General features: G+C 55.9%; 1 protein-coding gene and 1 long non-coding RNA gene across 2 annotated transcripts; both read right to left on the bottom strand.

Moving 5' to 3' along the window:
• Positions 1 to 6,311: 6,311 nt before the first annotated feature.
• Positions 6,312 to 9,206, bottom strand: LOC114817508. Its single transcript, XR_003765371.2, has 3 exons — positions 9,117 to 9,206; positions 7,572 to 7,708; positions 6,312 to 7,153 (listed from the first exon to the last, which is right to left on the bottom strand). It is a non-coding gene; the product is annotated as an uncharacterized LOC114817508 (long non-coding RNA).
• Positions 9,207 to 22,500: 13,294 nt separating this feature from the next.
• Positions 22,501 to 41,576, bottom strand: HIVEP3 (HIVEP zinc finger 3). The gene is made up of 8 exons (XM_029080310.1): positions 38,142 to 41,576; positions 37,073 to 37,997; positions 36,609 to 36,940; positions 34,216 to 34,361; positions 28,460 to 28,635; positions 24,683 to 24,769; positions 23,479 to 24,242; positions 22,501 to 22,971 (listed from the first exon to the last, which is right to left on the bottom strand). Exons 1-8 carry the CDS (start codon positions 41,574 to 41,576, stop codon positions 22,501 to 22,503), a joined length of 6,336 nt encoding a protein of 2,111 aa, XP_028936143.1.
• Positions 41,577 to 56,820: the final 15,244 nt, after the last annotated feature.

Genomic DNA, 56,820 nt, shown 5'->3' with positions numbered 1-56,820 from the left:
CAGGGGACCCCCTCTCTCCCCCAGAGATCCCTACCCCCAAAAGCATCAGATCTGTAGGGCTGATATTGGAGTCAGCAAAGATACCCCACACTTCTGTATATTGCAAAGTCAGTTTCTAGTAACAATGCCTACGGTTTCAGCTCTCCAACCTCGATGCTTTACTCTCAAAGTTTAAGTCACTTCACCTCACTGTCTCACAGACATCTCTCAGACTAAAGTCTCCAAAATTCACTCAGCAGAGGATCAAGGAGGCCATGACCTTCCCTGCCTTTCTCTCTCTCTTCACAAAGGACCTCCCTCCTCTCTTCCCCAGAAGCGACTGCCAGACACAGAAGAGTCCCTTCGTGGGAGACCGAGGAGGTCCAGAGTGATCCTGGAGACAGGACTGTGAGCACTCAGAGGTTAGACCCGACTATAGAATTAAGGGCTGCGGATCTTCTCAGACCCACAGTCAAGTCAAACAGAACCAATTTCTTGAACAGAGCCTGAGCTCCCATTTCCAAAGGCTGCTTCTGTGTCCACAGTGGCCTCCTCTTGCTCACTGCTCTCCATCAACCCAGCTAACCCTAACCCTTTCCCTTCCCTCTCTCTCTCACACACACACTCAAAACCCAACACCACCTTCCTTTTGAGGCAGCAGTACATCCCAAGGCTCCATCTCAATGTCAGGGCAGGTTTGAAATTAAAGCTGATGGTCCGGACTGCCCAGGGATTGTCCTTGAGGCTGGGAAATGCACTGGAGCATCCACTGTAGAGAGAACTACTAATCAAAAACTCCCCACTTCAACCTGGACAGGGCCAGGCACTGAGGCTGAGGGACTTGTAGGAAAAAAACCTGTAGCTGGGGTGGATGGTGGGATTTTTTTTTTAATATCAAAGGAGCTGTGGGCATGTTTGAAAGCATTGAGGATAGACTTTGACACAGAGGGAGTGGTTGAAGATGGTCATCAGGAAGGGAAAAAGGGTGGACATGAATGAGGTGTGTGAATAAAAGGAAAAAAATCAAAGTTTGAGGGGACTGATTTTGAAGTCAGGTAGGCGTGATGGCTGGGAAAGTTGAGGAACAGGTGAGGATAGTTTGGGGACAGGGCTAATCAAGTAGCTTCAAGTGTGACTAGATCTTTAGTCACACTAAAAGTGTTTATTAAATACTTCCTAAGTGCAAAAGGCCTCTACTGAGTGCTCAGTGACAAGGAGGGAGTAGGGAATATTTGGAATATAAGGCAGGAGTTTAGTCTAGAACAGAGGGTGACAGCAAGGAGCATCAGAAGGGAGGGGAATCAGTGCCAAGCAAGGGAGAGCAAAGTGAAATTCATTCTCACCTGCTGTGAGATGGTCCAGGTGGTCCTACAATGCAGATTCCCCCACATACAGCACTCTGTGGTATGAGAGCAAGAGGGGAGAGGATCTGATAGTGCTCCTGGGGCTGAAAAGGAAATGGGAAGAAATACAAACAATGCAGATTCTCTGAGATATGACTCCACTAACCCCAAATGAACATACTCTTCAAAACATAGGAGGACACTCACAGACATCCTGGCTTCTCCCTTCTTTTCTCCCCCTGGATCTCCACCCACCCAGGTCAAAGAAGGCCTAGACACAAACCACAGGAGGTCTCCAGGGCAACTGCAGACTAAACAGGGATGTGAGAAGGACTACAGTACCCAGAACCTTAACTGCTTTCTCTGCTCCCTATTAAAATTCAGGTAGAAAGCTAGAGAACCCCATAGAAAAATGGGGGTCACACACACACACACACACTCACTCCATCATGACACTGACCTCTCACTCTCCTGGGAACAATCCCTTACAGCTATAGGAAGGTCCCTTCTGTGGGAGCTATAGATGTGCAAGGCAGCTCCAATGAGAGCACTGTTCACTAGTCTTCCCTACTCTTTCAGGCAGAGATCCCTCCTCCTCCCACACCACCCCAAGCATTAGGCCTGTATTCCTGACTACAAAAAAGAGATACCCCACCTTTTTGTATGTTGGCTAGTCAGTTTCTAGTTCTATTTATACATTTTCAGCTCTCCAGCCTGTAGGCTTTACTCTGTCCCAATTTAAGCACTACACCTCACATCACTGACATTCATCTCAGGCGGACGTCACTAATTCAATTTCTCAGAAGAGAATCAGGTAAACAGTGACCTTCCCTGCCTCTCTCCAAGCACCTCCCTCCTCTCTTCCCCAGAAGTGACTGTCAGACACAGGAGAGTCCCTTTATGGGAGGCCGAGGATGTACAGAGTGATTCTGGAGACAGGACTGTGAGCACCCAGAGAACAGACCCATCTATAGAATTAAGGGCCCTGGGTCTCCTCAGACCTCCAGTCAAGACAAAACAGAAATAGTTCCCTATACAGAGCCCCAGCCTCCATTTCTAGAAGCAGCTTCTGTGTCCACAGTGGCCTCCCCTTCCTCACAGCTCTCCCCCAGTCCAGCTAACCCTAACCCCCTCCATTCTCTCACATACACAGGATAAAAAAAAAAAACCCACCTTCCTTTTGAGGTAGCAGTACAGTCCATGACTCCATCTCAGTGACAGGGCAGCTCTGAAATTTAATCCTAGGTCCAAACCAGCACAGGGCTTGTCTTGGAGTCCAGAAAGTATTAGGCATCTGCTATAGACAGAAGTAATAGCTAGTTAAAAGTCTCCATTTGGTCCACCCACCCCAACCTGCCAGGCATTGAGGCTGTGTGATTTGTATGAAAATAGTGTAGAATGCAGGTGAAAGCCCATTTTAACCAAAAAAAAAAAGTCAAGAAAACTGAGCATGTTTGAAAACACATTGAGAAAGAAATTCACTACATGAGTGTTTTAAGAGAGGAAGGGAAAGAACATGGTTGTGAATGTTTAGCATGTGTGAAGCAAGGGAAAAATAAACTGAGTTAAAGGATTTCAAACTCAGGCAGGTGTGACAGCTTGTTGTTCTTCCCTGAAGTGTGGACTACGTGAGGATGATGTGGGAACTGGGAAGATCCAGTGGCTTCAAGTATCACCAGAATGTTGGTTCGTAGCAATTCTAATACTTAAGTGCAGAACCCTTTATTAAGCACTGGCAGTCACCTCAGTGTTGAGAAGGGAGTACTGAAAACAACGGATGTAAGGCAGGAGTTAAGTCTACAACAGAGGGTGAAGGCGATTGGCAAGGGAGTCCGTCAGAGAGAGGAGCCATTGTTGCTGAACAGGGGAGAGTACAAAAAGTTGAATTCCTTCTCACCTGCTATGAGCGATGGTGGAGGTTGTCCTAGGGTGCAGATTCCTCCACAACAGCACTCTGTGGCCTGACAGCAGGAGTAGAGAAGATCTGACGGGCTGAAAAGGACCTTCCCTGCCTCAGTCTTCACAAAGCACCTCCCTTCTCCTCTAAAGCGACTGTCCAACATAGAAGAGTCCCTTTGTGGGTGGCCAAGGATGTACAGAGTGACTCTGGAGACAGGACTGTGAGCACCCAGAGTTTAGCCCTGTCTATAGAATTAAGGGCCCTGGGTCTCGTCAAACCCACAGCCAAATCCAACAGGACCAATTCCCTGCAGAGAGCCCCAGACCCCATTTCCAGAAGCTTCTTGGGTGTCCACAGTGGCCTTCTCTTGCTCACTGCTCTCTTCCCCAATTCTGCTAACCCTAACCCCTTTCTCTCTCTCTCTCACACACACACACAAACCCCACCAAAACTTCCCTTTGAGGTGGCAGTACAGCTCACAACTCCATCGCGCCGGTAGTGCAGGTCTGAGATTTGATCCGATGGTCTGCAACAGCACAGGTAGGGTCCTTGAGGCCAGGAAATACACTGGGTGCCTGCTGTAGAGTAATAATGAGTAAATTTCTCCCCTTGGTCATAATACTACTATGTGCACCAAGCACTGTTTTAAGCACTTCCCACCCCAACGTTCACACCGCCAGACATGGAAAATTTGGAACTCAGGCAGCTGTGACAGCTGAGAAGATTGAGGATGAAGTCGATTATGTGAGTAAAATTTGGGGACAGTGCAAATCCAGTGGCTTTGGGTGTCACTGGACTCTGGTAATAGTGTTTATTGAACCATTCAGTACAAAGCACTGTATTAGGCACTGGCACCTCAATGACAGGGAGTATGGAAAACTGTGGATATAAAGCAGGAGTTTAATCTAAAGGCAATAGGCATGAAAGTTCATGATGGAGGGGAGAGAAAAAGTTAAAAATTCTCTCACCTATGACAGAGTTGAGATGGTCCTAATGCCCAGAATCCCCCCAACCCCCAAATGACACTCTGCAGCATGAGGACACGATTGGAGATCTTCCCTGGCCTTGGTATATAGTGCTCCTGGGAGGCTGAAAAAATATGCAAACAATGCAGTTTCTGTAAAGGAGACATTCCTCTACCACACCAAATCAACCTGCTTTGCAAAATGCTTACGAGGATGGCCACAGACACCCTGACCTTTCTACTCTTCCCTCCCCCTGCCCCAGGATCACTATACACCAAGGCCAGGGAAGGCCTGGACATCAAGGACAAGCGGTATCCAAGGCAACTGGTGACTGAACAGGGGTGTGAGAAGGCCTGCAGTAGCCAGGACTATCTGCTCTATATTCCCTACCAAAATCCACCTAGGAAGCTAGAGAACTCCAGAGAAGAATAGGGTGGACACACACACACACCTTGGCCTTGACAGTGACATCCCAATCCCCTGGGAGCAACTCCTCACAGATATGGCTAATTGTCTTCTGTGGGAGCTACAGCTGTGCCAAGGCTGTTCCCATGAGATGACTTCACTATGCTCTAACCTATTCTTTCACTGGGCCCCTCATTCCATTCCACCAAACATCAGGGCATTAGGGCTGGCATCCTTAAGGCCAAAAGATACCCCAAACCTTCTGCATATGGCAGTCAGTTACACAGTGCTTGCATTTTCCACTCTCCAACCTTTATGTGACTTACTCACTGCACCTCATTCTCTCACCCCGACATCCATCTCACCCTAAAATCCCCATAATTCAGTTTCACAGAAGATGATCAAGTAGACCAACTTCCCTGTCTCTCTCCAAATCACCTGCCACCCCTCTTACCTAGAAGTGACTGTTTGACACAGAGGAGTCCCTTTGTGGGAGACCGAGGATGTACAGAGACTCTGGAGACAGGACTGTGAGCACCCAAAGATTAGACCTGTCTATAGAATTAAGGGCCCCAGGTCTTCTCAGAAGAAGCAGCGTGGCTCACTGGAAAGAGCACGGGCTTTGGAGTCAGAGTTCATGGGTTCGAACCCCGGCTCTACCACTTGTCAGCTGTGTGACTTTGGGCAAGTCACTTAACTTCTCGGTGCCTCAGTTACCTCATCTGTAAAATGGGGATTAAGACTGTGAGCCCTACGTGGGACAACCTGATTCCCCTGTGTCTACCCCAGCGCTTAGAACAGTGCTCGGCACATAGTAAGCGCTTAACAAATACCAACATCATTATTATTATTATTATTATTATTCTCAGACCCACAGTCAAGTCAAATAGACTCAGTTCCCTGCACAGAGCCCCAGACCCCATTTCCAGGTGCAGCTTCTGTGTCCACAGTGGCCTCCTCTTCCTCTCTGCTCTCTCCCCCTGCCCCGTTAACCTTAATCCCTTTTTCCTCACACACACACACACACAAAAAAGCCAAAAACCAAACACCTTCCTTTTGAGGTGGTGATATAGATTACAGCTCCCTCTCAATGGCAGGACAGGTCTGAGGTTTGATCCGATGATCCAAAATGGCACAGGAATGGTCCTTGAGGCCAAGAAATGTATCAGGCACCTGCTGCAGAGAGTAATATAGTGAGTAAATATATTTTCTTGGTCATCCCATCCCAATCTGTGCACTGTACATTTGGAACTCAAGCAGGTGTGACATTAGAATGCTTAGGAGTATGTAAAATAGGTGAGGAAAGTTTAGGGACAGGGCAAGTCCAGGGACTTCAGGGATCACCAAAGCCTTTAGTAGGAGTATTTAAACTCTTCTTAAGTGCAAAGCCCTGTATTGTACACTGGCAACTCATTTAAAAAAAGATAGGGAAAACTGCAGATTTAAAGGCAGGAGTTAAGTCTAGCCAAGAGAGTAAAGGCAGTAGGCATGGGAGTTCATGTTGGAGGGGAACTGCTGTTTCTGAGCAGGGGACAACACAAAGTTAAATTCCTTCTCACCTCTTGAGATGTTCAAGACGGTCCAAAGGCCCACATTCCCTCCCAACGGTGATCTGCAGCATCAGGGCAGATATAGAAGAGATCCTATGGTGCTCCTGAGGGCTGAAAGAGTGGGAGGAAGTGCAAACAATGCAGTTTCTCTAAATGAGACATTCCTCCACCTCCAAATCAACCCTTTTAGCAAAATGCATATAAAAAAGGACAGCCAATGATACCCTGGCTTCTCCACTCATCTCTACACCCCCAAGCTAGGGAAGTCCTGGACAGCGGACAAGAGGTCTGAGGCAACTGGTAACCAGAGGTCTGAGAAGGCCGGCAGTACCCAGCTACAGCTTTCTATACTCCATCAAAACCCAGGTAGGAAGCTAGAATTCCTGACTGACTTCGACTACCCCACGCTTCTGTATATAGCAATGTCAATTTCAAGGACAATGCCTGCATTTTCACCTCTCCAGCCTCTATGCAGCTTACTCACAGCACCTCATTCTCTCTCTCACCACAGACATCGATCTCAAGTCCCTATAATTCAGTTTCTCAAGAGAGGATAAAGGACACTGTAACCTTCCCTGCCTCTTTCTTCAGAAGCGACCGCCTGACAGCAGAATCCCTTCGTGGGAGACTGAGGGTGTACAGCGTGGATCTGGAGACAGAACTGTGAGCACCCAGAGATTAGACCCAACTATAGAATTAAGGGCCCCGGGTCTTCTCAGACCCACACTCAAGTCAATCAGCACTAGTGCCCTGCACAGAGCCCCAGCACCCAGGTCTGGAAATATCTTCTGAGTCCACAGTGGCCACCTCTTGATCACAGCTCTCTTCCCCAACCCAGTTAACCCCAGCTCCTTTCATTCTCACACACACAAAAATAAATAAAACCTTCCCTTTGAAGTAGAAATACAGCCCACAGCTGCATCTCAACAGCAGGGCAGATCTGAGATTTAATGCAATGGTCCAGATGGCTGAGGTATCGTCCTTGAGGCTGGGAAATATACTGGGTATCCACTGTAAAGAGAATAAGAGCTAGTAAATATCTGCTCTCAATCATCCCACCCCAACCTGTCCACTTTCAGGAATTGTCAGGGAGGCTATGGGACTTGTAGGAAGATAATGTAAACCTGGGATGGATAGCTTTCTTTTTTTGTTGGGTGTGGTGGGGGGGAGTGTAGGTAAGACTAGTGAACAAGAGAGGATATGAGTGAAGCATAGGTAATTGAAAATTTTAAGATTAGTCTTCAACTAATCTTGATTTGACAGATTGGTCAGGCAAGTCAGGGAACAATGGGGAATGGTGAAGAATCTATGAGGAAGACTTGGCGACAGGGAAAAGTTCAGTGGCTTCAGGTATCAGACCCTTGGGTAGTAGTGATATTATTTATTGAATACTTAAGTGCAGAGCACTATATTAAGCACTGATAGTTACCTCAGTGACAAGTAGGGAATGAGAAAAACTGTGGATTTAAAGCCAGAGTTAAATCTTGAACACAGGGTGAAGGCAGTAGGCAAGACAGCTTCCCTCTGTGGCACGAAAGCAGGAAGGTAGGAGATATGTTGATGCTCCTGGAGGCTCAGAAGGAAATGGGAAGAAGTGCAGACAATTCAGTTTCTCTAAAGGATACATTCCTCCACCATCCTCATATCAACCTACTGTTAAAATTGTATGAGATGACACCCATAGGCACCCTGGATTCTCCACTCTGCCCTCCCCCACCCCTTGGCTAGCTAAGGCCTCCAACACAGACAACAAGAGGACTCCAGGGCAACTGCTGAATAAATGGGGTTGAGGGAAAAAACTTGCAATACCCAGGGCCATTTCTGCTTTCTCTACCCCAACTCAGGAAGGAGGCTACAGGGCTCTAGAGAAGAAGGGGGTGGACACACACACACACACACACACACATACACAGTCTTGACACTGACCTCTCATTTCCCTGGGAGCATCCCCTTATAGATATGGAAAAGGTCCCTTCTGCAGGTGCTACAGATGTGCAAAGCAGGTCCAATGAGGACTGTTCACTATGCTCTACCCTACTCTGGCACTGGACCCCTCTCTCCCACAAGAAAGGATCAGACCTGTAGGGCCGATATTCTTGACTCTAAAGATACCCCACACTTCTGTATACTGGGGAAAAAAAAGTCAATAGTACTAATGCATGCAACTTCAGCTCTCCAGCCTCTATGCAACTCATTCACTTTACCTCAAATTGTCTCACACTGTTTCCCCAATTCTGTTTCTCAGAAGAGAATCAAATAGACAGTGACCTTCTCTGCCTCTCTAAAGCACCTCATTCCTCTCTTCTCCAGAAGCAATTGACATAGAAGAGTCCCTTCATGGGAGACTGAGGATGTCCATAGTGACTCTGGAGACAGGACTGTGAGCACACAGAGGTTAGACCCATCTATAGAATTAAGGGCCCCAGGTCACCTCACCCCCACAGTCAAGTCAAAACACAGCTATTCCCCTGCACAGAGCGAGAGCGTGCGAGTGTGTGTGTGATATATTCTCTATCTGTTGCCGACTTGTTCATCCCAAGCGCTTAGTACAGTGCTCTGCACATAGTAAGTGCTCAATAAATACTATTGAATGAATGAATGAAATATATATATATATATACATATACATATATACACACACACGGTGGCTTCCTCTTCCTCACTACTCTCTTTCCCAACCCAGCTAACCCTAAGCCCCTCTTCTCTACACACACCAAAAATAAAAACCAAAAAAACCAAGACCTTCCCTTTGAGGTAGCAGTACAGCACACTACCCTATCAATAGCAAGGCAGGTCTGAGAATTGACCTGGTAGTCCAGATGATAGAGAATTGGTCTTCAGGGCCAGGAAATGCATCGGGCAGCCTCTGTAGAGAGTGTAATAGCCTTTGTTATCCCACCCTAACCTGTGCATTACCAGGAGTTGAGGCTGTGGGACTTTCTGCCAGGTCTGAGCCATCTGCACAAACACACACCTGTCGGGGATTCACTGCTGAGGCATCCTGGTCTGATGAAGGTTTTGGTTTCTCACCATGAACTCTGTCCAGAGAAGGAGCACATCAAGTTGCCAGACACTAATGTTTCCAAGAGAAAGAATCAGGGGAAAGAAGGTTAGTGGTTTCAGACAACCGCCTTTTTGTGCGCACACACTCAGTTTTCCCACCTCCCACTGATCCCTACACCATAAGCGGTGAGGTCTATGCAGACAGACCAGTAACAATCTGAATGCAAAACTGTTCTATTAGTAGTTAGCAACTCCCTCCAAAATCTAATTCAGGAGGGATTTGTACTCTAGAGAGAGATCCAACCCCAATTCAGCAAAATTCAGTTTGCAGTACAATGCTTATCTGCACCTGTGATACCAGTCTTAGAATTCTGCTTTTCAAAGATGGAGAGTAGACTTTCTGATAATCTTCCTGCTTGACTCCACACACCCTACACTTCCAGAAGCCACCATTGGCAGGCCCTGATTTTCTCTGTGGCTGCAGAGGATGTGCAAGGTGACTCTGCAGAGAGGACTGTGGGCACAGGGAGGTTGGACCCATCTATAGAATTAAGGGCCCTGGGTCTTAGTCCCACAGGCAAAAGCAGAACCAATTCCCTGCACAGAGCCCCAGGCCCAGTTTCCCAAACCAGCCTGCATGGTGGCAATCTCCTCCTTACTAACCTTCCCTAGAAGCTATTCCCATTATTCCCAAGCACACACACACACACAAAAAGAGTCCTTCCCTTGGGGGTTGCAGCATCACCCACAGTTCAATCTCACTGGTGGGCAAGTCTGAGGATTGACTTGACTGTGTCTACACTGCATGGGGATGGTCCTCAAGGCCAGGGTGATGTATTGAGTAGCATGTTTGGAGATAGTTGGTCAGATTCCTAAGTCATCTTACCCCAAGCTGAGCATTGCAGGACTTGTGTGAGTCAGCAAGACATGGAGTCAACAGGGGTTGGGGTGGGAGGGAAAAATTACTTGGTACTCATCAGCAGCAAGACCTCCTCTGGGTGCCTGAAACATCACTTTGATGCAATGTAGTTGTTACTGGAGCTTCTCCACTGGTCCTGCCTCAAGTCCATTTGGGGATAGGGAACCTGGTTTTAATTGGCATACATAGATTAATGAATTTGAAGGAGTAGGTTCCCCCATCCTGACCCATGAGGCCCTCATCTGTCACCCAACATTTCACTTGCCAAGACACTCAGTTCTCTCAGCTGGGGGTGGGGGGAAAGAAAGGAGAGTTCTCTTCAAACACTCCCCCAACCCCCATGCTGATCAGTACAGCTAAGCTGACAAACTCTCAGCTCTGTTAATACTTAGTTGTACCCATCTTTCACCTCAGCAAAATGGAGCCAGGGGTCTGCAGTTTGGCCAGCTGAATAGGTAGAGAAATAAAGTAGGTTACAGTTTGGGTCAGTGACAACAAGAGTGTAGAGTAGGGTGGGAAGGGAAGGATTGAAAATGTGTATATTCTGCCATCTGTGGAAAGGTGAGCAGAAGGGCTGTAATTGAGACAGGCAGAAGGAATCAGGAGTAGAGTCAGGGGATTGTGATTGGATACAAGTGGAAAAAGGTGAGGTTAGAAGTGAGCATTACCTGGAAAGGAGATTCAGTTTATCTATGCTAAACAGAGCAGTTTAGAGAGTTTGGAGGTGAGTGGAAGCCAGCTGCAGGAATATATGTAAAAGGGAAAGTGGCAGAAGGATCCTTAATATGATGACTCAAAGTAACTGAGTTGGATGCAAGAAATAAAGGAGGGGGGTAGGAAAGAAGAGAGAAGAAAAAAAAAAACACCGGTTACTTAACTGCAGAGATTGGCCACCAACAGCCAAGTGATCCACAGGCTTTGGGTCATGGATAACTCTGAAACCCAACACACATAATGAGTCAGGTTAAAGTAGTGTAGCCATATGTTGACAATTGACAGATGAGTCACCCTAGCCTCCAAGCCCCAACCCAAGACAACTCCCTCCCTCTTTACAAACCACATCTCCCAACAAGTGCCCACAATCTCCCCTCCCCCCAAAAAAACATCTCTTACCTCCCTCTAGCCAAGTCTCCATGCTTTCACTTATCCAGCCTAAAAAACACAAAGGAGCATTCCACTATGCAAAAAAGACTGAAGAAACCCAGTCTAAAGCGAGTGATGTCCCTGGAGACTTATATGGAGCAGGGAGGGGGCGGGGGGGGGGGGGGCAGGAGCCTCGCATCCCCTTGAGTCAGAGCACCTGGAGAGATCAGGTGGTTGGGGGAGGGATATCAGTGGAGGAGGAGGATGATGGTGGGGATCAAGAAGGGGTTAGAATCTAGGAGTAGGAGCACCTGGGAGTGAGGACCATCACTGGAGGAGGGGGTGACAATGGAGGGTAAAGTCTAGTAGTCACCCCAGAACCAACCCAGATGAATCCATTTTCCTCAAAAACAGTCATCACGTAGGACCAACTGGCAATCGATAGTTTTACAAAGGGCTCAATCCACTAGGCCATGTTACTTCCCTCAGTTCTGTGCTCTATCCACAGGGCCACATTGCCTGGCCACACAGATTAGACCAAACTCCTATCACTCTTTCCATGGCCAACTATCTGCCCAGAGCCACAGAGGGTTAAGTTTTTCCCAACATTCCAAGCCAATGAAAGGCTGGTGACTTTGTGGGGTCCCCTTGGCCGTCAGAACCCTCATCTCCTTTCCAGGATGGTACTGGGAGAAGAAGGAGATAGGGAGAGAAGGCCGGGGAGTTGGGTTTCCAGCCCCACTCCATCTCTCCTGCAGCACAAAAGCCTCATCGTTCCTTCTCTGCCCAAAGCCCAAATAAATCAGATAATCTCATGTTCCAAATATTGTTGGCTTTACAAGAATACTTGGGAATCCAAAAGGCATCACACAGACCTTTTTTTATGCATCTATGCATTTATCTCTAGTCAATCTATCTTTGGATTGCCTTATTCTTATGACTGCATGAACAAAATAATCTTTATTTTTACTTCTGCAGCATGTAAGTGGGTTAAAAAATTAAATAAAAAGCCAGAACTGTCAATTCAGTCTGCTTAAAAATGGTTGGGTTTACTACAAAATTGATTCTGAAAATGTTCCCACTTTTATGTATTACTTATTAACCTAAATAATAATAATAATTATGGTATTTAAGCACTTACTATGCACCAAGCACTTATTTTGTGCAAAATAACATCTAAACCAGTATATAAAAATAGAAGTATCCCCCTTTTCCATCTTAAAGGTCCTTCAGATGACCCAACCACCATTCCTGCTTTACTCTGAAAGGATTTAATGTTTTGTCTCAGGTATTTTATTCAGGAGCATGTTGTCTTCTCTTTTGTAAAGTTGGAGATGGAGAAAATGAAGCTAAAACCCCAAAGCTAAATACTTACCTTGGGAAGAAGTTATTTTGGCAAAGACATTTCCACTTCAAACCTACCCCCAATCTTTTCTATTTGATTCTAAGCCACAGGAGTTTCTCATTAGGTCTCCAAGTGCTTAAACCTGGGCAAGAAGACAATGCTTTCCACTCTTGCGGTTCACGAAAATAGGAGTTCAAGACAACTCCTTTTGTGAATAAACTATATGCAACTCCTTGAGGGGTTGAGAGAAGGAGAGGAGGGAGTTAATTTGCTGGGAAATGATGTTAGTTTTTGTATTGACCTTTTTTAGGATTGTGATGCCTCACATTGTAATGGTTTGTTTTGCTTTTCCCTTCCTCTTACTAATTTTGGAAATCCTTATTTAGATATTATGACTGTGTTTGTGTTCTTGGTAAACACTTAATAAACTAGATTGATCTTTGGCAAGAGCTGTACTATATAAAACAAATAAAACCTCAAATAACTGTTGTTCCAGATCATTTTTCTGAAAGTGTAATTGCATTTTTTTTCTCCTGGCTGGTGAAGTGGGTTTCCCAGTAATGGTTTATTATTCTGTTTTTTTTCCACAATGCATGTATAGCAGGGTTGTTTTCCGTCTCCTGACAGACCTACAGCCTCCGGTAGCAATTCTTTTCCAGCAATGGTTTGTAATCCTAATAACCATGATACTTTAGGAAACAAAGTGGAAATATTTTTCCTTAGGTTAATTAGAGTATTAAAATCCCCAACTTTGTATTTTTCCCTAAAATACAAAGGAGACCTTATGGCAAGGAAAAAAAGAGTTACAGTTTTATTGCATATTAGAAGTTGTTTGGAGCAGAAGGGAGGAAATGTATTAAATAATATTGAGCAGACCTTTGGCTTCTTTAAGAGGCTACTGTTATTCTTTTTCGAGATGAGAAAATTATTCAATCCAGTCCTCTCCTTTCATGGACATGGCATTTTGACATATGGACCTAACTGTGGTATTTTTTTTACTGTATTCCAGACCTCTTTCCCTACGGATGTCAGAGCAGTGGGTACATTTTTCAAGAATTTTGAGGTAGAGGAGGGCAAGAAAGTCAATTCTACTTCTTTCCTGTCCCTTCCATTGTGTATTCAATTCTACTTCTTTCCTGTCCCTTCCATTGTGTACTCATTTCTAATGGGTCTCCTCCTGCACCAGTTCCGGGCCCTGATGTCGTCCATACCACATACAGTGTTCAGGTTCTCTAGACTGTAAGCTCCCTGTGGGCAGGGAATGCATCTGTTTATTGTTGCACTGTCCTCTCCCAAGTGCTTAGTACAGTGCCCTGCACACCGTAGGCACTTGATAAAAACAGAGTGACTGACTTGAGTAGGAGCACCTGGGTGGGGAGGGCCCGGTAATGCCATGGGAAAAAGGCATAGAGGCTTCATGGGAAGAAGGGATGACCATGGAGGAAGGGTCTAGGAGTAAAAGCTTAGTATGGTGCCTTGCGCACAGTTGGTGCTCAATAAATCCGACTGAATGAATTAATTAATTCTAGACTATGAACTCTCTAGAGAAGCAGCATGGCTCAGTGGGAAGAGCACAGGCTTGGGAGTCACAGGTCATGGGTTTGAATCCCAGCTCTGCCACTTGTCAGCTGTGTGACTGTGGGCAAGTCACTTATCTTCTCTGTGCCTCAGTTACCTCATCTGTAAAATGGGGATTAAGACTGTGAGCCTCACGTGGGACAAGCTGATTACCCTCTATCTACCCCAGTGCTTAGAACAGAGCTCTGCACATAGTAAGCACTTAACAAATACCAACATTATTAGTATTATTATCTAGACTGTGAGTTCGTTATTGGCAGGGACTAGGTCTGTTTGTTGTTATATTGCACTCTCCCAAGCGCTTAGTACAGAGCTTTGCACACAGGGCTCAATAAATCGGATTGAATGAATGAATGAGTCGCCCTGGGGTAACCCCAGCTGAGCCCACTTTTTCAAAAACCATTCTCATGTGGGGCTAACTGTCTGACATTTGATCATTTTACCAGGGGGGAAGGACCCGACTCCCTTACAAAGTGAATATTCCCTTTCCCAGTCAGTCAAGTGTATTTATTGACAGTTTACTGTGTGCAGAATACCATACTGAGCACTTGGGAGAGTACAGTGCAAGAACAGACTGACACATTCCTTGCCCACAACTGACAGTCTAGTGTCCAATCCAACTTGCTTATATTTACGCCAGCATTTAGTACAGTGCCTGGCACACAGTAAGTTGAAGCAGCATGGTGTAGTCGATAAAGCCTGGGCCTGGAAGTCAGAAGGTCATGGGTTCTAATCCTGACTCTGCCACTTGTTTGCTGTGTGACCTTGGGCAAGTCACTTCATTTCACTTGTCTGGGCCTCAGTTACCTCACCTGTAAAATGAAGATTGAAACGGTGAGGCCCACGGGGGATAGGGACTGTGACCAACCTGATTTGCTTGTATCCACCCCAGGACTTAGTACGGTGCCGGGCATATAGTAAGTGCTTAATAAATACCATCATCATTATCATTAATAACAAATACCACAATTACTAGGGGGGGAGACAGACACTAGTAAAAATAAATTTCTACTGACACTGGCATCAATCTTGACCTTCCAAATGAGCAGGGAGTGGGATGTGGCAGGGGGTGAGCTGGACCAGAAAAAGGGAGCAGGAGGAGTTGGAGGAGAGAGGAACATTCATTCAGTCAGTCATATTTAAGCACTTAATGTGTGCAAAGCACTGTACTAAGCACTTGGGAGAGGACAATACAACAATAAACAGGCATATTCCCTGCCCACAGCGAGCTGACAGTTGCTGTGTTGCACTTTCCAAGTGCAGAGTACAGTGCTCTGCACACAGTAAGTGCCCAGTAAATATGATTGAATGAATAAATTAATTACTAGCGGGAGCAGAACTTGGTGAGGAGTACGGGGTCTTGCTCCCCTCTCCAGAGACCCCTCCACTTCTCCTGAAGCCCTAGCTACACCTGGGCTCCAGACCTGCTCCCCTCCCTGCTCCTCGCCCCTGGCAAGGAAGAAAGCTGCATCCGATCAGGAGCCCTGATGTTTCCCAGGGGATTCGCTTCCAGAAGGGAAGTGAGGGGAAAACCTGGCCGGTCTTGCCTTGGAGGAGGGAAGCCCACTCGGTTCCGGACCCGCTCTCCCTTTTGCTGGGCTGGGAAAGGAGCAGTAGCTCCTGCCGGGTCTGGGGAAGGAATGAAAGTGCTCGACATAGGGACAGAGGGATGCAGGGGATGTGGGAGAGTTAATAAATTGATCGATCGTATTTATCGAGCGCTCACTGTGTGCAGAGCACTGCACTAAGCACTTGGGAGAACCCACGCTAATCATCTGGAGAAGCACCGTGGCTTAGTGGATAGAGAACGGACCTGGGAGCCAGGAGGTCATGGGTTCTAATCCCGGCTCTGCCACACATCTGCTGTGTGACCTTGGGCAAGTCACTTCATTTCTCTGGGTCTCAGTTACCTCATCTGTAAAATGGGGATTAAGAGTGAGAGCCCTGTAGGGGACTGGGACTATAGCCAACCTGACTAACTTGAATGTGCCCCAGTGCTTACAACAGTGCTCGGCACACAGTAAGCGCATAACAAGTACCATAATAATAGTAATAATTATGGTATTTGTTAAGCGCTTACTATGTGCCAGGCACTGTACTAAGCACTGGGGTGGATACAATCATATTGGGTTGGACACAATTCCTATCCCATATGGGGCTCACAATCTCAATCCCCACTTGACAGAGGACATAACTGAGGCCCAGAGAAGTGAAGTAACTGACACTTCTCATTTCTTTCTGCCTCTGGATATTCTCCCGTAACTCAAAACTCAACATGCCCAAAACTGAATGTCTCATCTTCCCTTGCAATTTTCCCATTTCTGGTCTCCCGAGCCCACAACCTTGGTGTTATCCACTCACCACTCTCCTTTTGACCTGTATATTTAATCGGTCATTTAATCTGGCCGATTCTATCTCTAAGCCACCTCCAGAATTTGCTCCTTCTTCTCCATCCAGGCTAATACCACACTGGGTCGAGCACTTTAGACTTCTCCCACCAACTATTGCATCATCCTCCTCCTCTCAGTCCTCCTTACCTCCAGCCTCTCCCCGTCCAGTCTATAGTCCACGCCATTGCCCAAATCATTTTTCCAAAATGGGATTTTGTGCACATTTCCCTACTCCTCCATATGCTCATTCAATGGCTGCCCATCCATTTCCCCATCACTGTCAGTCAGAGCACTCAGTAACCTGTTTCCCCCTTTCCCCATGACCTAGTGGAGTGAGTATGGGCCTGGGAGGCCCAGGACCCAACTAATCCCAACTCTGACAATTACATGCTGTGTGACCTTGGGCAAATCACACATCTGTGCCTCTGTTTCCTCATACCAGTTCTCCCACCTACTTAGACTGTGAGACCCACATGGGACAGGGACTGTGCCTCATCTGGATTTACCTACATCTCCCAGCACTTAGCTCAGTGGCCGGCCCATACTAAAGCCTTAATACCGCCATTATTACTCATCACGATGTATCCGGGCTCCTCTCCTTCTCCAAACTAGCCTGCACACTTTGTTCTTCTAACACTGTCTCTCGTTCTCATCTCGCCTGTCTTCTATCCCTCGTTCGCAGCCTCCCTCTTGCCCGGAACGCTCACTTTACATAGCCGACAGACCAGCGCTCTCCTCATCTCCAAGCCCTAGTGAACTCACATATCTTCCCGGAAGCCTTCCCTGAGTAAGCTTTCTTCCCCATACCCTATTTTCCCTCCCTACCACTTCACCCTTTCACCTAGTCCCCACCCCAGAAACACTTTGGAATTCACCCCACCCCCACAGAATTTATGTAGAGAAGCAGCACGGGGAAGCGGAAAGAACATAATTATTATGATTAACTCTGTCACGCGTCCTCTATCTTCTTCTCGGCTTTGCTCTTCTTCTGCCATCCCCTCCCTCTGTCTCTACACTACCCCTATACAACTGGCACTGGAGCCAACCGATCAACTTGCACTTGACACCTTAGAAGCACTCGATAAATATTCTTACGATCATTTCTAGGCTGTGCTCTTAATAAATATAATTATTGAGATACAATTAATAATAATTTATTTCTAGGTTAGGCTTTGATTTGTTACATTTCAAATTGTAATTTCAAAAAAGTGCCGTAGAATGCCATGGATTGATTGACTGCTTGATTGAATGATGGAGCGGCTCCGGCCCCTCGGGGGCAGTAACGGGGCTGACCTGGGAGCTGGGGTGGCAGGACTCCTTGCCCTCCGGGGGTCGGGACGAAGGTCGGACGGTGGACGGTGGACGGTGGACGGTGGGCGGCGGCGGGCGGCGGGCACCGGGCGGGAGAAACCGGCTGCGGTTATATAGGGGTGGGCCAGCAGAGGCGGCCGCGGTGCCGGCGGGCGGAACCTCCTGGATCGCCTCCCTTTCATCCTTGGTCTGGGTCGGAAGCCCCGCCCCCGGGGGGGGGGGCTCACCCCTCCCCACCCCCACCCCCGCGACGCTGCCCGGACAGAAGCCCCGCCCCCTGTGGGTGGCCAATCAGTCGATCATTCGGTGGCATTTATTGAGCACTTTCTGTGTGCAGAGCAGTGTATCAAGCACTTGAGAGAATACGATGTAATAGCGTTGGAAGATATGAGAAGCAGTGTGGCTCAGTGGCAAGAGCCCGGGCTTGGGAGTCAGGGGTTCTAATCCCGGCTCTGCCGCTTGTCAGCTGTGTGACTTTGGGCAAGTCACTTCACTTCTCGGTGCCTCAGTGACCTCATCTGTAAAATGGGGATTAAAACTGTGATCACCTTGTATTCCCCCAGAGCTTAGAACAGTGCTTTGCACACAGTAAGCGCTTAACGAATACCAACACAATAATAATAATATGTTCCCTGCCCTTAAAGCGTTCACAGTCTAGTGGGGGAGAAGTAATAAGGCCTAGTGGGAAGAGCACGGGCCTGGGAATCAGAGGACCTGGTTCTATTTCTGACTCGGCCACGTGTCCATTGTGTTACCTTGGGTAAAACACTTCCCTGTGCCTCAGTTCCCTCATCTGGAAAATGGGGATTAAGGCTGTGAGCCCTATGTGGGGCAGGAACTGTGTCCAACCCGATTACCTTCTATCTGCCCCAGAGTTTAGTACAGGACCTGGCATATAGTACGTGTTTAACAAATATCACAATTGTTATTATTATTGAATAAAAGGAGCAAATCCAAAGGCAGGTATTGAATCAACATTTTACAGGTGAAGAAACTGAGGCACAGGGAAGTTTATTGACTCGTCCAAGGTCATAAGGCAGGCAAGGAGTGGAGCTGGGACTAGAACCCAGGTCTTCAGCCTCCCAGGACTGGACTCTTTCCCCCTCGGTCACACTGCCCAAACTAAAGTTTTAAGAAAGTTTAAAATGCAACCTTCCCGAAGATCACGCCCCTTCTGATCTGTTCAGGAGGCTCAGAATCTGAGAAGCCTGGCCCAACTGTCTACTGGACTGGGCTGGTGGAAAAGATCCAGGAAGAAACTCTCCTGGTGATCATTGCCTGAATTAGCAGGAAGCTCTTCAAACCTGTTGAGCTTCAAATATGGCCCAGTTTTTCAAAACCTAAGGGTAGAGTCAAACTAAGGGGAAAGTGAGGAAACCAAAACCATCTTCACTCTTCCCTGAACCCAGTTCACGAAGCCCCAGTTGTGAGAATCATAATAATAATGTTGATATTTGTTAAGCGCTTACTATGTGCAGAGCAGTGTCCTAAGCACTGGGGTAGATAGAGGGTAATCAGGTTGTCCCACGCAAGGCTCACAGTCTTAATCCCCATTATACAGATGAGGTAACTGAGGCACAGAGAAGTTAAATGACTTGGCCACAGTCACACAGCTGACAAGTAGCAGAGCTGGGATTCGAACCCATGACCTCTGACTCCCAAGCCCGGGCTCTTTCCGCTGAGCCACGCTGCTTCTCTAATCATGTCCTGAGGTTCACGGCATGAAGCCAGCACCCCCTTTTTTCTGGTACCCCTGTTTTTACTGTTCTTCTGGGGGACTGGGCCACGAAGACCCAAAGGAGCAGATTCAAATCCAAAGTTCGTGGCGGGAAGCCAGTCCCAACCCTTTGTTGGCAGCTATATTTTTATTTTACTTCCCGGCAGCTGGGCCGTGAAGACCCAGTGGGGAAGACTCAAATTTGGGGTTTAAGGCTTGAGACCTGCCCGGCCCCCCCTTTGTCAAAACCCAGAGTTTTATTGTTCTTTCCCTGTGACGGAGCCACGAGGACCCAGATGCAAAGATTCAAATCTGGGTAGCATGAAGTCAGCTCAACATTCTGCTAGCCTACTTATTTTTGATCCCTCTCCTGGCACCCGGACCGTGAAGAGGGGTCTAATCTGGGGTTCATGGCTTGAAGGCAGTCCCCCATTTACCAGGACCCATATTTTTGTTGTTCTTTCCTGGGCCTGGGCCACGAGGCTCCCAAAAGGAAGTTTCATCTGGGGTTAGGATTAGTGTGAGGTCACACCGCGGGCAAGGAACGGAGCTGGCATTAGAAGCGGGTCCTCTGACTCCCAGGGTTAGGGTTAGAGTTAGGATTAGGGTTATGGGTTCCGTACCTAAGTGTCGTGGTGGTGAGAGTGCGGCGAAAAAAAAGGGGCAAATCCAAGTGCAAGGCTTAGGGTTGGAGTTAGTTCAGACGGCAGGGAAAGGACGGAGCTGGGATTCAAATCCAGCTGGGTCCCGCACCGGGCTGTCCCAGACGCAGCCACGCGTGGGTTTTGCGTTGGGCGGGGGCCGCTGCCAGGCCCGGGGACAAGGAGCAGCTCTGCCAGGCCGCCAGATGGAGCCAGGCCGCCAGGTGGCAACAGAGAGACGGATTGAGCCGCCCGTCGCCCGTCGCCCCTCCGGCCCCGATCATCCTCGTCATGGCTGAACCCGATAAACCTCACATTGACAAAAATTCCAGTCCTAATTCAAATGCGCTCCGCCCCCCGGCCCCCCAACCCCAACCTTTGACCCAATCCCCAACTCAGTTCTCAGACCAAATCCTGCAAGGAGCCAGGCTGACGGGAGGGGTGGTGAAGGGGGGAATCGGGAGGGGGGTTCCCTCTAATAATAATAGTTATTATTATTATGGTCTCTGTTAAGCGCTTACCATGTGCCAAGCACTGTTCTAAGCGCTAGGGTAGGTACGAGGTAATCAGGTTTACCCCGTGAGGTCACGGTCTTAATCCCCATTTGGCAGATGGGGTAACCGAGGCACAGAGAAGTGCAGTGACTTGCCCAAGGTCACAGAGCAGACAAGGGGCGGAGTCGGGATTAGAACCCACATCTTCTGACTCCCAAGCCTATGCTCCTGCCACTAGGCCATGCTGCTTCTGGACTGCGAGCTCGCTGTGGGCAGGAATGTGTCTGTTATATTATATACCAAGCCCTCTTAGTACAGGGCTTCGCACACAGAAAGCGCTCAATAAAAGCGATTGAATGATCGAATGAGTTGGATGCATCCCCCTATAGGCCTAGTGGAGTTTCCCTCCGTTACCTTCCTGGCAACCGCCTCTCCCCCCCCCTCCCCCCCCCCATTTCTGTGGTCGAGTACCCGTGATGACCCCAGGAGCTGTGATCCGGCCAAATTTATCAGCATTATCCTTCCTACTGTTCCACATTTTTCTCCCACTCCCCGCAGCGCGCACTGCTCCCTGCTCCCGACCTCACCTTCCTTCTCGTTCCTGTCTCTCCCGCGGCCGATCTCGTACTTCCCCGCTCTCCCTTGGCCCTTCGCATCCTGCAGAAAACAGCTCTTCCGGTCTTCAAAGCCCTCGTGAGATCACATCTCCTCTCGTCCCTGGTTAATTTCTTTCTCCATCGCGTATCTCCCCGCTGGTGTCTCTCCAACGCTCAGCGCCCCTCCACAACTTTCCGTGGCACTTACGAACACACCTTGTAAATGCTCTTAGGTTAGCACTAACACATGGACCTCATTTTTCCTTCTTTCTCCGACTGGCTTTGTTAATGTCTTCACAGGCACACACAGACACACACACGAGCGCGCACACACACACGCTTGTAAATACTAACTAGTTTACTCTCCTAAGAGCTTAGCACAGTGTTCTGCACACAATTACGTGCTCAGTCAATGCGACTGGTTGATCGACTGGTCGGCGCTGGAGCGGTTTCGGGGCCCTAGCAGGCGGAGGACACCAAGTCAGGGCCCTGAACGGGCCCCTTCCCCATCGGCTTCTGGGTGGGCTGTGACTCGGCTGAGGGGTGCGGGGGAGGAATGGAACAGACGCCTCCCAGATCCAGGTGATGAGGGGCGGAAAGGAGACAGGGAAGGACGGAAGGAGAAGGGGGTTGTAGGTGGCAGAGGGGGAGGAGAGGAAGGGGGAGAAGGAGAGGAGGAAGAGATGGGAGACGGGGAGAAGGGGCCGGACGGGAGGAAGGGAGGAGGGCATGGGGAGGGCGAAGTCGGGAAGAGGAGGAAGAGGAGAGGGGAGACCGGGAGCAGAGAAACCAAAGGGCGGAAAAGGGGACGGCGAGGAAGGGGAAAGAGTTGAGAATGGAGAAAGGGAAAGGGCGTTGAGGAGTAGGAGGTGGAAGAAGTCGGGAGGTAGGAGCAAAATCCTAGCGTCCCGGACCACTGCCCGCCGGGCAGAGCTGACCGGACCCCCAGGGCAGCGAAACAGCCGAACACACGGACAGGTGGCACAGAGGAGCCTGTGAGCTGTTTAATCAGTGTAAAAAAAAGGGTTGTTTGTTTTCAGTGCAGCGTCCTGCTTGGGGGCGGGGACGCTCTCCCTCCCCCCGCCCTCTCCGTTCCCTCCGAAAAACTAGAAAAACCTTGGCAACCCGACCCCCCGACCCCCGACCCCCCGACCCGCTCCCCGCGAGCAAGGCACCGGGAACGGCAGCCGCCCGCGTGGGAGCCCCGCGGGGCGACGAGGCGGGCGCGGACTCGCGGGTGGCTATGGGGAGGGGAAAGGTCTGTCCGATCCCCACCGGGGCTCACGTTTCCTCCGGGCCCCGGTACCCCGCGCCCCGCACAGGGTCCCCCGCTTCGCTGGGAGGGGCGGCCCCGCTTGGGGCCGGGGCCACAGTGCGGGGCGCGGGAGGGTAGGGGCTGCGGGGGCCACGGGGCCCTTCCCCGCCCACCGCGGGGGCCGGGAGGGGGGCCTGGGCGGCGAGGGGCGCGGGGCAGGGGCCGGCTCCGTCCTCCGCACGCCCACTCGTCCTCAGCGCCTGCGGGAGGAGGCCCCGCAGCCCGTGGGCGACCGGAGCAAGGGGCGGCCAGGAGTGCCGGGGCAGGTGGCTGTAGACGCTCGGGGGCCCGCGTAGGGCGGCCGGGAGGTCGTGGAGGGAGGCCGGGAGGTCGTGGGGGGCCGCCGGAGGGTCGTGGAAGGCCGCCGCGGGGTCGGGCGTGACAGAGGTCGGGGGGTCCGGGGTCCGGGGGGGGCTCCTGGGCTCGGGCTTTGGAAGCTGAGAAGAGAAACAGACAGGTGTGGAGTGAGGACTGGGCGCTGCGTCGAGCCCCGACTCTGTCGAGGGCAGGGGCGACTCCGACCCCCTAAACGCTCCGGCCCCGGCCCCGGCCCCGGCCCCGGCCCCGGCCCCGGCCCCACCCCCACAGCACGCACGTAGGTATCCTTCCTAACCCCTACCCGCAATCCCCGCTAGCCAGAAAGCTCCTTCGGGGCCGAGACGGGGTCCACTAAGTCTACTGTCCTCTCCCAGGTGCTCCGTAAATATCACCGATTGACTGAAGGGTAGGGGTTCTGGTCCACTTCCATGTCCCCAGCTCTGTGTGAGTGTGTGTCCGTCTGTTCACGGGGCAGGCAGCCCCTCGAGGACAGGAACTGTACCTCTCCTGCCCCTCCCCCCCCCACCCCACCCACACTCCAAGCATTGAGCTCTTCTCATTACAAACTAACTCGGCCCCAGAAACCCCTCGGGGGAGGGGCTGAGCTGGAGAACCCTGGGACTCACCGGTGGCGGCGGCCTGAGCCAGCAGGTGCCCGGAGTCCGACCGAGGTGCCAGTGAGGTAGGGGTGTAGGCAAGGGCAGGGCCGACCATCGCTCGACACATCCGGGGGCTCGGACCGTGGCTCCAGGGCCGAGGAAGCCAGCTCCTCCAGGGCCTGGGGGCTGCTGGGGACAGAGCCCTCCCTGCAGGGGCAGGGGGTACGGGGGCAGGGGCCCCGGGCTCGCGGGGCTTCGGGGCAGGAGAAGCGTCTGGAGACGTGGCAAAGGGCACCCGGCAGATGTCTCCCCGGGCTGGGCCTCGCACCGGGGTGAAGGGTGATTTTTGGTGGCGAGTCTCTGAGGGAGCGTGGGCCGGTCCGGCGGGTCCGGCTGGTCAGGTGTCCTCCGCGCTGGGTGGCAGGGGGTGGAGTCGCAGCAGGCCGAGGTCGGGGACTCGGACGTCGGGCCCGGCCTGCGGGCGCCGGGGTGCCCGTGAGCGGCTGCAGCTTCACTGCTGCCTCCTCGGGGCGAGAGCACGGCCTGGCAGGGTGGAGTGGGCCTTGGTGGGGAGCCTGCGGGAGGGTGGGAGTGGGCCAATTCTGGGAGCAGGGCAGAGGGTTCCTCTTCCTCCTCCTCTTCCTCCTCCTCCTCGCCCTCTTCCTCCTCCTCCTCCTCCTCCGCCTCCTCCTCCTCCTCCTCCGCATCCGGTTCCACATCCGAGTCCTCCAGATCAGAAACTTGGAGCCCTGGCCTCCCCTCAGCATCCTGGAGTGGGTCCTCGCTGGCTCCTGGGAGAAAGTCACACCAGGGTCAAAGTTCACAGTTGCACCAGGGTCAAAAGTCTCACCAAGGCTGACCCAAGCCTGTTCACTTCAATCCCACCCTGGATTTAACCAGAAATCCCTGGGACTCACTGCTGGGTGCCCACCAGCTACCCGCTGCCCACTTCTTCCATGCCAATTGCTGGCTGGGCCGCTCCACCACCAAGCCTGAGCGGGCCAAGCCTCCCCAACTTGGCCGCCCCTCCCCACCACCCCCCAGCACCTCTGGCAGGTATCTTCTTCAGCTTCTGGCACCTGCAACGTATATTGTACTCTTCCAAGTGCTCTGCACTAAGTAAGTGCTCAATAAATACGATTGACACCAAAACCACCCCCCACTGCCCCCACAGGTTCTTTAGTTTCCATGTCCATCGATACCCCCCACTCCCCCATCCCCCAGACGGTACCTTCTTCAGCTTCCAGCTCCACCAACACCCCCAGCTCCTGACACTTTTTGCCGTGAGCCTTGGACTTCATGTGCTTAGTCAGATTCCCTGCAAGGAAGACAGACAGAGGACGGACCCGTGAGGACCGCGGTTTCCAGGGGACGACAAGAGCTTGTGGCCAGGCGGGTCAGCCCCTCGGCCCCTCTGCCCAGGGGAGGAGACTTTCGTGGTGGCTTCTCGGCCTTCCGGGATGACTCTTCAGGGGGTGGGGCAGATGTTGGGGAACGGGAAATGAGGGCAGTGGGCACCCAGAGTGACTGACCCCCTGCCCTGCCCATTCAGAGGGATCATCACACTGAAGGGGGCAGGGCCTAGAAGACATAGGAGATCCTGGCCCCTATTTCCAGGATTCAGCAACAGAATCTCCACCACCCCCATCCACCCACCTCACCCAAGGGGCAACCACAGCGGGGAGTTGATCTGAGGCCTCAGCCACCAAGTGCTGGGAAAATCATTATTGTGGTATTTGTTAACTGCTTCCTATGTGCCAAACACTGTGCTAAATGCTAGGGTAGACACAGGATAATCAGATCAGTCACAGAGCCTGTCCCTCACAGATCTCACCAGTTTACAGGAAGAGAGGAGAGGTATGTAATCTTCATTTGACAGATGAAGAACCTTAGACACAGAGACGTGAAGTGATTTATCCAAGGGCACCCAGCAGGTGAGTGGTGGATCCAGAATTAGAATCCAGAATTGGAACCCAGGCCTCCTGACTCCCAGTCCTTTGTTCCTTCCATTAGGCCATGTTGCTTCTCAACCCTCCTCTCTGCTCCCCTCTCTGCCCTTCATCACTTTTCTATGGCAATGGGCTCCCCACAACCGTCTCCTCGCTGTCCTCCCCTTTAGTCTCTGGCAGTGTTCTCCTTTCCCCCAGCCCCCACCCTTCCTAAACACAGCTTGGAAGAGGGTGGAGGTTAGGGCTGGGGTCAGGGTGTACAGGATGCCGCTGTATGTTTCTGCTGGAGGAGAATCCCCTTGCAGACCCCTCATCTTTGGCTCTGTGGGGCTCCCCTCACAAGGAGGACTGCCGGCAGTGCATGGTGCCCGACTCTCATATCTGTCCTCTGCCCCCAGTGGGCGTGGACCACCATGGCCCCAGTGGCTGGAACGGATCCCCAGACCACGGTCAACTGCCCAACTCCAGCTGCTGACCGAACCCAGGGTGACACGCTCCCTGGGGTAGAAAGGGGTGAGGGGACTCCTCGGAGTGACACTGCTTGGCAAGGCCCAGGATGGGTCACAGAGCCACAGCGTTTGCCAAATCCATGGGGAAGGGTCTGACTGAACAGCCCACCTGACAAGGAGAGGGGGTGGAGTCATGAGCCTGCAGGAGCTAGGGGTCAGAGAGCCATGTCTGTCCCGAGGGAGGAGGTGGTACCAGAGGGGAGCTGTGTAGAGGACCTGAACTAGAGAGAGAGAGAGAGAGAGAGAGAGAGCGCAAGGACAAAGCCTGGCACAGGCCTTGGGCAGAGCAAAACCTGCCTGATTCCAGAGCACAGGGTCTAATGGAGAGGGGGAAGCTGTCCTGCAGGGGTGGAATAAGGACAGTCTGTTCATTCCACCTGGCATTGGTGCCATCTGGACAGCCCTGGCCCATCCAAACTCTCCAGTCCATCCCTGTCCACCTCACCTCAACCGGCCACCCTGTCCGTCCCCTCCAAACCGTTCAATTCCAACCTTCCCATCTAACCGGCCCACCCTGGCCAGCCACCCTGACCATTCCACTCCAACCTTCCCAAATGACTGCCCCCCCACGCCCCAACCGGCCATCCTGACCGTTCTACTCCAATCTTCCCAATCGACCGGCCCACCCTGACCGACCACCTTGACCGTTCCGCTCCAACCTTCCCAATTGACCGGCCCACCCTGACCATTCAGCTCCAACATTCCCATCTACCTGGCCCACCCTGACAGTCTAGTTCAACCCTGACCATCCCACCCCGATAGCCCTGTCCTAATGATTCCACACCAAGCTTTAGGTCCCAAATGTTCCATCTTGATCCTTCCACCCAAACCATCCTGTCCTGACCACCCCACCCCGACCGGCCCACCCAGAGTGTTCCATCATGACTGATCTGCCCTAACTATCCACACCAATCAACCCACCCAACTCACCTGCCCCGACCGTCCGCCCCAACTCTTCCACCCTGACTGATCCACCCCTACTGTTCCATCGTAACCTTAACCCTCCCCAACTCTTCCACCTGGACCAACCCGTCCCACTGGCCTGCCCCAACTGCTCCAACCTTACTAACCATCCTGCTCTGACAGCAGTTCTTCTTCAACCATCCTGCCCTTACTGCAGTCGCGATTTGATTTCCTATTAGACTCCACCACTAGACTGAGTACGAGATATTTTGTCTGTCGGCCCCGGTGGAAGAGAGCTGGGGGGTTTGCATCCCAGCTCCTTGTCCAGGAAGGATCATACACCCATACCAGGGGAAAACCCTCTGAGCACAACTCCTGGCCCAGCCAGAGGGAGGGTCTGATAGAACGATAGCCACCAGTGGAGGTCCTGTGCCTTCTTCCATGGATGATGTTGAGGGAAGTAGCAGAGGGGCAGGGGGAAGAGTGGGTAGGCATGGGGACATGGAGAGTACTGAGGCTGGACAGGGAGGGCCCATGCCAACAGGAAAAATGCTGTATCTGGGGAGGATGGGGCTGCTAGTGGGGTGCTTTTCCAGAAGCGAGACTTCCTCTGGAAGGAAAGAGAATCGTCTGAGGTTCCAGATGGTGATGGGTGGAGAGAAGCAGGCAGCAAGGAACAGATGGGCAAGCCAAGAAAGAGCAAAAGGCTGTGAAGGGGGTCTCCTGCCAAGCTCCCTTAAGCTCCAGACCAAGGGGGACTAAGCCCCTGGCTGAGAGCAATGGCACTGAGGCCAGCTGAGATCACTGATGAACTAACTGACCTGAAGCTGTTGGTTTTTTAAAAATGTGACAGGTTCGTGGAAATCCTTGGGTGGGTGCTAGGGGGAGAGGGAGGGAGAAGAAGAGGGAGGAGGATGGGGGAGGCAAGGTTTGGAAGGATGGGGTGAGGTGACAAGGAGTAAGGATGGGGGAAGAGAGATGGACAGAAAGGATGAGGTACAGAGTACAGAGAGGGAATGGACCTCGCAGGTGGAGGAAGATAAGGCACTGCGGGAAGAGGGGGACAGTGCATTGCTGAGGGAGGAGGAGGAGGAGGAGGAGGACAGGGCAGTGGGGGGAAGAAGCCGATGGGGAACTGGGGGGAAAAGGTAGGCAGGGTGTTAGAGGAAGAGAGGGACGGGGCACTGGGGAAGAGAGGACAGAGCATTAGGGGAGGAGGGGGACAGAACACTGGGGAGAAGGACAGGTCGTTGGGGGTGGAAGGAAAGGGCAGTGGAGGAAGAGGGAGACGGCATTAGGGGGAAGGGGGCTGGGTGTTTGGGTTGAAGGGAATGGAGCATTGTGGATGTTGTGGGGAAAGGGGATGGAGAGTTGGGAGAAAGGGTCAGAGTGTTGGGGGAAATGGGGGACAGGTGTTGGTGGAGAGGCAGTGGATAAGGCACTGGGGAAGGTGAGGGGCAGGGTGGGGGCCAGGGCCAATGTTAAGGAGGAGTAGGGAGGGGGTCACAGCACTGAGAGAGGAGGGAGACAAGCAGGTGGAAGTGAGGAGATGAAGAGGAAGTAGAGAAGGTGGGGGACGGGGGGTTAAGGTGCATCTTCCAGGAGAGCCATGAGCTGGACCCCTCCGCCTGCCCAACTGACTCTTACCTTTGGTTTTAAAGGCAAAGTTACAGTGGTCGCAGACAAAGGGCCGGGCGTCGCTGTGGCTGTGGATGTGTTTCCTCAGCATGCTGGGCTTCTTGCAGCGCACGCCACACTCCTCACACACATACTTTCCTCGGCCGCGGCCGCGGATGTACACATAGTCCTCGTTTGATTTGTACCTACGAGTGACAGTGGTCGGGGTAAAAGAGAGGAAGGATCCACTGCCAAGAATCCCCCACGTCCCCAGTCTCATTCTGCACGTCAGGCCCCCTGACCACCAGGCTGGTGGCCACCACTTGCAGATCCAGAGATGCTGCCAACAGGGGCCCACAGGGGCCAATGGCCCCCAAGCCCCTGTGGGGGAGAAGAAAACATTAAACTCTCCACTTGGGGGGCATTCGGGCTGGTCCCTGGGAATGCCAGCTGTGGAGGTGATGGGGCTGGTGCCACTGGGTCCAACTGTGGAGCTGGTGGAATAATCCCTAGGATCGCCAGCTGCGGGGGCGGTGGAGGTCAGAGCCTCTGAGTCCACCTGTGAGAATGGTGGGGGTCTGTTGGGCCCAGCTATGAGAGTGAAGCTGGGAAAGGTCTGGCAGAAGGGCGGCAACGGGGTAGCACAGAGGGCCCAGACTTAGATGTTCTGGGGTCCCGGACCTTCTCCATCTGGCCCCCCAGATCAAACAGCCCCCTCGGCACCCCACGGTCCCTTCGGTGCCACCACTCCCCGCTTCTACAGTCTCCTCCACTTCGGCCCCCCTCCCCCACACCACCACTCTCCCCAGCACCACACCACAGATACTATCTCCCTAGCACTGTATGGCTCCCCCCAACCCCCAGCTCTGCCATGGCCTCTTTGGGCACCATTAGTCTTCCCGCCACACGCCTTCCTGCCAACCCTGCAATGACGTGCAGATCAGAGAACAACCACGGACCAGGTTCCTGTGTCCGGGCTGTTCCCAAGAGACTGTGATGGGGCTTGGGAGTCAGATGAGGTGTGGGGGCCATGGAGGGCTGGCTCACACCTTCCACATGCCTACAGAGTCACCACTCCCTCATCACCAATCCCATCATCTACTTCCACCTCTGGAGATGGGTTTAGGTGGGTAGGGATAGAGACTGGCATCTGGGGCACAGGGGTTGGAAGCTGGGGGGGGAGGGGCGGGAAGCTGGTGTCTGTGGGGAGGGGTTGGGAGCTGGTGGCTGAAGAAGGGTGAGATGCTAATTCTGTTGTACTCTCCCAAGCGCTTAGTACAATACTCTGCACGTAGTAAGCACTCAATAAAGACAACCGATTGAGTGATTGATTGGGAGCTAGTGTCTGGGGGAAGCATTTGGGAGCTAGATGGTGCGGGGTGGGGGGTGTTGGGCTGGAGACTGGCGGTTGGGGGCAAACAGGCCTATGGGTTCCTCTACTCTTTGCCCTATTCCTAATGTACTTTCATATCTGTCTTTCCCTATAAATTATGAACTCCTTGTAGGTAGGAATCACATCTACCAATTCTGTTGCATTGTACTGTCCCAAGCGCTTAGCATGGGGCTCTGCACACAGTAAGTGCTCAATAAATCATTGATTGATAGATCGTGACCACTTTGCTGTGCTTCTTGCCTTCCCCCGCCCAGTAAACAAACAGCAGTCCATCCCCACCCCTAGTTCTTGGCCCAGATCCCCAGAGAGGCTCCTATACCTTAGGCCCGGCCCCAGGTTTGGGGCCCACGTATGTCTACCCACCAACTGGCAAACACCCACCCTCACACAGCTGTTTTTCCAGGTGGCGGACAATATCCATCTTCTGGGGCCCACCCCTCAGTGAAGTTGACCTGCCTTGTTTCTATGTGGCTGAACAGGTTGTGGGCCGAGAACGATGGCCGACTGGAGGGGTCTGGAGGTGCAGCCTCTGGGGATCCGTTGCAAGGAACTCGACAGATCCTAAACAGAACTCACGATGCCTGCCCCATGCAATCCCGGGGCCCTCCTTCCCAGGGCAGCTTGGTGCCTCGGTGCCTCTCCCTCTTCACGCTCCTGGGGGGCGGGGGTCCGTTTCATACTCTCTTCCCCAGGCCAGCTCTAGCCCTTCCCGGATACTTTTGGCCCCCGGGACCACCCGCTCCAATCCACTCCACACCCCGACATCCTCTCTCGAGCAGTGCCAAACTCTCCGAGAGATTCCCGGGCAGCATTTGGCCCATATTTTCCCTCCCAGAGCCAGGCTGGGTCAGCGGGTGACTGACTGCTCCCTGAGGGACACCCGCCAATGGCCCCCTTAGCTCCCCGTCCTGTACCTCGAGGCTTGGACACTAAATGTTTGGCCGATTATCGCTACCTTCTTTACGAGCCAATCACTCTTTTATCTCCTTGCCCAGCTCCAGACCAAGGTGCTGCCCGGCTTGGGACAGGCCACAGAGCCAGAGATCACGTCCCGCCGTTTCCCCAGCCACCCCCAGGGTAGTCGCGGGGTGAGTCCCTCGGCCGCCAGCTTCTCTGCAACCCTTCTCGGAGCGGGACGCAGTCACGGCGCTGCGGAAATTCCAAGCAAACTGCAGCCCAGCTGGAAGTCCAATATCCCATATTAAAAGATAATAAAGCCCAATGATCACTCCTAAAATTAGGTGCCATTCTAAACGCTCAAAATTCCAACCCCTTCACGTAAGTATGCACACTTAGGGTCGGGCTGCATAGACAGAGCTCTCCTTCATTGTTCGAAGACGCCACTGCCGGTGAGGCTTACCTAGGGGCGTGGGTGTGTAACCCCAGCTGTGACCTGCTGCTTCCCGGGCGCCCCCCAGGATGGGAAACGGCGCAATGAACCAGATAGTGAGATTCTCGAGCGATTAGTCGGGGAGGTCGATGACGGACCGGACGGGAGGATGACGATAGACCAGACGCGAGGTCAGCAATTGACAGGGCAGAGGGGTCGGCGGCGGACCAGACCGAGGGCTCAGCGACAGACGGGACAGAGGGGTCGGCGATGGACCGGGAAGAGAGGTTGATGATAGGTCGGACGGCGGGGGGTCGGTGATGGATCGGACCGTGGGTTCACCTATGTTCTGGACGGTGGTGTTCTGCTATGTTCTGCTCGGCCCTTTGCCCCTATTTCCGATCTCCACTCCTCCCCGCAGACGCAGGCGGCTGGTTTCAGGGGTAGGGGTGAAAGCCGAGAAGGCCGGACCCCCGACACTGCTCACACTCAAACCCAAAGCCCACGGGCTCTCTGCCCACCGACCGCGGCAGATAGGCTGACACGTTTCCCTCAGACTATTTCGGCGGGGTGGGGGTGGGGGGTGGGGGACAGGCGCGGTAAAGACAGCGTGCGGGAGAAACTGCCAAACCCTTAAAATGCGGAGAAATTCCCCGGGCCCGCTGCCTGGGGGCACAAACCGGAGCCAGGCGCGCGGCGGGGCCGGGCGGGGCCCAAAGCGCCCCCTGCCGTCCGACCTCATGCCCGCCCGCTCCTCGGGACTGCGAATAGCGACGCCGCCTAGCGGACAACTGGCGTACCGCAGCCGCCCGAGAAAGCCAGGAGGAAGGGGGCCGGGGGGCCGGGGGGCCGGGGGACCGGGGGGCCGGGGGACCGGGGGCGGGGGGCTCGGGACACCCCAGAGCTTTTGGCCTGCAGACGCTCTACGCTCTCCAGGACGCGTGCCAGAGGCGGAGCCGGGAGAGCGCGGTAGCCGGGAGGAGGACGCCGAGATGGGACAAGGGGCAGGGTCTGGGGCAAAATGTCACGGATGACACCATCACGGGACGCGATGTACCCACAGTGTGGTCTGAGAGCAGCGTAATGTAATGCCCTCACGTGCACGGCAGGAGCAGGGGAAGGCACCTCTGCAGTTGGCAGTGGGCCCACGCCTCCATTCTACCGGATCAGAACTGCACGCACCACCACCACCCCCGCCCCCCTCCTCCCCACACACACGCCACGGGCAGCCCCCGGAGAGACCGGTCATATGTCCAGACTCAGAGGGATGGTCGGAGCCTGATCCGGGCCAGCTCCCGATCTGTGACCCGCTGCACGGGAGGAAGCCCGAGACCACAGAGGCCTGCCGGCGCAGCGGGGCAGGGGTCCACGGTGGGGGTCGGTGAGAGAAACCACCAGGGCCAAGCCAGGTCCCGACCCTCCGGCCGGCCCCTCCGCCGGCCCCGGCAAACTCCGGTGTGTCGTTGGGGCCGCCACAGCTGATCTTTGGTCCCCATTTTTGGTGGCCGGCGTGTTCGTCCGTTTACATCCGATTCTGAATTCGGCCACTTATCCCACACAGTTGTGCCACAAACTTGACACCTACCAAACCTGTTGGACTCAGCGCTATGTCATCTTTGATGGTGTTTTGAATTCATATCATTTCACCTTTTCTAGAGTGTCTGTCGCCAAACCCTTCCCCGGCTTATTTTCAGAACGTGAGCCCCTGGAGGGCGAGGGACCGGGTCCAACTCATTTATGTATTTTTCCTACGGCTCACCACACTATTCTGTACACAATAAGTGCAAAATAAATACCACCACCACCACCTCTACTTCTACTTCTCCTACCACTACTACTGGTTTAGCCACGAACCCCATCATGCTCCCTACATTTTTAGAAAACTTTGGTTTCTGCCTATCTCCACAAGTAGAATGGGAGCGCCTGGAGGGCAGGGACCATGTGTATTCTCTCCAGCCTTTAGTAGAGTGCTTCATGGGCAGTAGGTGCTCAATAGGTGTCCACCCACCGACTGGCTGACTAATTTGGTTCCAGTGGACGATCCCCCTCTCCTGCAGCAGGGGCTGCTGAGCGCCTGCTGTGGGAGGCCAGGAACCCTAGGAGCGACGGCTAACCCGGTCTCGGCGGCCTGGTGCCCTCCGGGCCGACGTGTTTACCCCCTGCTGAGGACCGGGCTGGCAGGCCCAAGAAAACCTGGTCTTGGCAGGGCCCGGCTGAGCCTGTCTCAGCGCAGAACAAGCTTCCATGCCAAGAACAGAGCCTGCTGGGAAAGGAGGCTCCCCACCCCAGTGGAATCAAAAATGGACACTCCAATCTCCCCCCAGACTGGCCCAGGCTGCCCATTCAGCACCAGTGTGCCCCCTAAGCCTTTGAATGCTGAGAATCTCCCAAAGCGCTTCTGTCTGACCTCCTTACACACCGACTCTCATACCTACCACTTTTTCTTTTTTCTCCTGACTGTAATCGATTTCAATGTCCATCTCCCTCGCTGGACACTAAATTCTTTGAGGGCCAGAATTGGGCCTACTGACTCTGTTGTACTCACTCAAGCGCTCAGTCCAGTACTCTGCACACCGAGGACGCTCACTATATACTACGGACTGATTGACCTCTGGCCCCTTCAGGAAGCCAGGGTCAGGAGTATCTTTCCATCTGTGGTGGAGTAATAACAATAATTTGTAAAAAATAATCATCGAGGTATTCGCCGAGTACTTACTATATACCAATCACTGTACCAAGCGCTGGGGAAGATTCGAGATAATCATATCCCACATGGGGCTCACAGCTGAAGAAGGAGGGAGAAGAGGTGTTGAATCTCCATTATGCAGATGAGGGAACTGAGGGCCAGAGAAGTTTAGTGACTTGCCCAAGGTCACACATCAGGTAAGTGGCGGAGTCAGGATTAGAACCCAGCTCCTCTCACTCTCCGGCCCATGCCGTTTCCACTAAGCCTTACTGAACCCTCCGCCATGGCCGCCGGGGCGCCGGGCCTCACCGGCACCTCCCCTAGCTGCCCTGGGCCACCGTGGCCGGCCAAGGTGGGCGACAGGCAGAGACACTCACCCTCCTTCGAAGATCTTGATCCTCACGGGGTCACCCCTCGTGGTGACAGACGCGACGGTGACCTCCGCCTTCCCCCTCTTCTCCTCTTCCTCCTCTTCCTCCTCTGTGACCCCGCCTTGCCGGGGCCCACCGGATGGCAGGTGCACCTACCCGGGGAGAGCGGAGCCACCATGACTAAGGTAGAGGCCAGGAAGCCAGAGCATCAAGGGGGCGGGGGGGGGGGCGAAAGCCAGGGGGAAGGGGGGAGGAGGAGGAGCATTCAAGGCAGGGGTGAGCCAGGAGATGGAACTCTGGGAGCCCAGGAAGGAACTGTTCCACTCCGTGGGACCCAGGTCCTTGAAGGAAAAATCGTCCCCTCTTCCAGGGCCTGGGCATGAGACCCAGGGGATTATGCTGTCTATGACCCTCATATGGGACACTCTCCCAGCCCCACACTGGGGCTACGGTCCCACCCAGGGAGAACCACTGGCCGGCACCCAGAGTATGGGACTCGCAGGCAAGCCGGGGCTGTGTGTTTGGGGTTCAGTTGTGATGGGAATGGGGCAGGGGGAGGGGACGCGGTAGGCTGAGACAAATGATCACACGATGCCCTCTATCCAACCGGCCTCCGAGCCCAGCCACGTCAAGGGTGTGAGGTGGAGGCTGGGATCAACATCAGGGATGGAGAGGGACAGGGGTCAGAGTGGGTTGGAGAAGGCAAAATGGGTGAGGTGAACAGGTTAGTGGGGTCAGGGCCAGGTTAAGAATATGGGTCTTCCTTGACTGTGGCGAGAGGACCCCAGGCCCAGCTGAGCAGCAGCATGACCTAGTGGAAAGAGCACAGGCCTGGAAATCAGGACATCTGGGTTCGAATCCTGGCTCTGCCATTTGCCAACTCAGTGACCTTGGGCAAGGCCTCGGTTCCCTCATCTGTAAGAGAGATACTAAATACTTGTTCTTCCCCCCGACCCCACCCCCTTGAACTGTGAATCCCATCTGGGACAGAAGGCGTAACTGATCCGATAGCATGGGATCTACCCCAGCGCTCAGCACAGTGTTTGACATATAACACAAACACCACAGTTATTTTTAGGCTGCCCTTCTGTATGACAAGTGGCCAGACCGAAACTAGTCTGTCTGTGGGGTGGGGAAACCACAGGAGAGACTGGGAACCGAGAAGTTGGGTGAGCAGCCAGAAGGAGATCCCTCTGGCTGAAAGCCGATCATGATTGACTACTCACTGTACCTTGAGCTCATCTATCCCGCCGTTGACCCCTTGCCCGCGGGCTCCTCCTGGCCTGGAACTCCCTCCCCCTCCATTTCTCCATAGAGAAGCAGCATGGCGTAGTGGCTAGAGCATGGGCCTGGGAGTCAGAAGGTAGTGGGTTCTAATCCTGGCTCCGCCACTTGTCTGCTGTGTGACCATGGCAAGTCACTTCACTTCTCTGTGCCTCAGCTACCTCATCTGTAAAATGGGGATTGAGACTGTGAGCCCCATGTCAGGCAGAGACTGTGTGCAACCTGATAGGCTCGTATCCACCCCAGGGCTCAGAATAGAGCTTGGCACATAGTCAGCGCTTAACAAGGTCCATAATTATTATTATTATCTCTGATGGACGATCATTCTCCCCACCTTCAAAACCTTACCACCATCGCATCTCCTCCAAGATCGGCTCCCTCTCCCATCTGTGTCGTAAATGCACTTGGATCTGTGACCTACGGGCATGTGATATTCTCCCCACCCTCAACCCCACGGCACTCAAGTATTATAAATTATTGATTTCTATTCGTGTCTGCCCTCCTCTCTAGACCGCAAGCTCCTTGTGGGCAGGGAACGTGTCTGCCGACTCGGTTGGACTGCACTCTCCCCAGCGCCTACTACGGTGCTCTGCACATAGTAAGCGCTCAATAAGTATCATCGGCCGAATGATTGAGTGAGGCTTTCCCCACCTAAGCCCTCATATTTCCTGCTCCCTCTCCCTTCCGTGTCGCCTAGGCGGGTGGATCTGTAATCGCTTGACATCTCTTGATATTTCCCCCCCTCCCTCGACCCCACAGCATAGATGCCCGATAGTTGACTTTAATACGTCTCCCACTCTAAACCGTAGGGTTTAGGTGGGTAGGGAACACATCTCCCCACTCTGCTGTGCGGTACAGTACTCTACCAAGCACTTAATAGGGTGCTCCGCATACAGTAAGTTCTCAATAAATACCCTCCGTTGAGTGAGTGACTGATTAGTCCGCAGACCAGGGAGCGGAGGGAAGATAGGAGGGAGAGAGGGCGGACGATCGCCGAACCGTCCACCCGGGAATGGGCTGGGGCCCCGACTGGGGTCAGGGCTGCAGCTAGGCCAGTAAACGCGGCCCCGAGGGTGGTGAGGGAGGCGTTGGGGGAAAGCGGAGAGGAGACTCACCTCGGTCACCTTGGGTGTCGGGGAGCTGTCCGGGACGCGCAGAGGGGCCTCTCCCTGGGGTGTGTTGGCGGTGGTGTAGAGCTCCCGGGTCCGCATCTGGCGGGAGCGCAGGAGGGCCAGAGCCGTCCTGGTGGGCACCCCGGGCAGGTTGGGGCTGTACAGGCCGATGCACCAGGCGGCAGAGAGCGAGGCCCGCCGGGCGGCCTGCGGAGAGGGGCTCGGCAGAGCCCGGTCCAGGTAGCACCAGCAGACGCTCGTGGCGGTGTGCAGCCCCGGGGGCCAAGTCCTTTCCTCGGCGCCGGGACCCGAAGGGCCGGGAGCGGGGGGCGGCGAGCCGGGGTCGGGGGCCGGGGCCGGCGGGGCCGGCGGGGGCAGGGAGCCGGCCGGGGGCAGGGAGCCGGCCGGGCTGGGCCGCGGGGGCTCGGCCGGCTCCGAAGGCTCTTCTGGGTGGAGCGGCGCCTCACTCCCGGGGTCGGCCGGGGCGGGCGGGGGAAGGGGCGGGCGGGGGGGCCGGTCGGAGGCCCCTCGGCTCGGGTCCCGGCCCTCCTCCAAACCGGACGTTCCCGGTCGCGCCCCGAGGTCGCTGACGCCCGGCTCGGGAGGCCCCAGCATCGCCTCGGCCCCGACCCCGACCTCGGGCCCGGCGCCCTCCTCCTTCACCCGCTTCTGCTGCCGGGCCTCGGCGTCCAGCTCCAGGTCCAGCTCCAGGCTGCCGGCCGGCGACAGCAGGCGCTTGCTGCCCCCCGCGGGGGGCGGACCGGTCTCCGGACCCAGGGCGGTTGCCGGCGGCTGCGTGGCGGGGCCTATCCGCTCGGGCACCCGCAGGAACGAGACCGGCACCGGATCCAGCCCGGGGCCGGCCGCCCTCCCCGGCAGGGCCCCGCCGCCGGCCGGGACGAGGCCGGCCCCCGGGAGTCGGAGCCGGAGCCCAGAGCCCGGGCCGCCCGGGGCCCGCGGCGCTCGGCTCTGGGCCAGGGTGGTGTAAACGACGCTCCCGTAGTTCGGCACGCTGATCTGGACCCGGACGGGGACGGCCACGGGCCCCGCCAGGCCCGGGCGGATCAGTCTACCCGGCGGCCCCGGCCCCGGTCCGGGTCCCGGTCCCGACGCCGGGGGGCTGCCAGGCCGGGCTCCGACGCGCTGCCAGCTGGCTGCGGCCCCGGGGGGCAGTGTCCCGGCCCCCGTCGGGGAGGGTGGGCTGGGTTTTCGCGGGGGCGGTGGGCTGCCGGCGTCTCCGGGCAGCCGGAGGGTAAAGGGGCCCGGGAGAGGCAAGAAGAAGCCCGGAGGGAAAGGCGAGGAGCCGGGGCCGCCGGTCCCGGGCAGGAACGGGTAAGGGGCGGGCGGCGGCGGCGGCGGTTGGAAGGCGGCCCCGGCTGGAGGGGGCAGGAGCTGGGGGCCGAGGGGCAGCGGGAGGGGCCCGGCTTGCAGGAGCGGGGGCGGGGGCGGGGGCGGGGGCGGGAAGAGGGAGGGGCCGAGCGGGGCCAGTGGGTAGGGGGCGGGGAGGAGGTCGGGCGCGGCCGGGGCGGAGAAGACCCTCCCGGCTGGGCCCGGCTGCGGGCCGAGGGGCTGGAAGGAGAAGAGGGGGCCCGGGGGCGGCGGGTAGGGCTCGTCGCGCAGGGGGGGCGGCGGCGCCGGCGCCGGGTAGAGCCCCTGCGGCCGCTCGGCATAGGCCGGGGCCGGCGGGGGCGGCGGGGGCGGCGGCGAAGGGTCCTCGGCGTCGGGGCGGCCGCGGGGTCCGGCGGCTTCGGGCTCGGGCTCGGGCGGCTGGCTCAGGGGGGCCTGCCGCACCAGGAGGCCCCTGCGCCTCTCCGGGCCGCCCCCGCCCCCTGCGCCCGACCTCGCCGCCGACCCCGGCCCCGGCCCCGACCCCGACCCCGGCCCCGGCCCCGGCCCCGGCCCCGGCCCCGGCCCCGACAGACTCCCGTAGTCGAACGACTTGCTGCGCGCCTCGGCCACCCGGGACGAGTGGGCCACGTCGGGGGTCTGCTCGGAGGCCGACCGCCGCATCTCCCGCGCAGGGGCGGGGGGCGGGGGCCGCGGGGTCTGCGGACCGGGCACGGTGAGCATGTGGGAGCCGAAGGGCTTGGGGGCGCCCTCGGGGGGCTCGTCCCGCTCGAAGGAGGCCGAGCGGCTGGAGCCGTGCGACACGCTGCTCTCCTGACTGGGGCTGCGCGGCAGGGAGCCGGACTCGAAGCTGGACTCGCCCGAGGACTGAGCCATCTCGGCCAGGCGCAGGCGTTTCTTCTTGGGCGGCAGCTTCTCGGCGGGCAGCTGCGCCAGCGTCTGGCTCCTCTGGGGCCACTGGAACTCCTCGGCCGGGCGGTCGGGGCGGTCGGGGCGGTCGGGGTCCGGGGCGGGGGGCGGGGGCTCGGGCGCCCGCGCCGGCCGCTCGGGCTCCTCTTCGGTCACCAGGATCTCGGGGACCTGGATGTGCGGCTGCCGGACCAGCCGGGGCTGCGGGCCGAGGCTGGCGGCCGGCCGCTCGGCGCCCTCCCCTGCGGCCGGCCGCTCGGGCGCCTCGGCCTTCTCGAAGGAGCGGGTGTGCTGGATGACCGAGATCTCTTTGGCCGCGGGGCGGCGGTCCCGGCCGGGCTCCGGCGGCCCGGGCTCGACCGGGGCCCTGGGGGTGGCGCGGGCCGGGCTGGGGGCCGGAGCGGGGGCGGGGACCGAGGCGGTGGGCGCGGGGGCCGAGGCGGTGGGCGCGGGGGCCGAGGCGGAGGGCGCGGGCCGGGCGAAGGCGCTGCTGGGCCCGGTCCCGGCGGGATGAGGCTGGGCCAGGTGGAAGCGGGGCGAGCCGGGGGGGTCCTCTTCGTCCCCCAGGCTCTTCTCCTTGCGGCGCTTCCGCAGGGGGACGAGCTCCGGGGCGGCGCCCGGCCTCGGCGGTGCCCCCGAGGACCGGCCGTCGGGGTCCGGGAAGCCGGGGGCGGCGGGCGGCCGGGGCGGCGGCAGCTCCGGGCAGTAGTATTTCTTGTGGGCCTTGAAGTTGTCCTTCTTCTTGTAGCGGGCGCCGCAGACGTGGCACTGGTGGGGCAGCCCCCGCGCGCGGCCTCCCCTGCGGCTTCGGCGGGCTCCCTCGCCTCCGACCGGCCCGCCGCCGTCGCCCCCCGGCTCGCCGTCGCCCCCGGGCTCGCCGCCGCCGCCGCTCCCCGGGCCTCCGCCGGCCGTGCTCCCCGGGCCTCCGCCGGCCGTGCTCCCCGGGCCTCCGCCGGCCGTGCTCCCCGGGCCTCCGCCGGCAATGCTCCCCGGGCCTCCGCCGCCGCCCGCTTCCTCCGGGCCCGACTCCCCGCCCGGGGGCAGCTCGAAGGCGGGCTGGCGCTTGAGCGTGCGCGGGTGGGAGAAGGAGCCGCGGCGCGGGGCGCTGGAGGCCGCGACGCGGTCGTCGAAGGAGTAGCTGCCGCGGAAGGCGTGCGGGGCGCTGCGGGGGCAGCCGGCCGAGGGGAGCGAGTGGCTGCGGAGGAGCGGGGCGGCCTCGGGGGGGCCGTGCGGGGGCAGCGGCGGGAGCGGCTCGTGCTTCGGGGCGGCCCGGAGGGCGCCGGGCTTCGGGGCCTCCAGGCTGCCGCGCCGGGACAGCGAGCTGCGCCGGGGCTTGACGCTGTCGATGGCGCTGGTGTCCACCACCGCCTCGTTGATGGTAATGAGCTTGGTGATGTGCTCGATCACCTGGGTCCGCGGCACGGACAGCGGCGGCGGCAGCGGCCCCAGGCCCGGCTTGTCGGCGGCGGCCCCGGAGGCCGAGGCGGAGAGGGGGCCGAAGGCGGGCGCCGGGCCCCCCGCCAGCCCGGCCGCCCCGCGCTGGCCCATGCGCCCGCACTTGCCGAAGATGATCTCGGCGTAGGACTTGGCGCTGGCGCTGGGCGGGCTGAGCTGCGGCGGCTGCGGCTGCTCGGCGCTCTCGGAGCGGGAGAAGTAGCCCGACTCCGTGCTGCCCTTGCTGCCGGGGCTCAGGAACACCACCTGCTCGTCCACGGCCTTCTTGCGCTCGCTCAGGCGCAGCGCCAGCTTCTGCTTGATCGAGTGGCTGTCCTCGGGCTTGGGGGCCGCCGGCGGGGCCTCGGCGGGGGCCTCCCCGCCCGGGGCGCCGCCCTCGGGGGGCTGGGGCTCGCTGGCGGGGGCCTGGGGGCCGCCGCGCAGACCGGCGGGCGGGAAGCGGGGTCCGGGCCGCGACGGTGGGTCGGCCGGCCCCGCCGCCTCCTCCTCCGAGTCGCTGCTCTCGCCCTCCGTGGGCTCCTCCAGGTCCTCCCCGCCGGCCCGCTCCGCCTCCAAGTCCAGCGGGTGCATCCCGGCGCCCGCGGCCAGCCCCGCCTTGATCCGGTGGGCGTGGGACTTGCGGTGCTTGTAGAGGTTGCTCTTGGTCTTGAAGGAGAAGCCGCAGGGGCCGCAGGGGTAGGGCCGCTCCCCGGTGTGCGAGCGGATGTGCTTCTGCAGGACGCTGGGCTTGGCGCACGGCCGGCTGCAGTACTGGCAGATGTATTTGCCGGGCTTCGGGGGCTTCTTCTCCCTGCGGGGCCCGTCCTCGGGAGCCCGGGGGCCGGCCTGCGCCGGGCGGGGCGCGAAGGCCTTCGCCAGGGCTGGCGGGTCCCCGGCGGGCAGGAGTTGCGGCGGGCGGGCAGGGAGCAGCTGGCCGTGCGGAAAGGAGCCCGAACCCTCCGGCCTCGCCGCGTCCACCGGCGGCCAGGCCGGCCCCGCCGGGGCGCCGGGAGCCATGAACGCGGGGCCCGGCGGCAGCGGGGCCGGGGGGCCGGGCTGCTCCTGTGACCCCTCCCGGGGCAGCGGGGAGGGCCCGGGGAAGGGCCCCGGGGGCGGAGGGTTGTGGAGTGGGTGTCCTGGGGAGGGGGCTGGGCTGCCCTGGGGCAGGGCCGAGGGCGAGGCGCTGGCCGGGGCCTCCTCCCCGCCCCGGGGAAGCCGCTGTCGGGGACGTGGCTCGGACGCGGCGGCTTCGGTGCTCTGGCGCCCGGGTTCCGGCTCCATGACCGGGGCGGGCGGGCGGCTAGTCCGCGCCGGGTCCAGCCGGCCTCATGGGCGGGACCAGGCCCTCGGGGGGCGGGGGCGGGGGCGGCGACGGCGACGGGCCCGGGCGCGGTGCTCCCTGGCGGCTGGTGGCCTCACCGGGGCGCAGCGAGGACCACCGCCTCGGGGACGGCGTGGGGGCAAGTTCCCGGGCTTCGGGGTCCCGGGGCGTTCCGGGCCGGGTGGGGGACGGGCTCGGCCCCCGCCATGGCCCCGCCGCCGAGCAAGGACCCGTGAAAAGCTTCACAGCCACGAGGGACCCTCAGCGCGCCCCTCGTCGGTCGCGCCGAGCGCGGGCCCCTGGGACGGTGGCCGCTTCTCCTGGCCGGGCCTCGGGGACATAGCGCCGGGGCCGGGGCCGGGGCCGGGGCCGGGGCCGGGGCCGCCGTCCTGCGGGGGTCCGCCCTGCGGGGGTCCGTCCTGCGGGGGTCCGCCCTGCCGGCCTGGGCCGCCACTCACCCCCTCGCGGGGCCAGGACTGCGTGCGCTCCCGCCTAGGGCCGCCGCAGCGCGAGCGCGCACACACAGTACACGCAGGCACACACAGCGGGACACACAGCGGGACACACGAGACAGAGAGAAGGAGACAGCGTGGTGAAGCGGGGCATGGCCCGCACTTCTAAAGCTCCCGCCTCCACCCCTGCACCCCAGTTTCTGCAAAGACCCAGGCGCAACCTGGAGGCTTCCCGGCAGGAGGGCCGGGGGGGGCGAACCAGGGGGTCGGGGAATTTCGGATCGGAAACCGGGCGGACTGGGTTAGGTAGGGGGACCTTCCCCCACCCCACCCCCCGCAACCCCACAGCCCCCCGCCCCAACCCCCGAGCCCGCAGCCCCGTGCGTGTGCCCGAATCCACTTACCCACGTGTCACAGCCTCGTCCTGGTTCCTCCGTGGGGTCTGGCCAGCTCTCTCTGCGGAGTGGGGGTTGTGAGGGGGAGGGGGAGAACGGACCGGTCACTGGGGCCTGCCCCCAGGCAGGGGCTGGGAGGGTGATACGTGCTGCTGTAAATGCCCTTCCTGGGAACCCTGGGTCCAAGAACGAGTTTGCTGAGAACCTCTAGGGGCTTCTCCAATTCTGTTGGTGGGTACAGCCCCCCCAGCCCCTCCCTCACTATCCCCTGCTCTCACACCTGCCCCACACCCACACAAAGAATCCAGGTGTGGATGCCCGGAGGACGGGGTGGGGATGGGGGAGGTGGGCAGCCACCCTGACTATCGCCATTCACCCACAGATCTCAGAGCACCTTAGATCTTGCCGCTCGACGGGCCCTCCGGCTGCTGGCCTCGATCATCGCCCGCTCGGCCAGGGTAGCGCGTCCTGCAGAAACAATGCCCGCATCAGGGCCTGGGGCCGGAGGGCGTCGGGGCGAGAAACGAGCGAGAAGGGAGATAGGGTTGAGAGCTGGGATGGGGCGGGCTAAGAGGCCTGAAAGCCATCGCTGGGGGTCTTTTCGGCCCTGCTGGCCAACTCTCGGGTCCCACAGACTGGTTCACAGAGGCGCGGAGGCCTCGCCCCCGTTGAGCGGGTGGCCACGGCCAGCCGGGCCAGTGGGGTCACCCACCGGGAACGCCAGCCTACTCCTGCCCCTAAGAGGGGCCTCCCTGGGCCCGATGCCCCCCACAGGGGAGGATTTGGAGGGCACCGAGGCTGCCGTCACCCTTCTCCCTCCCAACAGACACGGGTGCTGGGCGCTGAACGGACGTGTCCGTGGGTCCAGGGTGTGGCCACCCAAGGCGTCCGAGGCCCGCTCGGTCGGGAGGTGGCAGTGGACCTTGCTCTGCTACTTTTCTTCACAGTCCCAAACCTGCGGGCCGGCTACACGTCACCAGGCCCCAGGCCCGGAGCAGCGGTGGGAGATGACAGTTTCTACCGCAGGGACAGAAAGGTGGCATGGGGAAGAGGGGCACCAGCTGCCCGCCTTTCAGGCCAGGAAGCACAAAGAGAGCCCACCGACTCCCGATTGGGTCAAAGCTGCATCCTCCCCACAGGAAAGTGCTGGTGCACGGGGAAGCACAGGCCGCCTTCCCCTTTACCCTTGCTCCCGCGGAACTGTGCCCGCCAGCTGGCTGGCACTCTGCCATCCCTTGCGAGCCTCGCAGCCTCTGAGTGGGGGCTGGCGCCACATCAGGGCCACGTCCTCTCCGACACACATACACATAAACGTGTGCAGCCGAGCGGGGTCGCCCAGCTCCCGCACCACTGGCAATCCCCAGTCCTGAAGCCCCAGATGGTGGGGTGCATTCAAAGACGTCGCCCTGGAGTGGAGCCCGGGGAGACTTCGGCTCCACCGCCCCCGCTCCCCCCGGCTCCCTTCCCCTCCACCAAAACGTTGAACCGGGTCACTCTGCTCCCACGTGGACTCGGCCGTTGGATCGATTCCTATCCATCTTCATCCCTGAATCCCCAGTGCTCGTCCCTGCCCACCCCCCCCATGCAGTGGGAGCCCAGTGAGTCCCTGCGTACCCTCTGGAGGTGGGTGGGGCCACATGGTGCTTGTATGGCAGACACTGTGGCACTGCCAGACTCAGCACTGGCTTTGGTTTGACACAGTTCCTTGTCCCACATAGGACTCACACTCTGTGGAGGAAGAAGAACAGGCATCTGATCCCCACTGGACAGATGAGGAAACTGAAGCACAGGGAACTGAAGTGACTAGCCCAAGGTTACACAGGCAGGCAAGTGGCAGAGTCGGAATTAACACTATCCAGTGGATAGAGCCCGGGCCTGGGAGTCAGAAGAACCTGGGTTCTAATCCCGGCTCTGTCATTTCTCTTCCAAGTGACCTTGGGCAAGTCACTTCATTTCTCTGTACCTCAGTGACCTCATCTGTAAAATGGGGATTAATATTGTGAGCCCCATGCAGGACAGGTACTGTGTCCAACCTGATTAGTTTCTTACTACCCCAGTACCTAGAACAGTACCTGGCACATAGTAAATGCTTAACAAATACCATTAAAAAAAAATTCGAACCCAGCGGTCCTCCGGTTCCCAGGCCCCTCTATTTCCACTATTCATTCATTCATTTATTCATTCATTCAATCGTATGTATTGAGTGATTACTCTGTGCAGAGCACTATACTAAGCGCTTGGAACGTACAATACAACAATCAAGAGAGACAATCCCTGACCAAAACGGGCTTACAGTCTAAAGGAGGGGGGAGAGAAAGACATCAAAACAGGTAAATAGGCATCGATATAAGGAAATAACATTATAGATATATACATAAGTGCTGGCGCGGGGGGAAAGCAAAGGGAGCCAGTCGAGGTGACACGGAAGGGAGGGGCAGCTGAGAAAAGGGGGGCTTAGTCTGGGAAGGCCTCTTGGAAGAGGTGCACCTTCAGTGGGGCTTTGAAGGGGGCAAGAGTGATTGTTTGGCAGATTTGAGGAGGGAGGGCGTTCCAGGTCAGAGGTAGGATGTGGGCCAGGGTCAACGGTGAGATAGGCGAGATAGAGGCACAGTAAGAAGGTCAGCACCAGAGGAAGAAAGTGTGCAGGCTGGGCTGTAGAAGGAGAGAAGAGAGGTGAGGTAAGAAGGGCAAGGTGATGGAGAGCTCTGAAGTCAATAGTGAGTTTTTGTTTGATAAGGAGGTTGATAGGCAACCACTGGAGATTTTTGAGGTGGAGGGTAACATGTCCTGAACGTTTCTGTAGAAAGATAATCCGGGCAGCGGAGTGAAGCATGGACTGAAGTGGGGAGAAGCAGGAGGTTGGGAGGTCAGAAAGGAGGCTGATGCAGTAATCCAGTTGGGATAGGATGAGTGACTGTACTAACATGATAGTGGTATGGATGGAGAGGAAAGGGTGGATCTTGGTGATGCTGTGAAAGTGAGACTGGCAGGATTTGGTGACGGATTGGATATGTGGGGTGAATGAGAGAACTTAGTCAAGGATGACACCAAGGTTGCAGGCCTGTGGGACGGGGAAGGATGGTTGTGCCATCCACAGTGATGGGAAAGTTTGGGAGAGGACACGGTTTGGGAGGGAAGATAAAGAGCTCTGTCTTGGACATGTTGAGTTTGAGGTGGAGGGAAGGCATCCCTATTAGACCCTGGTGCTTCTCTATTATATTCTCCCAAATACTTAGTACCACTGATTCATTGTCGCTGATAAAACCTATTTTCCTTCAAAAATGACTTATGGCTCTTCCCCTCCCTCATCACCCACACAGTCACTACCCTGGTTCATGCACTTATATCACAGTTGGACTGTCAAATCGACCTCCCCACCGGTCTCCCTGCTTCCAGCTTTTCCCGTCAGACAGATGAGGGAACCCACTGGGTACCTGCCCCCCCCCGCCCATCATCCCTGCTCCCACCATACCTTGGGCACCTCAGACAGGAGGATGATGCTTTCTGGGCCTCTCTCACCACCAGTTAGTCGGGAGACTCCACCACGACTGCCACCTTACAAGGCTGAGATCACTCTCCACACCCTTTCTGTTTTTAAAGGTATTTGTTAAACACTTACTATGTGCCAAGCACTGTTCTAAGCACTAGGTTAAATACAAGAGAATCACTTCCCCTACTGAGAGCTCATTTCCTCCAGGAGGTCTTCCCAGACTGAGCCCCCCTTTTCCTCTCCTCCTCCCCTCCCCATCACCTCCACTCCTTCCCTCTGCTCTACCCCCTTCCCCGCCCCACAGCACTTGTATATATTTGTACATATTTATTATTCTATTTATTTTATTAATGATGTGTATATCTATAATTCTTTTTATCAATTTCATCTATTTTGATGCCTGTCTACTTGTTTTGTTTTGTTGTCCGTCTCCCCCTTCTAGACCATGAGCCCGTTGTTGGGTAGGGATTGTCTCTATCTGTTGCTGAACTGTACTTTCCAAGAACTTAGTACAGTGCTGTGCACACAATAAGCACTCAATAAATGATTGAATGAAAGAATTCATGAATGTCGGACACAGTCCCTGTCCTACAAGGAGTTCACAATTGTAATCCCCATTTTACAAATGAGGTAACTGAGGCACAGAGAAGTTAGGTGGCTTTCCCATGATCACACTGCAGATGAGTGGCAGAGTCGGGATTAGAACCCAGGTTCCTCTGACTCCCAAGCCCAAACTCCATCCATTAAGCCACACTGCCGCCCTTTGATTCGACCCTCCGATACGGCCCTACGATGTGACTTTCTGAAACGGCTCTCCGATAGGCCCCTCTGATATATCCTTCCAATAGGCTCCTCTGATACGACCCTCCGATAGGGCCTTCCGTAAGGCCTCTCTGATACAGCCTTCTGACAGACCCCTCCAGGACGCCTCTCCAATAAGTTTCTCCTGGAAAAGTTCCACTGGGTTCCAGAGATGATGAGGCAGCATAGATCCCTTGGTCACAATAGGCCCTGGCCCACGAGAACCCCTAGGTCCTGAGTCCTGGCCAGCAACTCCCCAGGGCCAGAACCCCCCTGCAACCCAAGCAGCCAAGACCAAAGTGCAGGAGCTAGGTGCTGCCTCCACCCATGACCAAGAGGGGTTGGAGACACAGACTGGCCACGCCCAGAATTGCTGCCCCTGCTCTGTTTCCTGCCCCGCTTGGAGCCTGCCCACCCAACTGCCCACCAGGAGCCACCAGCCTGAATGAGTTAATGGGCAGCGCTTTATGTGGGCAGTACTTTATATGGGCAGTGATGCCAGGCAAGTCTCTGACTCGGCACTCTCCTGCCACCCCCCATGCAAGGAATGTGGCTACCAACTCTGGTGGATTGTATGCTCCCAAGCACTTAGTACAATGCTCTGCATACAGTAAGCACTCAATAAAAACCATTGATTGATTGATCTAGTGACTCTTCTCCATTTCCCTATGAGAAATGGTGGGAGTGGAAGAAAGTGGCAGGGGGGACCGAGTCACCTGGGGAGAGCCAGATCTTAGGGACCCATAGAGAAGCAATCACTGGCTCCAGAACAGGTCAGGGATGGAGGGGACTCTGGGCTCGATGGAGCATGGATTCCACAGGCCACATTTACTCGGGGCCTGTGGGACGGGGATGGGAGCCAGAGGGCGAAGGAGCTGAAGAGTTTGGATGGGAGTGAGCCTGTTGGGTGCAGTGCCAGGAATGGGGCTAGGGTTTGGGTTAGGTGTGGCTTCTAGAGAACTTGGTCCTGAGTGACTGCAACTTCCAGGTCCTGATCCTGAGTGACCACAACTTCTAGATCCTGGCCCTGAATGACCACAATGTCCAGTCCCTGATCCTGAGTGACTGCAACATCCAGCCCCTGGTCTTGAATGACCACAGCTTCCACAGCTTGGTCCTGAGGGGCTGTAGCTTCCAGACCCTAGTCTTGAGCAGCCACAATGTCCAGTTCCTGGACTTGAGTGACCATCCCTGGTCTTGAGTGACCACAGCAGCCCATCCTGGTCCCGAGTGCAATTTATAGACTCTGGTTCCGAGTGACCACAATGTCCAGTCCCTGGACATTGCTTCCGCAGCTTCCAGAACTTGATCCTGAGTTACTCCAACATCCAGCCCCTGGTCCTGAGTGACTGCAATGTCCATTCATTCATTCATCCAATCATGTGTTTTGTTTTGTCTCCCCACTTCTAGACTGTGAGCCCATTGTTGGGGAGGGAATGTCTCTTATCTCTTGCCGAATTATACTTTCCAAGCGCTTAGTACAGAGTTCTGCACACAGTAAGCGCTCAATAAATACAATTGAATGAAGGAATGAATCATATTTATTGAGCGCTTACTGTGTGCAAAACACCGTACTAAGCACTTGGGAGAGTACACTACAACAATAAACAGACACACTCCCTGCTCTCAACGCTCTCAGTCTAGAGGGGAAGACAGACATTAATATATATAAATAAATGAATGTATTTTTAAATTGCCTGTCCTGTGACAGGAATAAATAAATAAAATATTTATTTCATTTCCTGTTCCTGTGAGAGTGGAGCTTCCCGACATTCTAAAGGTTGCAGGGATTCAGGAGGATGAGCCTTCCTACCTGACCTATGACCCCACATCTCCTTCCTGCCCTCCGCATCCTTGCTGGCACCTTCAACTTGGGCCTCAAACAAAAAGACTCCTCTTTCATTCATTCATTCATCCATTCAATCGTACTTACTGAGGGCTTACTATGTGCAAAGCACTGTACTAAGTGCTTCGGAGAATAGAATATAACAACCAACAGATACAATCCTGCCCATAACAAGTCCTCTCCCCTTCCCAGACCAGCCCTCCTCCTTACTTCCCCTTCTTTGTCCCTGACACCAAAATTCCTCGGCCCGCCCCTCTTCCAAAAGTTGGAACCTCGGGATCCCCCTCGACTCCCCGCTATGAGTCAGTGCTTACAACGCATCCACTGCTTGACCCTGCCTGCTCTTCCTCCACAACAGCTCCCGGAACAAACCTCTGAATTTGCTCCCACCCCAAGCTGGAAGAGGGTGACACAGCCACCTCTCTGGAGCCAGGAAAGAGGGCTGAGGGGCAGAATGGGGACTGGCATGGTGGGCTCGAAGGGGGTGAGGGAACCCCCACAGTCTCCCTCCCCATTAGTGCCCCCACCCCTCTCCCTCACTCCTGGCAAAGCAGCCACCGCCAGCCTCCAGCCTCTCACTTCTTGAGCCCATCAATCGTACAGGCTGCTGCCCTGGTAGACCAGATGCAGTCCGGCCGGCTCTGCTCCTCAGAACCCACATCCCCAATCCCAACCCCATCGGCCTCATCTGCCTCTGCATCAACACCAACTCTCCTGCCTGTGGGACTCAGCTCGGCTTCCCTTCAACTGTTTCCTGTCGGTCTTTCCACGCTCCCTTCTTCCCATCTCCCACTACTCCCCCACTCGCTCGCTTTGCTTCTCCCAAGTCACCTTCTAGCTGGGCCTCATTCCTGACTCTCCCACATCTGACCACTTGCTCACACACTTTCTTTCCTCAACCTGGCGCCCCTCCCCCATCGTGCCCCAGCTGCCCAAGTCGGCCAAACCTCAGTCCACCCCTCCAATTCTGCCAGACCACAGTTCTCCCCGCTCCTCCAATTCCGCCTGAAACCGCATCACCTTCTGGGTTTGCCCGGTGTCAAACTACCAGCATGGGGACAAGAAGGAGAAGCTGAGGCAGCCTGGAAGAGGTTTCCTTAGGCTGGGAACACCAGGCAGGACACGAACAGTGTCCAACCTAATTTACATGGCCTTACCACAGCACTTAGAGCAAATACTACTGAATGACTGAAGGAACAGTGTTTGACATAATAAATGCTTAACTAATGCCATAAGAAAGAGGGGGCTCCCTGACTGACACAGGGGAACTGAGGACAGATGGATTCCACAGGCATTTGTCTCCCAGCTTTGATTGGCCCTTCCAGGCCCCTCCCAGCTGAGTCCACCAATCCCCATGCCAAGCCCCCTAAGGTCTGAGGCTCCAGCTGTTACTTCCCTTCCCACCATTCAGCTCCTCTCCCCAACACTCTGTTCTACCCCTGCCCCTCTGGCTGGCCACACTGTTCTTCAGGAAAGAGGACACTGGAAATGACACCTGGTCTCTCCAGCACCCTCATCCCCCACCCTCTCCACTCTTCAAACTTCCTCGTCCCTCACCTTCCACCCTCCACACTCCAGCTTATTGCCTTCATTCATTCATTTAATCATATTTATTGAGCGCTTACTGTGTGCACAGCACTGAACTAAGCGCTTGGAAAGTACAATTTGGCAACAGATAGAGACAATCCCTGCCTAACATCGGGCTCAAAGTCTAGCCTCATGGGCTCAATCCACCAGCCTCAGATCTGGCCCTGAAGGTAGGTCAGAGCCTGTTTTGGGAGACTCAAGAACCTGTGGTCAGAGGTCATCATCTGAGTCTGAGCAGTGGGTGACCCCACCAGGCCGGGGGCTCCAAATACAGTGGCGGTCCCTTCCCACCCTAGCCAGGGTTTTGCACACCAAGGAGTGACTGGGTCTCGGTCCCCTCACACCTGGATGGGCAGACCCAACCCATTGCGGGAACCCCCACTATCACCAGCACAGGTCACCACCAAAACCTTGTCCGCAGACCCTGGCCGACCCAAACTGCAGTGTCCTGGTGGGGGTGATGAGCAGAGAGAGGCCAGTCATATGCATCCTCCAACACTTCCTTGGACTTTGTGCCAGGCTGGACCCACTCCTCAAAACCAGCACAGCCACAGCTCCCCATCCCCACAGGCAGCTCAGAACTCCCAAAGGCCACAGCCCCAGTGATGCTGGCCTGGGATCTCAGGACCTCCAGACTTCTGGCTGCCTGGGCAGTAGGCCTCCGGCTCCTCCTACCCTCACCCCCTCCTGACTCTCTCCATTTCTGCCTGGTCCTTCCCCACCCATTCTAACCTATCCGCCAGGATCTACCACCCCAATTAATCAAACACTCAATCAATCGATCACTCAGCCTGCCTTCATGGCTGGTCTGGGATCTGAGCAACACCTTCTCTCTGTTCTGAACATAACTAGCCTGATCCTACCCTCAGGGAGCTTTTGGTCTAGCAGGAAAGAAAGATGCTAAGACCAAATACGGGTAGGAGGAAGAGAGTTGAAAGATGTTTACACAAGTACCATGGAGTGGGGATGGACGGTGGGAGTAGTGCCTAGGTGGCGCAGAGGTGCTGAAGTGGCATTTGGAAGATATAAGGGGAACACATCTTTATATTCTACTGCTTCCTCCCATCTGTAATTTATTTGAATGCCTGGTTCCCCAATTAGAATGTAAACTCCTCGAGGGCAGTAATTGTACCTGAGAGGTCTATTGTATGCTCCCTCACTCTTAGGACAGGGATCTGCACGGGATTCTGAACAGGGTAGGCACAGAGTAGACCAATGATTTGATTTACCAAGAAATGTAAAACTGCAGAAGAAACTGATGGGGGAGGGAGGAAGCGGGAGTGGAGGGAGCTGGCTCCGGGGGGCGGTCGGTCTCTCTCTCTCTCTTTCTCCTCTCTCTCTCTCTCTCTGTCTCCCACCGAGGAGCCCGGAGCAGTGCCCTCACCCCCGCCCAGAAGGTTTCCGTGCTCAGCAGAAAGGAGACAGCAGCTGTTTGCTTCCCGGACAGCACAAGAACTTCGCTGCCTCAGCCTGAAAATTAGCGGCTGTATTTAAAAGCATTGTTCGGTTGTCACGGCAACGGAGGGTCGAAAAATCCTATAAAAAGAAATGATCCAGCAGGCTGTCATGGGCGCCAGGATTTTAACTTTGTTGGGCGAGGGGCGGGGGGGTCGGAGGGGGACTAGGCTCAAGTTTGAACAGGAGTCTCTGCTCCCCCGCGGCGACCTGCCCCGGTCCCACCCCGCCCCCGGCCGGCTGGCACCCCCGGCCGGCTGGCACCCCCGGGACAGAGGGGAGCAGGTGGTCGGGGCAGGCGGCTCAGGAGCCCCGAATGGAAATGGCCTGCGGGCGACCACTGCCCCGGACCCCGAGCAGCAGTGGGGCGGGCCCAAGAGAAGGTGGGGGCAGGCCCTGGCAGGCTGGGCAGGGCTTGGCTGCGTGTCCACAGTCCCTCGCCTCTTGCCCGGCCCGCTGCCCCCTGCCCCCTGCCCTACCCGCTGCCCCGGCCTGGCGGTGGGGAGGCCGGCAGCACCGGCTCAGACCGACCAGGGGAGGGTCTTGCAGAAATAAATCCACAGCCTTGGCCCACTCGAGGCGAGGCGTGGTGAGGTCTGGTCCGACCCGGGACTTGCCCGAGGCTATGCGGCCCAGCTCCTCGTTGGGCCGTGTGGACTCCTCATCCCCCGGGGGATGGGGGGGCGAGACGGCATCCCCGAGGGACCACGGGGGCAGGACAAGATGGAGGGGGGCAGAGGGAGGAAGGTCTAATTGACCATAGATTGGAGCAGAAGGGGGCAACCGTGGTAGATGGGGGCCCCCAACGTCGAGGGGAAGCCAGTTTGGGTGTACGTACACGTGTACACACACACACACACACACACACACACACACGTACACGTGTACCCCCACGTACATCCTGGTCACTGAAAAGAGGGGGCAAAGGGAGGGGCAAACACAGGCCCTGTACTCAAGGGGTCGCCAGGCTTCTGGGGGAATGAAAACTCATCTCCTGCACGAAGGCCTCAGGCCTGGAAGTTTTAAGAAGAGACAGAAGAAGGCGGCAAACAGTCTGAACAATGACCCATGGCAGCAGTGGGGATGCAGTGTGTGTGAAGGGTGGAGCCAGGGGGATGGAGTAAACTGGGGAGGAAAATGGAAAATTTATGGGCAAGGGTGGGTGGAGAGGCGCACCCACAGCAAGGAAAAGTGGATGAGGCCGAGCCATTGGCCAGGGCCTGGACACCTATGGACAAGCGGTAAGGATGCTATGAGAGCAACTGCCCGGGGACAACTCACTCTGTGCTGTAGTGGCCAGGGTCGGATAGACATACACAGACATGCACTCACACATGCACACCCACCCCCTCCATCTACCAAATGGTGGTAGAGTCAGTGGGGGTAGGAAGGACCGTGACAGGCTAAGCCCCTGCCCCGACCTTCTTAGTCACACACACAAGCTCTCCCTAGCCCCTTGCCCCTTCCCTTTTCCCGTGCAGTGTCAGCGTATTGAACTGCACCCCCTGGGCCACAGACCCAGAGGCCTTTGCCAACCTTGCCCAGCTCTCAGGCGGAGCCAGGGACTCAAGTTCTGAATACCTATGCATCTCCAAGAAGGAATTATGCTCATTCCTATTACACTCAAACACACACACATGCACACATCCTGTTTACCTCTATGATGTCATCCATCAGTATGATGTCAGCCAGCCAATCTCAGAGATTGTCTCCATGATGTCATTCATTGGCATGATATCATGATAACCAGTCACATGTACATCTCTTTTTACCACAGTAACATCATTCGTTACTCCCTGTTTGTCTCCATGACAACTGGCCAGATCCAAACACCTCTGCCTCTGGGATGTCAGTGCCATTGTGTGATGCTATTCTCTGCCCTCTGCTGTGCCCACTAGGGAGGCCAGGCCAAATACATATATTACATACAACGTTATATTATATTGTTATAATAAACTTACATATTATAAATTATTTATATTGTCTGCCTCCCCTTTTAGACTGTAAGCTCGCTGGGGGCAAGAACATGTCTACCCACTCTGTTATATTGCAGTCCCCCAAGCACTTAGTACAGTACTCTGCACACAATAAGCACTCAATCAATACAATTGATGGATTGCTATGTCCCTGGAGGGTAGCAGGAGAGAAGGTCATCATCGGTCAGTCAGCGTGGACCTCTTTTCCTAGGTGTCCTCAAAGTGCAGAGTGCTGTGCCAGGTGCTGAAGGTGGGTGATTATTAAAGGAAGCCAGTCCTTTCACACTGAGGCCCCTGGGCTGGCCACAGGACTAGCCAGAGAAGCCTTATGGACGTTCCACTGAGCACAATCACTGGCCCCCAGGAAGTTCAGTGTAGGAAAGGGGAGGGCAGACACATGGACCTGGAAGGACCAATGGAAGGAAATATTAGGCAGTACCAGGGGACAAGAGAGCCAGCACCAAGTACAATGCTTGCACACAGCTGACACCGAGTACAACACTCTGCACACAGCAGGGGCCTAGTAAAGCACTGCATACCCAGCCGATGCCCAGTGTGGTGCTCTGCCTACAGCTGGGGCCCAGTGCCACATTCTGCCAACAGCCAGGGCCCAGTCCCACACTGGTGTGCCGATGGGCAATCTCCAAGAAGCTGAAGCCTGGTCAGCCGGCAGCCTCCCTGGAAAGCATGAATCACAAGACAGCTGAGCAGCCAGGCAGGAGGGAGGATACACAAAAGCAGCCAGCTTCCAGTGGCACAGTTAGTAACGAATCTGTCCTCTGGCCCTGGGCAAACAAGCAGAGGCTGGAGCCTGGCAGGCTGGATGAACCAACGTCTGGCACGCAGGGTGGAGTCAGGGTAGTCAGGGAATGGTGGGACCACCAGAGGCAGCCAGGGCCCCCGGTGAAGGACAGCGAGACAGCGGAACAGCAGCAAGGAGTCCCGGGCCCCGTCCTCTGGTTTTGGCCCCACTCACATAGCCCGGATTTGGGGAAGCAGAGGCTCCTGATGGCTGCTCGCCACCAGAGAGTGGCACAGAAAGAGTAGGTACTAATGATCCATTCAGCTCTGGCTTCCTGAGGCGAGCAATGGGCTGCCAGGAGGCCTGGAGGAGAGTTAGAAAGGATTCTCTGCTGGACGCTAATAAACCGGCCCTGCTGCCTAGTCAACCCTCAAGAGTCCCTGCCTGCCTGGCCGATGGTCCTCCCCATCCTCTTGTCTGAGCAGGGGCCGGGCATGTACCCACTGAACCAGCTGCTCCAACCAGCCTGGATCCAGGCCAGACGATGGCCAACAGATCCATTGCACTGGCCTGTCATGACCCCTGAGGCAGGGGAAAGGGTCGGTAGAAGAATCTTCACTCAGAAAAGTCAGAGGTGAGGGATGGTTAATCTTTGGCCATGAGGGGTTAGGACCCACGGGCCCATGCCGGATCACTGGGGAGAATCAGGGAGGGCAAGGCGAGAGTCAGAGGGATTGAAAGGTCTGTGCCGGGTTATTCATTCATTCATTCAATCGTATTTATTGAGCACTTACTGTGCGCAGAGCACTTTACTAAGCGCTTGGAAAATATGATTTGGCAACAGATAGAGGCAATCCCTACCCAACAACAGGGTCACAGACTAGAAGGGGGAGACAGACAACAAAACAAAAGAAGTAGACAGACATCAATACCATCAAGATGGACACATGGAACCATAGATAAATGCACATCATTAATAAAATAAATAGAGCAATAAATATGTACAAATATATACAAGGGCTTTAGGGAGGGGAAGGAGGCAGAGCAGAGGGAGGGAGTAGGGGCAATGGGGAGGGGAGGAGGAGCAGCAGGGAAGGGAGGTCTCAGTCAGGGAAGGCCTTCTGGAGGAGGTGAGCTCTCAGTAGGGCTTTGAAGAGGGGAAGAGTGTTAGTATGGCAGACTTGAGGAGGGAGGGCAATCCAGGTCAGAGGCAGGACATGGGCCGGGGTCGAGGACGGGAGAGGCAGGAATGAGGCACAGTGAGGAGGATAGTGGCAGAGAAGCGGAATGTGCGGGCTGGGCTGAAGGAGGAGAGAAGGGAGGAGTAGGAGGGAGCAAGGTGATGGAGAGCTTTGAGGCCAATAGTGAGGAGTTTTTGCTTCCACTGGAGAATTTTTGAGGAGGGGAGTGACATGCCCAGAACGTTTCTGCAGAAAGATAATCCGGGCAGCAGAGTGAAGTGGGAAGAGACAGGAGGATGGGAGATCAGAAAGGAGGCTGATGCAGTACTCCAGTCGGGATATTATGAGAGATTGCACCAGCAAGGTAGCAGTTTGAATGGAGAAAAAAGGGCAGATCTTGGCGATGTTGTGAAGGTGAGTCCGGAAGGTTTTGGTGATGGATTGGATGTGTGAGGTGAATGAGAGAGCATTCCAGAGGGTCACTGGAGGAGACTCAGGGATGGAGAGGGGAGAGTCGGGGGTGGTGAATGATCTGTGCTGGTTCACTGGAGCAAGTCAGGGATGGAAAAGTGAGAGTTAATACTTTCTAATAGCAGCTTATTTATTCTGTCTCCATCTCATCCCTTTCACCATTCCTGCTCACGACCTCCCTCCTGCCCGGGAACGCCCTCCCCCTTCACAAGTGATGGACACTCTTTTCCTATCTTCAATAATAATAATAATGTTGGTATTTGTTAAGCGCTTACTATGTACAGAGCACTGTTCTAAGCGCTGGGGTAGATACAGGGTCATCAGGTTGTCCCACGGGAGGCTCACAGTTAATCCCCATTTTCCAGATGCGGGAACCGAGGCACAGAGAAGTTACGTGACTCACCCACGGTCACACAGCTGCCAAGTGGCAGAGCCGGGATTCGAACCCATGACCTCTGACTCCCAAGCCCGGGCTCTTTCCACTGAGCCTTGCTGCTTCTCAAGGCTCTACTAAAATCCCATCTCCTCCAGGAAACCTGCTCTGACTAATTTATCATCACCCAACCCTATTTCCCCGCCCCCCACCGTGACATCCATGCACTTGAAACCATACCTACTAAATACATAAGGATAGAGGAGGAAGAAAGATCAGTCAGTCAATTAATAGTATGTACCACGTGCTCCCTTTGTTCCGTACATTTGCTCCCTTTGTTCCGTACATTGTATTCAGGCCCGATTGAGTAGAGCACAGTAGTAAGTGCTTATTAAGTGCTAAAAGAGCTAAAACATTCTATCCCTGACCGCAAGG

The sequence above is a fragment of the Ornithorhynchus anatinus genome, chromosome 16 (genome assembly GCF_004115215.2).
Source record: "Ornithorhynchus anatinus isolate Pmale09 chromosome 16, mOrnAna1.pri.v4, whole genome shotgun sequence".
NCBI lineage: Eukaryota > Metazoa > Chordata > Mammalia > Monotremata > Ornithorhynchidae > Ornithorhynchus > Ornithorhynchus anatinus.
Note: the sequence above shows the minus strand (reverse complement) of the source record. Positions and strands in the feature narration are given on the sequence as shown.

Bases quoted from the DNA above. Each gene is read 5' to 3' on its own strand.
- HIVEP3 (XM_029080310.1), bottom strand. From the start codon at position 41,576: ATGGAGCCGGAACCCGGGCGCCAGAGCACCGAAGCCGCCGCGTCCGAG. The intron at 24,770-28,459 runs GTAAGAGTCAGT...TCTTCCTTGCAG, and splicing joins CTTTGCCTTTAAAACCAAAG to GGAATCTGACTAAGCACATG. The intron at 24,243-24,682 runs GTACCGTCTGGG...ACTTTCTCCCAG, and splicing joins GGAGCTGGAAGCTGAAGAAG to GAGCCAGCGAGGACCCACTC.